The 72089-nt window shown below is 41.8% G+C and overlaps 2 protein-coding genes and 1 long non-coding RNA gene across 4 annotated transcripts; 2 read left to right on the plus strand and 1 right to left on the minus strand.

Moving 5' to 3' along the window:
- Positions 1–9416: 9416 nt before the first annotated feature.
- LOC135563534 (uncharacterized) lies at positions 9417–17161 on the plus strand. Its single transcript, XR_010460353.1, has 2 exons — positions 9417–10351; positions 13315–17161. It is a non-coding gene; the product is annotated as an uncharacterized LOC135563534 (long non-coding RNA).
- A 1551-nt stretch (positions 17162–18712) lies between these two features.
- LOC115103935 (GTP-binding protein 2-like) lies at positions 18713–32141 on the plus strand. Of its 2 annotated transcripts, none has more exons than XM_029625001.2 (12): positions 18713–19314; positions 19799–19825; positions 19998–20182; positions 20368–20479; positions 20781–20978; positions 22838–23012; positions 23406–23625; positions 24619–24754; positions 25107–25165; positions 25627–25798; positions 27855–28019; positions 29069–32141. In XM_029625001.2, exons 1-12 carry the CDS (start codon positions 19099–19101, stop codon positions 29261–29263), a joined length of 1860 nt encoding a protein of 619 aa, XP_029480861.1. In that variant the 5' UTR covers positions 18713–19098; the 3' UTR covers positions 29264–32141. The 2 variants fall into 2 exon arrangements, with proteins under 2 accessions (XP_029480861.1, XP_029480862.1); XM_029625002.2 differs by lacking the exon at positions 18713–19314 and adding an exon at positions 19325–19493.
- A 124-nt stretch (positions 32142–32265) lies between these two features.
- On the minus strand, positions 32266–51973 carry LOC115103936 (apoptosis-stimulating of p53 protein 2-like). Its single transcript, XM_029625003.2, is given in 7 exon segments — positions 32266–34986; positions 36748–36808; positions 36810–36945; positions 37183–37349; positions 37695–37794; positions 38309–38411; positions 51341–51973. Coding segments are annotated over 4 exon segments (309 nt in total). The 5' UTR covers positions 37253–37349; positions 37695–37794; positions 38309–38411; positions 51341–51973; the 3' UTR covers positions 32266–34944.
- Positions 51974–72089: the final 20116 nt, after the last annotated feature.

Here is a 72089-nt window from a genome sequence, read left to right on the forward strand (position 1 = left end):
CCCCTCCTTGTATGTTTATTGGTAGCACCTGTTTAGGTATGATTAGTTTGTCTTTATTAGACAGCCGGCCCGCCTGGTTGTTGTGCGGGATTATTTCAGTGTAACCTTCGGCTCTGTTGTAGAGGTACGTGTTAGTGCCTGGTCGTGACTTTTCCGTTGTACATTTTCGTTCCCTGTGTTTGGGGTCGTTACTATTGTGAGTACCCTGTGGTGCGTTGGTGCAATTAAAGACGCACAGCATTGCACTCTCTGTCTCCTGCGTCTGACTCCACACCCACGACACCCGCAGCATTACAGGTATACTTTATTTCACTTCAGTTTTAAAAAAGTGCCTTTGATGGAGGCCTATAAATGTTTACATTTAGAATGGCAGAGAAACTATTAACTATCTTTGGTAATGTTCTCTCTGTGTTCTTTCTGTCACAGACGTGTTCAATTCTCATGCAGTCGTTCCCCAAGTTGTGTATGTATAAAAAAAAGGGCACTGAGCCCAAGTCTACATAATTTCAGTAGAGGTGTTTTAGAATGAGGGGTGCTGTAGCTCTGTTGGTGTTGCTGTTCTGTCTGTCTGGGGCATGGGCTCAAGGAGAGAGTGGATTTTTGCTCAGGCTTTTGGAAGTGAAAAGGGTATTGCAATAGTAAAGTTTGGAAAATGCTAATTTGATGTAGCCCTACTTCGCCCATTCATCTGGAGAGAAGGTAAAAAATAAAATATGTTTTATTGTCACACACCTGATAGGTGCAGTGTTGAAAAAAGTACCCAATTGTCATTCTTGAGTAAAAGTAAAGATACCTTAATAGAAAATGACTCAAGTAAAAGTGAAAGTCACCAAGTAAAATGCTACTTGAGTAAAAGTCTAAAAGTATTTGGTTTTAAATATACTTAAGTATCAAGAGTAAAAGTATAAATAATTTCAAATTGCTTATATTTAGCAAACCAGACTGCACAATCTTCATGTTTTTTTGTATTGCGGATAGCCAGGGGCACACTTCAACACTCAGACATAATTTACAAACGAAGCATTTGTGTTTAGTGAGTCCGCCAGAACAGAGGCAGTAGAGATGACCAGGAAGGTTCTCTTGATAAGTGGGTGAATTGGACCATTTTCCTGTCCTGCAAATCATTCATAATGTAACAAGTACTTTTGGGTGTCAGGGAAAATGTATGGGAGTAAAAAGTACAATATTTTCTTTAGGAATGTAGTGAAGTAAAATTAAAAGTTGTCAAAAATATAAATAGTAAAGTACAGATACCCCCAGAACTACTTAAGTAATACTTAATAACTACTTAAGTATTTTGACTTAAGTACTTTACACTACTGGATAGGTGCAGTGAAATGTGCTGTTTTAAAGTGTCAGCCATAGCTTTGAGGTTGCTGATTGATGACCTCTGTCAGGGACTCTCGCTCTTTCTTAGGAACGAATCTATCCCACATTTCAGCGAATGCGCTGTCCGTGGCCAGATTTTCCAATATATCATGGCCATGATGCCTGTGGAAAAATATTCTGTATTATAACTTGCACACAACCAACTATTTCTGTTTTGTGGTTAAAAATGTTACACAATTGATTTAACTGTAATATATAAATATATATATATTGTATTTTATTTACAATGACGGCTACACCGGCCAAATCCGGACGACGCTGGGCCAATTGTGCGCCACCCTATGGGACTCCCAATCACGGCTGGTTGTGATACAGCCTGGATTCAAACCTTGGTCGGTAGTGACGCCTCTAGCACTGAGATGCAGTGCCTTAGACTGCTGCGCCAATCTCAACTATTTAAGAGCTGGGTATTAACTCTTGCTTAATACCAAAAGGAATTAATGAATTTGTGCAGCGCCTGGCTCAGGCGACCATTGCTATCAAGGAGGGTTGTGTTCATTTGGCACCAAATGCAAGAAAAGGGACTGATCCCATAAGAAACACCAATTTTCGTTTTCCGTTGCAAAGTTCTATAAATGCTTTCCATTGTGTGCCATCATATGCGTGACCCAGGTCAATTTGCAGGAGGCTCTTCCCACCTGACTTCCTGTGCTGGGTCCACACACTGAGGTATAAATAACTGGAGACTGCATCCAAGACGACCGACTGTAGTTGGTGATCTACTCACGTTAGTATAAGCAGATTCATGGACTGTCTATATCCAAGTTACATCCGGTTTACACAGACAAACACCCAGGGCCGATCCTTGCCATTCTGCTACCATAGGCGAGACCCCCGGATGTTGAAATTAGGCAAATTGTTGGTTCTGAATGAAAGTTGAAAATAAGTCATTTATAGATGTATATTTTTTGAATGCCTATCTATGTTGTAAGCCTACCGTTTGTAAAACACACAAAAAAATACATCCAAAAGAAGTCGGCTCATGCTTACTGGAGTGTAGCCTCCATGGCCCACCCTTTATAAAACAGGCCATTGCATTGGCTTTATTAGTCCTGATTCCTGTGAATAATCAGTGTGGCTATTTAACCTCTGAATATCAGCTACCCAAATCCATCAGGAGTTATCATGAGCCTATTTACAATGTGTTTACACCACGGGAAATGCATAATATTTTTTTTTTCTTCGCTATGATTAGCTTTTACTTTGACCTGTCCTGTTTTTAGTTGTTTGTTAATATGACAGCTCCTTATTTATTGGATTGAGTGCCATTTAAGTTAGGCTATTTGATCGTAGAAACCCGCATGATGTAAAGGTGACCGTCTCATTACATTGTCATACATGTTACCTTCAGCCTATAGGCTACAAAAAAGGTCATATACTCTTTGTATGTGCTACATCCTATATCTGCTACATGTTTATGTTAGCAATATTTTTTTGCCGGACGTTGGTGGAGCGCTGCAGAAATGCGTCTCTCCAACAGCACCGGGAATGGACTAGCCTTTGACAAAGTGGACACTGCTTATCAAAGGGCGGCATTAACACTCACCTAAAAAGTCCATATGCCACTGGTTGAGAGAATTTGTCATTAAAGTGAGGTTTTGTGTGTTGTTGTTGGAGGAGCATCTTTGTCAGTTTAGCTCAGAAAATGGCGCCTTCGTCAATCTACCGCCATAGCTGGCTGCCTAATGAGCGGGCCGGCAGTGCCAACATCACCTGCACGCACTAGCACCCAGTGCGCATATGGAGCAACGCAACATGTCAGACATTGTGAAACGGCTAGCTAGTTAGCGGTGGTGCGCGCTAAATAGCGTTTCAATCGGTGACATCACTTGCTCTGAGACCTTGAAGTAGTGGTTCCCCTTGCTCTGCAAGGGCCGCGGCTTTTGTGGAGCGATGGGTAAACGATGCTTCGAGGGTGACTGTTGTTGATGTGTGCAGAGGGTCCCTGGTTCGCGCCCGGGTATGGGCGAGGGGACGGTCTAAAGTTATACTGTTACATTGGTGCCGTGACCCGGATCACTGGTTGCTGTGGAAAAGGAGGAGGTCAAAAGGGGGGTGAGTGTAACGGATGTGAAACGGCTAGCTAGTTAGCGGTGGTGCGCGCTATATAGCGTTTCAATCGGTGACGTCACTTGCCGCGGCTTTTGTGGAGCGATGGGTAACGATGCTTCGAAGGTGACTGTTGTTGATGTGTGCAGAGGGTCCCTGGTTCGCGTCCAGGTACGGGTTGGATGCACACTGTGTTAAGAAGCAGTGCGGCTTGGTTGGGTTGTGTATCGGAGGACACATGACTTTCAACCTTCGTCTCTCCCGAGCCCGTACGGGAGTTGTAGCGATGAGACAAGATAGTAGCTACTACAACAATTGGATACCATGAAAAGAAGGGGTAAAAAAAAAAATGTTATACTTTCAATATAATTTTTGTTGTTTTGTTACGAGCGTTAATTTATAAGCGTAATTTTTCTCCAAACAGATATTATATATGGAATAATCGGGATATAGTATATAAAAATACTTATTTGTTTATAGAATATTGGTTCCGAAATAATATCCTATTGGTGAGCCAACTAGTAAATGCAGAGGGTCTTTTACTTAGTTATAAGGAATTATTTTCACTTTACAAGGTCCCTGTGACACCTACAGATTTTGCAATTGTTTTAGATGCCATTCCCTCAGGTGTTGCTTTATTATTCAGGAACGTGTCAAGACCTGACCCTCAGAGTCTATCTTCCATTGACCCTGTTGACTCATCAGTAGGAACGATTTGTTTCTCTTTTGGGTCCATTTAACAACAGAGCGCTACGAGCCGTGTTTCAGCAGGATATTGAATCTATCTATAACTTATGTCATGCCTTATTGGAATGGATTTATTGATCATATCTGTTGGAAAAAAGTTGGGATGTTGCCACACACATACCTACTTGTTAACAAAATTATTCATAAATATTATCCTGCCAACCACTATATGAAGAAGTTTAAGGAAAACATCAACTCCAATTGTTCCTTTTGTAATGACCACCCAGAAACAGTGTTGCATCTTTTTTGCATTGTTTTCATGTAAGGAAACTGTGGCAAGACATCAGTAGATTTATAATTGAACACATTTATGAAGATTTTACACTATTGTGGACAGATGTACTGCTTGGAATCTTTACCTACGATAGAAATAAGCTGAAACATTTTTATGTAATTATTTTCATTATTCTTTTGGCCAAATTCCATATTCACAAATGTAAATTTACAAACAAAACACCACCTTTTCTTACCTTACAAAAAGTAATTGAAATGTATTTTAAGACAATTAAATACTCTACTAACAAAAAAGCTGTTAGATTAATAAGTGTATTTATGTCCCCTAAGGTCCATGTGTAATGTGATATTGTACCCCCTAGCAATACCCCCTAACCCAATTGTCCTTTGAATATTATGTGTATATATACTTGTGTTCCCACATGTACTTCATGTATTGATTTGTTGTTAATAAAAAAATGTAAAAGGTTAATTCGATTTCAATGGAGTTTCCTATCTCTTCAAAAGTATATCTGACCTGCCCCCATGGTCAGGAAGCGATTGGTGAGGTCCTTTCTCCCGGTATTCACTAGTTACCACAGCCACAAAGTCATAAACTCCGCCTATTTCTGCAATTTATCTTCTTAAAATTGTATTTTAAACCTAACCTTAACCACACTGCTAACCATATGCATAACCTTAAATTAATACCAAAAAACACTACAGCTAATTTCGACTTTGTGGCTCTGGTATCAACAAATATCAACAAACAAAAGAGGAATAGTCACATGCAAACAAGCATACATACAAAATATTTACATTGCCAGAAATCATAAACAAACAAATCATATTCATTAATAATACAACAAGTCGTAATTGCCTTTTTGTTTTTCATTTTAGTTAAAGTAGTGCCATATTGTTTAAATTCATTTATAAAGTGAAAAAAATTAGGTTTTGAAGTAGACCATTTACATTTGTGAATATGAAATTTACCTAATATTATTAGCAGTTGAATTGAAAATACTACATCTTTATCAATGTCAGAATTTCTGAAATAAATCCTTATTTTAAAACCATTAAATAGTACAACCGGTCCTATTTTTTTGTAACAAAATTCTGTTTGTCAATCCCAAAAAATTCCTATAAATACAGGCAAAAAACAAATGCAAAATGGTCTCCTCCATTCCACAGAAATCCCATTTATAGTCAATAAATTATATGTAACATTTTAAGTTAAACTTCCTTTACCTTGTTACTGATACAATATTTGTTAGCAATTTTCTGTGCTGTCCCCCATTGATATTTGACCAAAATAATCTTGCTAGAGGGAATTGCAGTGTCATAAACAATATTCTTAATCTATTTATTACTACATTTATCTTTGATGTTAATATTGCCAATGAATATATTTTCATGTAAATCTATGTTACTTACATCAACCACATCAACCACAGATGAATTTAAAAGAGATTATAACCCCCCTTGGAATCGCATCAAAGACAATTGCATATTCGTTCGGGGTTATTGGAATTTTAAACTTATCCAGAAATTCCCCATGTGAGAGTAGATATCCATCCTCATTCAGTAACTGACCCACCAAAATAATTTTATTCTCAAACCAGTTATAAAATCGTATATCTTTGTTATTCCATAGAAAGTATCTGTGAGGGGAAAAATTGTGTTTACAAAGCTAACATCCAAGCTAAAATTGCCTGCTTATGGAATTTGGACAATTTTACTGGGATTTTATCAACATCAAAAGTACATCGAATCAAAAAATTCTAAACCACCAACAGAGTCAAATAAATACTTAGGGAAGACATTCCAAATACTCTTCTGGTTCTACTTCAGAATCCAATTTATTTTACAATTATTATTTAGAGTATTGAAATCTAAAACCTCAAGACCTCCTTGTTCCTGGGTATTAGTGAAAATATCTTTCCATAGATAGTGAGGCTTGTTCCTACAAATAAAATTATGAAGAACCTTAATTATCTAAGTCCTTTACAATTTTAAGGGATAATTCAAGTGATAACGAGACATAAACCGATCTGGATAACCCTTCAGCTTTGGACAATAACACCCGACCGTATAACAAAATATCTCTCAGCAACCAGAGGTTCAATTTCTTCTTTGCTTTCTCAATAATGGGGTTAAAGTTTAATTCACTCCTTTGTTTTTCATCCTTGCATATAACAATTCCAAGATAAGTCATCTTATCTTTAATTGGGATACCCTAAACTTCCTGTAAAATACAATACTTGAGTGGAAATAAGACTGACTTATTGATATTAATTTTCAAACCCGAAACGAAGAAAAAGTCTTCAATACAGGAAACTGCTTTAGAAACCTCATTCCTGTGTCTCAAAAATATGGTGGTATCATCAGCCAGTTGACATAGTTTAAATTCATTGCCAAGTGCTGAAACACCTTGAAAATTCCCTTTCTTGATATGAAAAGCCATCATTTGAGTAACCAATAAAAATAAAAGTGGACTAATAGGGCAGCCCTGCCTAATGCCACAGCCAATATCAAATCTTTGGGAAGTTCCGTGAGCTAATTTTACAGCCACTATACAAAGTTTGGACTGCTTTCCAAAAGAAATTCACCAAACCCCAAAAAACGTATTGCTTTGAACATAAACTCATGTTCTACTGTGTCAAAAGCTTTATAAAAATCAACAAACATAAGAAAGCTATCATCAAGGATGAGGTCATTATAGTCAATCATATCTAAGATCAACCTGATGTTATTACTAATGTGTCGACCATGCATAAAACCAGATTGTTCTTCATCAATTATATGCTGCAAGCCTTGTTTCAATACAAGGGCAAATCATTTCACATCATTATTCAACAGGCTAATGGGTCTCCAGTTGTCTATATAAAGACTATCCTTATTAGGTTTGGGAATCAAAGTAATTGCACTTTGCTTTAAGGAAGCTGGTAACTCCCCCTTTTCTATTGATTCTTGGAACATAGCAAGAATGAAAGGAATCAATTTATCATTGAATGCTTTATAAAACATGCCTATTAAACCATAATTTCCAGTGGACCTATTGTCCTTAAGGCTTTTAATACAGTTTTTTAAATCTCAATTTCAGATAACTCATCATCACAAAAATCCTTGAAATCATTATCTATCTTCTTAGCAATGTTTGCTACATTTGTCTAAGAAAAGATCCATATTGGAAGTTGACTGGGCTGATGTATACAGATTCTGATGAAACTGGGCAACATGCTGAGATTTCTTTTGGATTTTCATTGGAAGTATTATTAATCATTAATTTACATATGGAAGTCTTTTCGTCTGCCCTTTTTTCTAAATACATTTTTTTTTGTGTGTATTTTTCTCTCCCTCTTCCATCCATTTTCATCTCGAGCTTACAAACGCTCCCCGGGCCTTTTCCTCGTAGATACAGTCTAACTGCATTTGCAATGATGATAGCTCCAGTAACTCCTGATTTGTTAGTTCAGTTTTTTTAGTATAATCCATTATTCCCTTTATGATGTCATATTCTTTCTCTCTCTTGGCATTAGCAATTTCTTTCCCCATTGAAATAGCCAAAAGCCTTATATCAAATTTCATTAGCTCCCAGTAACTTCCAAACGTATTCATAACACAGGCACAATTCCAGTATTTATCAATAATTCCTGCTACTTCCTTCTTAAATACTTTATTCTCTAGTAAAGTCTTATTCGTTTTTCAGTAACCTTTACTAACTTTTTTGTTGACAAACCAAGCATATTTATCTTTATTGAGATCCCTTTGTGGTCTGTTCAAATTGATGGTTCAATCGAGACTGTATCAACCTTGTCAGCCATATCTTCAGATATCAGCCAGAAATCAATACGGGATTGTATAGATAAATCTTTGGTACTCCCATGTAAACATAATCTTATCTGGGTTTTTATGTCTCCAAATATCTAGAAAACCTAACCGTAGACATATATTCCTTATCTCATAAACAGAATTTCTATCCTTAGGAGGCCATATGTCTAGATTATCTTGTAATACTGTATTAAAATCTCCACCCCATATTACTTTGGCCAATGGAAATTTAGACATAATTTTACTTATTTTCCTCTCAATGTATCTAAATAAAATCAGTTTACTTGACGTATTATTGGAAGCATACATATTTACAACAATGAATTGAATGTGGTTGAATTCTACCAATAGTACAATCCATCTCCCTGTATTACCTGCTTCATGACTCAATATATATATATATATATATATATATGACCCTCCAAGTAGCCTTTTAAAATAGCGACACCTGCTGACCGATTAGTACCAAACGAAAACCAAATATCATTCCCCCAAAAACGCAGTATCTGTGGAACAGGCATGAGTTTCTTGAATGAAATAAAAGTCGGCACTCTTACCCTTACAATACAAAAATAAATATTTCCTTTTCAAAATATTACGGATTCCCCTGGCATTAATAGAAAAAACAGAAATGGACATTTACTATCACAGTGACTATATGAAGAATATTAAACTTGTATACGTTCACATGAAGCCGGTTCTCACAAAAAGGAAAGTTATTACTAGTTGCAAATAAAAACAGTCCTTTGCAAGTAGTTGACCTAAATTATATATATAACATGCAAATAACATTGTGCCATAGATTGGTAAAACGAATAGCCATCAATCTAACATTGAGTGTCAGTGGGAATTTCCCTGCCATAAAATATATATATATATATAAAAAGCTTGGCTCACACAAACAATGCTCTTTCCTCAAGAAATATAAAGTTTTCTCAGATGCAAATATAACTCCTGCACAACTCACTTGATAAATCCAGCAGTCAACAAACTAGGCGTCAGCGTGAATTTCCCTTCCATTAACAAAAGCCTTGGCTCCCGCAAAGTATGCACTTTTCCCTTCCTTCCTTGCTCTCTCAATCATCGGCCACAGACAATTCCGAGCTTCTTTGTCAAATGCTGTCAGATCCTCCTTGAACCTCAGGTGGTTGTTTTTCTTTAAATAGTCATTTTTCTTTGCACTTGTAGAGGACTGCTAATTCCTATGTAGGTGACATTACATTACTGCTAATTCCTATGTAGGTGACATTACACTACTATAGCTGAGACACATAGTAAAACAGGTTGGGCCCCATACAGGATATCTCTCACACACACACACTCACTGTAATCATCCAGAACACTGTCACAACAGGATACTCCTAGCCACAGGTGCTAGCCGGCAGTTCGGCCACAACTCCCCTGAAGATAGGGACGCATACGCTCTTACACACTGACCCCAGAAGACAGGGACGACGCACATACAGTACACACATAGCTGCCGAGGACACCCAGATAAGACACCCACAGATTGGCAGAAAGCCTAGACTTAGAGACAAACTAACACACACACATAATCTCCCTCCCAGCCGAACATTGTGTGACTGAAGATAGCGCACACACCAGATCTCCTTTTCAGCTGAACGGGGTGTGACGACCAAGAACAGGCATGGCAGGATTCTACGATGACGGACAGACAACAGAGCCAATGCCGGATGACTACACCCCAGCCTGATCCAATCCGAAGATCCGATTTCCTAGATATCAACCTACTTTCTGTTCTGTATATGAAGCTTGTACCCATTGTTAGCTAGTGTCTTTTTTGCTAGTCTCTGATGAGCTAACAGAGGGGCCCGTATATACGCTGTACCAGATATCTCCACTTTGAAATAAACCTGTCGCTTGTCGTACAATCTACCACCTTGTCTGCATCGATCCTTGACCGACTCACCCTTTATCCTATCCCATTATCAACAGAAATGGTAGCAGGAGGATGGTTTAATAACGATCCATCAAAGTGAGTTGATTTGGGTGTGAGAGGGCGAGGGGGTGAAAGGACGATTCACAGAGGTGAAGGAATTCGGGGGAGGACAACAATTCTGCTCAACTCGGTAAACTGATCACAAGGCGCACCACAAACAAGGTAAGCAAAACCTGTTAAATCAAACTTTGCATATTTTCGTATAGTCTTGTCTAAATTTTGATCAGTATTACCGAGTGAGTATGAATTCTTGTGTAAATTTATAATTTGCTGACAAGTTGAAAGTACAGTAAAGTGAATATATGTGGTGACAAACCGGTGACGACCGGGTGATCTAAATCATTGATGAGATATCAGTAGGGGGTCAGCACAGTCTGATAGCTTTCAATGATGAGAGATCACTTTAAGGCCTAGGATAGTCTCGATAGGGATCAGGAATAGAGATCAGTAGGGGATAGTTAACTACTATTCATTAAACCTGGCGCCGAGGGGGACAAATTGTAATTTTGTCCTGTGGCCCGGTCTAGGCCAGTCTGATAAGAGATTCTCTGATAAGGATCGGACATGTGTAATAAACTCTGATAGGGGTCAGCTCGATATGGATCAGGAATAGAGATCAGTAGGGGATAGTTAACTACTATTCATTAAACCTGGCGCCGAGGGGGACAAATTGTAATTTTGTCCTGCGGCCCGGTCTAGGCCAGTCTGATAAGAGATTCGCTGATAAGGATCGGCTTTCAGGGGTCAGAGATATAACGTGTTGTTTTGTCTTGTTTTGTCTATTTGTAACTGTTTATATTAAAATGCAATGTGCTTGTAATTGTTTCCATTAAGATTGTTGGTGGTTAGATAGAGAGAGAGAGAGAATTCAATAAGGGTTATTTGATAAATCCGAAACTTCTATGTTGTATGTACCTATGACTTCTGTGTTAAATGTATAATCAGGAACAAAATGACTGATGTATAATTGAAATAAGATCTGAGCACAATATTCAATATCAAGACTAAATAGTCGAATTGAACTCTATACAAACCCATGCGTTTTTTCTCAAACTGAATATACGAGGGAGCAGCTCTGAGATAAGGCAGAGTACGTGGCTCCAGGAATTCATCACGGGTATTTACCAGTGACGGGCTAAGTATACTCAGAGAGTCTGAATATATATTTCAATTGGTCAAAATATACATATATATTTACTAAAATATACAATAAATGACAAATGGTGACCCCGACGTGGTCTGGTAAAAGGACATCGCTGGACATTGGTGTGCCAGCCGATTGGCCAGTACTGTCGTCGGACGGTGTGTCTCACAAATCTTGACCGGTCAAATAAAAAGGGTAAGCAGACACCTGTTGTGAAAAACTAAAGTTCTGCACATTGGAGTTATCCAAATTTAGTTTTGTGAGACACCTGTTTGATGTAAGTTACTAAATTTAAACTATTATGATGTGTGAGATTGGAAAATAGTTGAGAAAGTAATATCTCCATTGGCAACTGCAATTTTATTATTGATCAACCATACTTAATGGTGCATTGTGTATGGGATGTACTAGTATGCCTGGCTGGTAGGTGGTAACAGAGAACACTTACTACATGTATGAATGATGGGTAACGGGTGGTCACCAAAGCTTGAATGGATAGTCTGGGACTACATGTATGAGTGGTGGGTAACGAGTGATCACCAACATATTGGGGGCCGATTTAGCCGTAGGGAAAGGGTATCACTTGGGTTTCAGTAAAGGCATGGGTTGTTGGCAGTATTGTAGTGTACATGGAATGTCGTTGGAAATGGAAAAGGTGTTGAGAGCGCTGAAGTCCACTCTAGGATTAAATAAAGGCAGAGAGGGCAAGGAGTGGAGGAGACGGGGTGAGAAGCTGTACAGAGAATGGACAGAAGGTGGGGCTATTGCATCTCCTACTGGTCTGCTTGCTGGGGAGAATGAAGATTTGTATAAGTAAGATTTGTGGAGCTGGTACCGGTGAGAATGTTGAGAAAGTCGCAGGCTTGCTGATGAGAGTTATATCATAGAATATTGGGGGGTGTGCATGACTGTTGGAAAAGGTGTTCAACTCTATTAACGTAAAATTCTGTGTGTAGAGTTATATTATGAGGTTTGAACTATACTAATATTGTAGAATTACATAATCAACATCTGAACATACTTACGATAAACATTAATTGAGCCACTGAGTAATAGATAAGATATACACTAGGTAAGGGGCGACGGGCGTGGTCGATGTAAGACGGGAGTGGTGTTCTAACCAAGTGCTGAGAAATAAGGTAGATTTATTTTGTTCTTTTAATTAGTTTACACAAGTTCTTCCCGGTTATTGATTTTGGTTTGATTGTTCAGATAAAACCACTGAAATTAAACAGGAGGTTAAGGTAGACTAACATTAGAATCTGTTTTCATTATGGGGAACAATGAAAGGCCCGCAGAGGGGATTGCAGGCTGAGGTTTTTATGTTAAAGGGACAGTGCACGTTTATCACAGTTGTTTGTGTGTCTAATGGCTGGGTATCTAAGAAGTATTTTTGGGGAGACAATTTGGAGAAACACGAATAAAACATGAAACATCGAGACAAATTATTTGAGTTTGAGGGGATTATCATAATTATTAGGTTTTGTTTTTGTAGTAAACGTTTGGGTTAAGGGGATTTTCACGTTCCCAGAGACATGGTATTTTACAGATAGGGGAAAAGGCAGACGGAGGGGCCCTCCGCCCGCACTGCAGAGACCTTGAAAGTTGGAGAGAGCAGAGGAGAGGTTTTGGAAAGGGGGGCAGGACAGGCAAAGATAACAGTTGCTGAGTGGAGACAGGGGAGAGAGTTGGACATGTGGAAAATGATGGGGGCGCTCCTTCATGATGATGTCAGACATAAGGATAATATACTAATCTTACCTAAGTCATGATTTAGAGTAGGTAAGGTTGTTACCTGGGCAGAGCCAGGTATCAAAAGGGGGATGGGTAAATGTGGTCTAGGATAGGATGGGGCCGATTGGATAAGAAACTAATAATTTAAAAAAATATATATGTAAGCTAACAATTGGGCATAGAAGTTAAAGATATAATCAGATAAAACATATGAGAAATTGTTTGTTAACCAAGCCTGTATGTCCAGGATTTTATGCATTACAGGTGAACTACAGGTGAAGTCACTCAATCCAGTCCCAGAGGCTTGGGGACCATAGATGACCCCTGGTGACAGCTAGCTGAAAGAGCTACCCAGATTCATATCGCACGGCGGAAGGGTAAGACACATTTTTTCACTGTCGGACATTAAAACAGTGTTCGAGAGAAGAACTGGAATTAACAGAATTCCGGGGGCCAACTCTCGAATGAAGTAACCCTACCTGTCCTATCACCCCTGTTTTTGTTCATAGAAGTGAGGATGTGTCTGGCTCTGGCTAAGTGATGTGTATTTTGTTCCAAAATGAGCATAAGAGATCCCTAGATCGGGGTAGACAAGAAGTTAGAGTAGAGATTACATGATAACCGACTTCGGACAGTTCTAGGATTGGAGAAGAGGGTATCCTTATAGCAAGGGGGATCCCACAAGGGTGGATAGGTTTTCCATGATATGGGGAAACCTGGGAGCAATGTTGAACTTTGTAAAGGTGATGAAATCCTACTAACCATCAAAACTATTAAGCTCTCTGATGCAGGCACTCACACCCTCGGACTACAAAGGACGAGGACAGACATGATGGGTGTGTTTTCTATTAAGGTACTGCCAAGACCAGAGGTAACCGGACACACTCCTCTACCACCACTGTGTTAAAAATACCATTCAGGTAATTAATGTTAGAGACTATTCGGCTATTGATCAATTAGGAACTGAGACTGGTTTTGATAGTAGGGACAATTTGTGGCTGTCTTATATGAGGTACACAGCTAAAACCCTGAGAGGAAAGGACTGCATTATTTGTAGTCATGCTAGACCTGTTCTGGCTACACACCCATTTGCTGTAGGAGAAGGAGAGGGGTGGTTGTGTATTCTGAGAAGTTTTTACCAGGTTAAGCCCAATTCAACCCTCTGTTCCTCTTTGAGCCTTGTGTTTCCTGCAGTACCTCCTCATCGGGCCTCTTGGGGTGTTGAGGCATATGGGGCAATTAAGAGTGCATCACGGGTACAGGTAATGGCATTGATTATGGGGGATTGCCTGAAGCTGATTGCAGTAGTAACATAACCATTAATTCCACTTGGCCAGTTACAGGCTGATGTGAGGTGGATGAGTGGAGCCAAGAGTGCTGAGACCCATTCTTAGAGGAGAATGGCAAGGTACGTGTGCTCTGACCAGTTTGATAATTCCACTGACCATTGTTGATGTTACTGCTGAACAGCTGTTGGGTTCTGTATCCAAGGGACCTGAAAACATTCCATCCCATGGGAGACATAGACGTAGCGCTCAGAGAATGTAGTTGACATAAACACTAACCTGTTGGGTGTGCCAGTGGGGGTTCCTCATGAGTTTCAGGCCTTGGGTAGGAATGATGGACTCTGGCACTTACTACCTACTATGGGTCCAGCCATGGTGGATGCTAGACAGACTGCATGGATTAATTATATCTACTATAATCAACAGCGGTTTGTGAATTACTCCCGTGATGCACTCACTGGTATGTCTGAACAGCTTGAGGCCACATTTGGGGTTTCCAGACAGAATAGACTTGCCTTGGATATGCTTCTTGCCAGTCAGGGGGACGTTTGCAAGATGTTCGGTAAACAATGTTGCACGTATATTCCTAATAATACCAGTCCAGATGATATCTAGGGCGGGCTTGATGCACTATCTGATAAGATGAGGTCCACGGGGGTGGAGGAGTCTGTTCTCTTGGCCTGGTTTGGTAAGTACACTGATATGATGGTTACTGGATTTCTGACCCTAATTCTTGTATTATTTGTTATTGATGTGATGTGCTGCTTGCATCATACCGTGTTCTAAGAAATATGTTACAGATATGGTGAAGGCTTCAGGCATGTTGCCTTTGCTTGATGCTCCAGTTGGAGATGCCGATACGGAAGCATGCTTTCAGGAGAGGATGGGACTGACTGAGGATGACCCATGGTATGCTGTGGGTGAGGTAGTAGAATAATTTTACACCACCACAGTTCCTTGTTATAAATTTTTATGATAGGTTTTCTTTCCAGTATGTTTGTTCTCCCTGTTGTAAAGGTTTAGAGTCCCTGGGTGGCAAGGAGCCCACCTGATACAGGATAGAAGTAGCTGAGAGGACCAGATGGTTTCTAATAATTCTTTCCTCTGTTTTCCATGACCAAAGTTTTATCCTACATCTTACATGTCAATAACAATAAAGTTTTATCCTGTTTTTGATAAGTGACACCCTTGTGGGTGTCAAAAGGGGGAAACGCATATAACAATAGACATATATCACTTGTTATTAATAATAAACTTTTTATTATTTTCATGAAATGCTATGACTGCTGAAATAAAGGATAATGAGTGTCAAAAGGGGGACTTAAATTTCACACCCTTGGGGTTATTTTACATTATAGCCATTACCATATATATGATTGAATATTATCTGCTGTTGCCTTGGGTGGATGTGTGTATGTGTTATGTTCTCTAGCTGATTTGAAACATTGTTGAAAGTATCAGGGCCATGGAACTTTCTCATGCTGGGAAAATACAGAAGGGAGGGCACATTCAGAGCGTGGGGTTGCGAGAACAAGCAGTCTTTTGTTAGATAACAGGAGCCAGGTGCGAGATAACGGTATGGAGCATGAGACCCATCTTTTAGTTTTTGCAGCCATTTTAGTGTTGTGCGGCTGCGGTTGCATTCCATGTATCCGGTCCCTTACTGCTAGAGTTATCTCCAAAGCTATTGACCCTTCTTCCCCTTCCCAGATGTATCCTCTGCTTGCTAATGACCTGCCAGAGTTTGAGGATGAGGTGGAGAATACCCTTTAGAGAGTGTCACATCTCTTTGGAGATGTGAAGAGAGGGTATCACAACTTTTTCCTGCTGGAAAAGGTTGGCTTATGTGGACAAACATTTTACTTATAGCTTAGAGCTGTTGTTCTCCGCAATTGTTAAATGAGGGTTGTAAGTTCCTAGGTGGCTGGTAGCCAACTTAGTACATAGTGGGATTGAGTGGAGAACTTGGTGGTAATACATATACATCCATTTCTTTTTAATGTTGTGCCTTTTTATAGCCCCTTTGGGAAAAGTTTTCTTTTGTATCAGAATCTAGTTAGGTTGTGTCACGTCTCTGGGGAGACGTGAAGAGAGGGATTTGTAGAGGACTGCTAATTCCTATGTAGGTGACATTACTGCTAATTCCTATGTAGGTGACATTACACTACTATAGCTGAGACACATAGTAAAACAGGTTGGGCCCCATACAGGATATCTCTCACACACACACACTCACTGTAATCATCCAGAACACTGTCACAACAGGATACTCCTAGCCACAGGTGCTAGCCGGCAGTTCGGCCACAACTCCCCTGAAGATAGGGACGCATACGCTCTTACACACTGACCCCAGAAGACAGGGACGACGCACATACAGTACACACATAGCTGCCGAGGACACCCAGATAAGACACCCACAGATTGGCAGAAAGCCTAGACTTAGAGACAAACTAACACACACACATAATCTCCCTCCCAGCCGAACATTGTGTGACTGAAGATAGCGCACACACCAGATCTCCTTTTCAGCTGAACGGGGTGTGACGACCAAGAACAGGCATGGCAGGATTCTACGATGACGGACAGACAACAGAGCCAATGCCGGATGACTACACCCCAGCCTGATCCAATCCGAAGATCCGATTTCCTAGATATCAACCTACTTTCTGTTCTGTATATGAAGCTTGTACCCATTGTTAGCTAGTGTCTTTTTTGCTAATCTCTGATGAGCTAACAGAGGGGCCCGTATATACGCTGTACCAGATATCTCCACTTTGAAATAAACCTGTCGCTTGTCGTACAATCTACCACCTTGTCTGCATCGATCCTTGACCGACTCACCCTTTATCCTATCCCATTATCAACACACTTTTCCATGTTATATCCCTCGCTGTCCTGGAGATGAATCTCGTGATCACTGGTCGTGGTGTCTGGTTGTTTTCCCCATCTCTCAGCCTACCCAGACGGTGCACTACATCCAGAGAACCTGCAACAACATTTCGCTCCTCCTCCGGGACTATTGCCCTGCAAATGTCCTTCACTCTTGCTTTGATGTTCTCGTCAGACTTTTCTGCTATTCCATAAATTCGAAGATTCCATCTCCGACCATACCGGTCATTCTCGTTTACTTTTGGCTCCATTTCAGTGAGTTTCTTCTCCTGTTTTGCAACCTGAATGTTCAATGTTGCGTTCTGCTGCTTCAGAGTTTTTACTTCCTCGGCATTGAAATCAATCGATTTCTTCAGGTTAACGATGCTGGTAGTGTTCTTTTACATCATGATGTCATCTGCGCTCCCTTTGATGTTAGCCGTGAGGATGCGGACGATGCTGTCCTGTAGCTGGCTCAGTGATGGTTCACTTCTCAGCTTCTTTGAAAGTTGCTCCTTGGTTGGGGTATTCGTGTATGAATCACATTCACCCCCTTTTTTACAAGTTTCAACAATGCCTCTTTTCTCCTTGGAAGTTTCAACATCCATTATCTCAGCAACAGTTTGGTCATATCCTGATTACATGCTACTAGCTATGAAGACGTTAGCAGACTAACTTAACTAACCACGCTGAAACTTTTCGATAGCTCGCTTGTTCGTTGGAAATCGTCAAACATATATATTCAATGGTATGATTAATTACAACATTATTCAAAATAGCTACATTGTATGGTTAGATATAAAATATATTTTAAAAAACGAATTGCACCTGCAGCCTAAAACTATAAACTGTGAGAAAACCCTAAAATTGTTCCTCCGCTAGAAATTTCACCCCTTCTCATGCCGCCATCCTGAGCCCCCCTCACACGGATGGTGGTGGAGCCTCGCCCCAGAGAGGAGCGTCATCCTCTTTTTACAGATCCGCAGGGATCGTCAGCGAGATTCAGCCGCGGGACGTTTTTTTGTTGATGTTTAGTGGCCAAAACATAATTAAAAATAATTTGTAGACTGCAAATTGACCGCAAGAAGCCCCAACAGATATAATATTTGACAAAAAAAATATAATCATTTCAAACCTTGCTTGTGATCAAGGCTCTCTATCATGTGTGGTAATTTGGGAACAGAATTCCACTTCTTTCTTTTTTTTTACCAGGTGAATTGACTGAGAACACGTTCTCATTTACAACAACGACCTGGGGAATAGTTACAGGGGAGAGGAATGAGCCAATTGTAAACTGGGGATGATTAGGTGACCGTGATGGTATGAGGGACAGCTCGGGAATTTAGCCAGGAAACCGGGGTTATAACACCCCTACTCTTACGATAAGTGCCAATGCATCTTTAATGACCTCAGAGTCAGGACACCAGTTTAACGTTCCATCTGAAAGACGGCACCCTACACAGGGAAGTGTCCCCAATCACTGACCAGGACCAACCCTGCTTAGCTTCAGAAGCAAGCCAGCAGTGGGATGCAGGGTGGTATACTGCTGGCAAATTAAATCAACTGGAGCTGATTTACTGGTGTTTTTAGTAATTGTATGTCCAACAATGAAAAACATTTAAATTCGTTAATATTAAAAATGGTAATATAAATAATATAATATAAATCGGGACGCGGGCCGCCAGTTGGAGAGCCCTGAGTATGGGCTAGCTAGCAGAAGGCAAGTGATGGAGAGAAGGCCAGCCTCAGTTGGACCGATTGCGTTAGCTACCCATACTGAGCCCATATGTATGTGTATTTATTCATTTTCAGGCGTACAACTTTAAGTCCGTTATATTCTTACAGCGTGGGTTAGCGTTAGCTAGTTCATTCTCGTGATGGATGCGCAAATATCAGGCGGGACCGGTGTTGGTACAACCGCTAACGTTAAATCAAATTTGCCTAACGTTAGATCAAATTTGCAAGGACCCAGTTCAGGTAACGGGAGAAGGATGACGTCCAAAAAAACGCGTTCAAAAAAGGGGAAAAGAAGAAAGAGACGGAGGAGTAAAAAGACGAAGACCAACAAAACACCACCATATTTACCACCGGAGGTAACTTCACTAACGTTAGCTACTGTATGTAGCTAGCTGCAGCTTGCTATCAAGTTCATGTTAGTCGGCTAGCTAGCGATATTATCCAATGCTAGGCTAGCCAGAGCCTAGCTTTTTACAAATTCGGACATTATTTTAGCTAGCTACTGGCAGATGCTGTCGTCTGAGCTTTTTCCATGGTAAGAAAACTTTTTGGCCATACATGACGTTGTTATAAGCAGGGGATGGGCATTTGTTTGTTTGTTGACAACAACAACAGCTGGCGTTCTCACATTACAATCTTGTGTCGACTAGCTGCAAGAGAGCAGCTTGACAGCTCCATGTTGTTGTAGATGTAAAATACTCTAGTGATAGCTTGCTGTGGTGTGGGTAGTTTTTATTCAGAAGTACATTAGTCAACAGGGGTGTGTGCTTGTCTGTCAAAATACAAAATACAGTATAGACACACCTTTTCAAAACATGTCCTTCCCTCTGTTTCTCTCAGGCTGAAGAAGGAAACATTGAATATAAGGTACTAGTATACATTTCTTTATTTTTGCATGCCATCTTCCCTTTCACCTGTAGCTAGTAATCAACAGTCAAAACACATCCATGTATATGCATGCACTCTCTCAAACACGCGGTTCACTTGTTGGACACTTCTTGGTGGTGAAGTGCTGTCCCGTGCTCTAACTTCACTGCAGCTGAAGTTGGTGAACCCCACACAATACCGATTTGAACACCTGGCCACCCAGCTAAAATGGCGTCTTCAAGAGGGACGGGGCGAGGCAGTGTATCAGATTGGGGTGGAAGACAATGGTCTGCTTGTCGGACTGTCAGAGGGAGACATGAGAGCCTCACTGAAGACCCTACGGAGGATGGCAGAGAAGTATGTCACTACCTCATATGCAAATGTCACCAAAGGCACAATCTGGGGTATTTTCTTCTGCTTAATGGTCATTTCAATTATACCCATTGGTTCTTGAAGAAACTAGTTTATAAATGTCTAATTTGACAGTTTGCCATTGTTACTGTATTTAACAGGTGATAAATGTGATATCTCTGCCTCATCAGGGTTGGTGCTGACATCACACTTCTACGGGAAAGAGAGGTGGATTACGACTCAGACAGAAACTGCCGGAAAATCTCAGAGGTTCTTGTCCGAAAAGTTCCAGACGACCAACAGGTGGGATAAACAGCACCGTGTCTTATTTAAGGGACAGTTCTAACACTCCTGGCTCCTTGCACATATGCAACGCTCCCCAGAGTCTGTGGTTCAAATCACTTCTCACTGTCTCCTTCTCACCTATCTCCCATTCTTTATTTTCTGTCTATCAATTAAGCATTAAAATGCGAAAGAAGAGTGACTTGTTTTGCACTCAATTATATAAATGGTCAATGGTAAGCTGTACATACAATGAAGGATTTCTGCCACGCCGATCTGCTGTAATTTCACTGCTGTGTCTCTTGTGTGTGTATGAGAGCAGTTCTTGGACCTGCGTGTGGCGGTACTGGGAAACGTGGACTCAGGGAAGTCCACACTGTTGGGCGTGCTGACTCAAGGCGAGCTGGACAACGGGCGAGGCCGGGCACGCCTCAACCTCTTCAGACACCTTCATGAGATCCAAACGGGCAGGACATCAAGCATCAGCTTTGAGATTCTGGGCTTCAATAGCAAAGGGGAGGTGGGTAACTGCGTCTTATAGGTGACAAGATACAGAAGGAAGGATAAACATGCATGAGTTTCCCCTCCTTTGAGCAAGGACATAAAAAAATGTATTCCTCAAAAACTACAAAATGTATTCCTCAAAAACACAGACAAAAAAGTAATAACACAATAAACTGTGTAACAGCACACAAATGTTTTGAACATCTTCCATTTGTTACTAAGGCCAGACAAAATTGATTCACTGTTTAACGGATTTTCCCCCCAGAAAAGTGAGGTGAGCGAGATACATTTTTTAATTAAAAAAAAATATATATCATTAGGTGGATAAGGAATAACAGTACTTTACCACATTGTCCTAGGCTATACGGACATGGACAATAGGCAAATATTCAATTTCAGACTAATTGTCACGGCTGACTAGGTGTGTAGGTAGGAATCAGGTGCAGAGAGTTCCAGGGGAAAAATGCACTTTATTCCGGCACCGAAAATGGTAATGCCCAAAACACAGGGCGCAAACGCTGACCAACCCAAACACAGGGTAAACACGGTCCGGAGCACAACAACACTTATGACACAAACGTAAACACAAAAATAATCCCGCACAACAAAGGGCGGGTTTCACAATCTTAAAAAGGGAAACAAATCAAGAAACACAAATTGGAAACAAGTGCAACTCATAAGACAAAACTAACAGAAAAGGGAAAAGGGATCAGTGGCGGCTAGTAGGCCGGTGACGACGACCGCCGAGCGCCGCCCGAACAGGCGGGGGAGCCAATTTCAGCGGGAGTCGTGACACTGATTTTCAGATTATTATTATTAATACACATATTAACATTAATGAACATTATTCACATAGGATGTATAATGGAATGCAATATTCTATCATATTCAAAAATTATATTTAAAAAATTAAATAAGGTATGAATGTTTTTATCTACTTAATTGTATAGCCTAACAAATTCAAGAATGATTGACAATAAATCATTGTAATCAAATTAAAATGTTGATGCATAATAATGAGTTCATTACCTGAATGCATCTCTAGCCTTGACATTAACAGAATATTCATACAAATATGATTAGGCCTCTCATAGAGGAGGCCTTGTAGAAAGAGGGTCAATCAAGTTAGGTCTGCCAAATTAATGTAGCATTGGGAAAAAAATACATAAATCCAGCCATCCAGCTTTAGTCATCAAAAAATAAAAAATTGGTTTATATCATGCACAATTAGAAGCATCAATCTATATAGAGCAAGTGTGACTAAATTCGAGCCCAGTAACTTTTCTCACCGCATCCTCCTTCGATTGTCTCATCTGGCTGCCACAAAAAGCCCCCACCTGCTGATCTGCACGAAATGTGTGTGTGTTCAAATGCATTCCGTTGTGGTGTTATTGGTTGGCCTACTGCTACTGGTAATACCAGTAGTTATGAATTTCAAATCACCATACAGCTGACAAACTTTGATTTCATCAATCATTTTGACTTAAATTTGGTTGTCCAAAATACTCCAAAATACTATTGGCTTGCACTGCGTCTTTGCTGATGAATGCCCTGATCTCTGGCCAGAAATGAAACATCTGCACATCGCCTGCAGGTGCGAGCGTGTGTGTTTCACTGTCCAATCCGAGGCTCGAACATGACCCGAGCGCGTGATTTGAGGCTGTTTGGTGTGTTGGGCATCAACTTAGGAAAGCCTCAAGGGAGAGCGGACAGTGCATTATAAACAAATAGCCGCATATATTGGACAAAGAATAACACATCTGAATTTATTTATTTTTTTGGTGTGGAGAAAAGTGAGGCAGAGTAATTCAACTTTGCCTGGCCTAACCCATAAAAACAGTGTAACAACACACAAATTAATTGTGGCTTTTGAAGGTGGTGAACTACAGTGACTCCCGTACAGCCGAGGAGATTTGCGAGAGCTCTTCTAAGATGATCACCTTCATTGACCTGGCCGGCCACCACAAGTACCTGAAAACCACCATTTTTGGCCTCACCAGCTACTGCCCAGACTTCGCCATGCTGGTGGTCAGCGCCAACACAGGCATAGGTAAGCCCGATCATATAGCTATAATAACTGTGTAGTTTGTGCGGGCCTTGTTAACTTCTACAAGATTTGTTTGGTCCAGCAAGCTATGAAAAGTGATGTGCGTTTAACTACTTATGTGACCACTGACTAGGGTTACAAAGTGGCCGTTAATTGCAAATGAGGTCATTGTTGATTAGATGTTTTTCCATTAATCTCCTCCTGAACCACATGGTCTATTTACAATAAATTCATGGACACCATTTTTACTCAAGTATAAATTACCAAAGTTTCCTTACATTTTCCAAAATAATCAGTAAATTACCAACATTTCTGAAGTCTGGTTCCTTTGGTAAATTACTGGGAGTTTTATGACCCTACCACTGACCCAACCAGATAATATTTTCTCCCTCTTAGCTGGCACCACCCGCGAGCACCTGGGCCTGGCCATGGCACTAAAGGTGCCCATCTTTATCGTGGTCAGCAAGGTGGACCTGTGTGCCAAAGGAACAGTGGAGCGCACAGTACGCCAGCTGGAGCATGTCCTCAAGCTGCCCGGCTGTAACAAAGTGCCAATGGTGGTGGCCAGCCCAGACGACGCCGTCACAGCCGCCCAGCAGTTCGCTCAGTCCTCCAGGTATCTGCTGAAAAGGAGAAAAGACCTAGAAGGAAACTGGAATTGAGATTCACAACCCAATATACACCACATAGGCCTTTAGTCCAGGGTGACTAGAAAGGAATTGACTTAGCAAGCGGCAACGTTGTTTGTATTGGTGGGGGTAAAAATCAATACAGTTACATATTTTTGACGATATATTGTATCGTTTTGACAATATCGCAATATTATTTTTGCGATAGCTGCACCAAAACTCCAGTATGTTTCCTTCATAGCTTGTTCTCCATCTTTTTAAATAGGGAGCCAATTTGTTTTCTACACTTTTATTTCCATGACTGATCAAAACTTGTTTTCTCATGGCTCTCGCTTGTCCCTCTGCAGCAGATATATGGTGAGCAATATGTTTGGAACATCGAATCACAATAAAATTGCTGTATCGAATCGCAATACATATAGAATTGTGAGAATTGCAAAACATATCGTATCAGCGCCAAAGTATCATGATAGTATTGTATCGTGAGGTCCCTGTCAATTCCCAGCCCTAGTTATTTGACCTAAGTCTCATTTAAATATCAAGGGACAAACTAACTTAGTGGGCAGAATTTGGCATGGGACATCATAATAACGCAATTTCCCAGGTGTAACTCATTTTATGGAAGTCAGATAACCAGGTGAGAAGTTTTTTTAGACTTTTGAGCAACCATATAAAAATAGGTCTATCTGGTTGTTATTTGGTTATCTGACCAAATAACATCCAAAATATGACATCTTTATGATTTGATGTATCGGATGTCTCCTCAACCAGAAAACAGTTGACATCCAGAGAATGACGTTACGATCACCCAAGCCAATTTCTTTACACAAAATTACACAATTACGACAACTTTTTTGACGTTATGCATAGGTTATATTCTGGTCGTAAAAGTCACCTCATGCCCACTTTCGCTACGTGTATAGTCTGTGCTTGACTGTTCAACCCTGGTGTGTCCCTCACGTTGTCTCTTTGTGCCGTAGCATCACACCCATCTTCACCCTGTCCAGCGTGTCTGGAGAGAGTCTGGCCCTGCTTAAGGTCTTCTTCAACATCCTGCCTCCTCTCAGCAACAGCAAGGAGCAGGAGGAGCTCATGCAGCAACTCACTGAGTTCCAGGTACTACACCTGCGTATGCACACACACACACCCAGACACAATTATTGTGTGAATTATGTGTGTGCATGGACACTGTGTGTGTGTCCATCCACACTCACAACTAACACAATAATATACATACACACGTTTGTGCAGAAACAACAAATATATTACACACTTACACACACTCTTTACAAACACACCACACCCATCCAAACGCATAAATGCACACGCATAACAAAACATACACCCACACATGCATTGCACACATACAAGATGTGAACATGCACTTTCACACGTTCAGATTCATGCCCAATATTCTGTATCAATGCTAGCAAAATATACCTCCTCATTCCTCTGCTTGTGAATATAGGTAGATGAGATCTATACCGTGCCAGATGTGGGGACAGTGGTGGGAGGAACTCTCTACAGGTCAGTTGGCCATATGTCATGTTGATACTCATGAATGGAATGATAATGGTTTTATTTAGCACTGATTGTTCACCCAAATTACAAAATGACATATTGGTCTCCTTACCCTGTAAGCTGTCTATGGACAAGGTCTGACAGCAATCCTGCTTTAGTTTAGTTTCCCTGGCACTGTTTTCAAGTGCTAATGTTTTAGCATTTGTGGCACAAATCCCATTTAAGTCATGTTACCGATGTTATAATTTTTCGGGCATCATGTTCACATCTATAGGTGACTTTGTTGAGCTTTTTTTTAAGATCATACCAGAGGATTTGCTCAGTTAAGCTTTTAGCAAATCAAAAAACAATAGAAGTCAATGTACTGCAAACTGTGTAACCCTGAATTGCTGCTAAAAATAATTTGCCCTGGAGAGTTCCCACTTTGACATATCATAATGTTTTTCCTCCCGTTGACCCGCGGACAGTGGGGTGTGTCGCGAGGGGGAGAGGCTGGTGGTTGGCCCTACTGACGAGGGCCGTTTCCTGAGGCTGAAGGTGGGCAGCATCCATAGGAACCGCTCGACATGCAGGGTGCTGAGAGCCGGCCAAGCCGCCACACTGGCCCTCGGCAACTTTGACCGCTCGCTGCTCCGCAAGGTTAGAGGGTTCAGCCACAACACAACCGCACTGCATGTGAATTTTCATGATATTTATCTTTAAGATACTGTACTTTCCTCCCCATTTTCTATGTTCTGCCAATCACATCCCTTAATATGACTGAACATTGCAGGGTCACAATTGGAAACAGGATGACTGCACAAACTGCTCATGGTTATGATACTCTCATCTGTCTTATGTTTTGTGTGTTACATGTGAAACCTCAAGTATAGGTAGGAGGTCTGTGTAGCCAACTATGTTTTTGTTTGTTTCTTTTTGAAGCACTCCAGACAAGAAGTTCCCTCATGGGAAATATAAATCTCTTCTAGAAATAAAGTAATTCTAAAATTGATAGCTATCAGTGAAAAATCTATTTTTGTCCTTGAACAATCTGACACAATGTCCATGCACACTCATAACACAATATAAAACATTTATACTCCGTTTTTCACAATTTAATCCTAGTAAAAATTCCCTGTCTTAGGTCAGTTAGGATCACCACTTCATTTTAAGAATGTGAAATGTCAGAATTATAGTAGAGAGAATTATTTATTTCAGCTTTTGTTTCTTTCATCACATTCCCAGTGGGTCAGAAGTTTACATACACTCAATTAGTTTTTGGTAGCATTGCCTTTAAATGGTTTAACTTGGGTCAAACATTTCAGGTAGCCTTCCACAAGCTTCCCACAATAGGGTTGGGTGAATTTTGGCCCATTCCTCCTGACAGAGCTGGTGTAACTGAGTCAGGTTTGTAGGCCTCTTTGCTCGCACATGCTTTTTCAGTTCTGCCCACAAATTTTGTATGGTATTGAGGTCAGGGCTTTGTGATGGCCACTCTAATACCTTGATTTTGTTGTCCTTAAGCTATTTTGTCACAACTTTGGAAGTATGCTTGGGGTCATTGTCCATTTGGAAGACTCATTTGCGACCAAGCTTTAACTTCCTGACTGATGCCTTGAGATGTTGCTTCAATATATTCACATAATTTTCCTGACTCACGATGCAAGTGAACCAGTCCCTCCTGCGGCAAAGCACCCCCAAACATGATGCTGCCACCCCTGTGCTTCACTGTTGGGATGGTGTTCTCCGGCTTGCAAACCTCACCCATTTTCCTCCCAATATAACGATGGTAATTTTGCAAACCGTAGTGTGGCTTTTTTATGACGGTTTTGGAGCAGTAACTCATTCCTTGCTGAGCAGCCTTTCAGGTTATGTTGATATAGGACTCGTTTTACTGTGGATATTGATACTTTTGTATCTGTTTCCTCCATTATCTTCACAAGCTCCTTTGCTGTTGTTCTGGGATTGATTTGCACTTTTCGCACCAAAGTACGTTCATCTCTATGAGACAGAACGCATCTCCATCCTGAGCGGTATGACAGCTGCGTGGTCCCATGGTGTTTATACTTGCATACTGTTGTTTGTACAGATGAACGTGGTACCTTCGGGCATTTGGAAATTGCTCCCAAGGATGAACTAGACTTGTGGAGGTCTCCAATTTGAGGTTTTGGATGATTTCTTTAGATTTTCCCATGATGTCAAGCAAAGAGGCACTGAGTTTGTAGGTAGGCCTTGAAATACATCCACAGGTACACCTCCAATTGACTCAAATGATGTCAATTAGCCTATCAGAAGCTTCTAAAGCCATGACATCATTTTCTGGAATTTTCCAAACTGTTTTAAGGCACAGTCAATTTGTAAACTTGTATGTAAACTTCTGACCCACTGGAATTGTGATGCAGTGAATTAGAAGTGAAATAATCTGTCTGTAAACAATTGTTGAAAAAATTACTTGTGTCATGCACAAAGTAGATGTCCTAACCGACTTGCCAAAACTATAGTTTGTAAACAAGAAATTTGTGGAGTGGTTGAAAAACAAGTTTTAATGACTCCAAACTAAGTGTATGTAAACTTCAGACTTCAACTGTACATGCACAAACAACTCACAAATCATATGCAGTCAAAATGTATTCTACTGTTGTTATAAAACCAGTCCCACAATGGTTGTTCCTTTCCCATCTCCCAAAGTACTTATTGGTGCGTGTGTGTTGAATAGGGTATGGTGATGGTCAGCCCGAAGATGAACCCCACCATCTGCTGGCAGTTTGAGGCGGCCATCGTCCTTCTCTTCCACGCCAAAACATTCCGTCGGGGCTTCCAAGTGACTGTGCACGTGGGGAACGTAAGACAGACGGCTACCGTGGAGTGCCTGCATGGAAAAGTTAGTAATGATAATTATAAACTGGGTAGTTAGAGTCCTGAATGCTGATTGACTGAAAGCCCTGGTATATCAGACCAACTACTTGTTTACTGTTCTAATTACCTCGGTAACCTATTTATAATAACAGTAAGGCACCTCAGGGGTTTGCGGTATATGGCCAATATACCAAAGCTAAGGGCTGTATCAAATCAAATGTATTTATATAGCCATTCGTACATCAGCTGATACAGAAACACAGCCTAAAATAGCAAGCAATGCAGGTGTAGAAGCACAGTGGATAGGAAAAACTCCCTAGAAAGGCCAAAACCTAGAGAGGAACCAGGCTATGTGGGGTGGCCAGTCCTCTTCTGGGTGTGCCGGGTGGAGATTATAACAGAACATGGCCAAGATGTTCAAATGTTCATAAATGACCAGCATGGTCAAATAATAATAATCACAGGCAGAACAGTTGAAACTGGAGCAGCAGCACGGCCAGGTGGACTGGGGACAGCAAGGAGTCGTCATGGCAGGTAGTCCTGAGGCATGGTCCTAGGGCTCAGGTCCTCCTCCGAGAGAGAGAGAAAGAAAGAGAGAAATAGAGAATTAGAGAGAGCATACTTAAATTCACACAGGACACCGGATAGGACAGGGGAAGTACTCCAGATATAACAAACTGACCCCAGCCCCCCGACACAAACTACTGCAGCATAAATACTGGAGGCTGAGACAGGAGGGGTCAGGAGACACTGTGTTGCGTTGTGCCCAAGAACAGCCCTTAGCCATGATTTACTGGCCATATACCACACCCCCAAGGGCCTTATTGCTTAAGTATACACTGCCTCAATATGGGCCGCGTTCAGTAGGACACAACTTTGTGCAATGTTCAGATAGAAATGTTATTATATAGAACAAACATGCCTCTGTCATGTAGAGAAAGAGGAATCAGGTCAGCTCTATCCATGACATTGCTATCTGCAACGTTCCACAACATCTGCCTACTGATTGTGGCCCTGCTGATTTATGCGTCAACACGAACCGTTTTGTGTCCCCTTCCCTGTTTTCACCACCAGGAGGAGCTGCGCACAGGAGAGAGGGCTGTGGTCTGCTTTCGCTTCATTAAACACCCCGAGTACCTCCGCATGGGCGCCAAACTGCTCTTCAGGGAGGGCGTGACCAAGGGCATCGGCCATGTCACCAGCCTCCTGCCTGACTCACATGACCAGAACCAGATCCATGACCAGAACCAGAGGGAGATAGAGAAATAGAGAGGAGGAGAAAGGAGGGAAGGAGAAGAAATGATAAGCTCTCCTGAACATGTATCCCCCTCTCAGAGTAAGTTTGTGTGAACTGCCGGCGCCGGACGTCATCCCAGTAGATTGTTATTGAACCACACACTAGTATTTTAATCCCCATTTGTGTGTATCTAAGTGTGTCTGTACTGTACTTTCCACATCTGCCCTTCGTGCCATGTAGAGATGTGAAGCCCTATTGAAACACTTGATATTTCTCAGTGGTGGATTCTGGAACGAATGCTTTGATGAGTGTGGGTAGAGGCAAAGGTCGGTGTCTTAAATCAAAGTCTGGTGACCTCGTCGAAGGCAGGCTAAGCTTTCATCTAATCTGCTGTGGATTGCTTGAAGGAACCATTCCCGTCCCTCTTTGGTCATTTCATAACAGATACAATAGATCAAATGCCTGCTCTCCCTGTTTTACTATACTGGACAATGTGGAACGTACTCAGCATACCCATCCGTTGGAGGTTTAAAGGGATAGTTGGCTTTTTAAAAGTATTAGGTCATTGTCGACTTACCTAAGGCAGGATTTCCCAAACTCGGTCCTGGGCCCCACTCCCCTTGGTGCAAGTTTTGGTTTTTGCCCTAGCAATACAATTAACCAACTCACCTTCAAGCTTTGATCATTTGAATCAGCTGTGTAGTGTTAGGGCAAAAAACAAAGCGTGTACCCAGGGGTGGCCCCAGGACCGAGTTTGGGAAACCCTGACCTAAGGCGTTGTCGTTTTTAAGTTTGTTAGCTTGTTATTTACCAACATCCAGAATGGCTAGCATGTAGCAATGCTAGTGTAAACAGGTTGTATCAGTTAGCATTGCTTTCAAAAGCATGAGCAAAGCAGGGGAGTTGACCAGTGGTGGTCCTGTCTGCAAATGAAAGAGCTCTTTTACCATGCATTTGAATGAAAGTTTCCTTATTATGTGGTTAACTCTGCACTTCATTCGTCTTGGTTAGTATTAATGAAAAGTAGACTACGTGCCGCCCATTTTGGTGGCACAAGTGGCACTAGCACCAACCGTAAATGCTGCCATGCTAATTTTCCAAATGTCATATTCAACTAAGTCTGTAAGGCAGCAGTAATGTGTGAGGGTTGACAATGAGCAGAGTCAAGACTCTTGGCGTAGTCAAGAGACTGTTGGATTGCAAACCCGTTCTGAAAGAAATGCAGGGGCAAGTATTTTAAGTGATGTGATGTAGCGACACAGAATTTTTTTCATGGTAACGACACAGCTTTTTTTCTCATGGTAGCAACACGGCTTTTTTTTCTCATGGTAGCGACACGGCTTTTTTTTCATGGTAGCAACACAGCTTTTTTTCATGATAGCGACACGGCTTTTTTTTCTCATGGTAGCGACACTGCTTTTTTTTCTCATGGCAGCGACACTGCTTTTTTTTCTCATGGCAGCGACACTGCTTTTTTTTCTCATGGCAGCGACACTGCTTTTTTTTCACATGGTAGCGACACTGCTTTTTTTTCACATGGTAGCGACACGGCTTTTTTTTCACATGGTAGCGACACGGCTTTTTTTTCTCATGGTAGCGACACTGCTTTTTTTTCACATGGTAGCGACACGGCTTTTTTTTCTCATGGTAGCGACACGGCTTTTTTTTCACATGGTAGCGACACTGCTTTTTTTTCTCATGGTAGCGACACTGCTTTTTTTCTCATGGTAGCGACACGGCTTTTTTTCTCATGATAGCGACACGGCTTTTTTTCATGATAGCGACACGGCTTTTTTTTCATGATAGCGACACTGCTTTTTTTTCATGGTAGCGACACGGCTTTTTTTTCTCATGGTAGCGACACGGCTTTTTTTTCTCATGGTAGCGACACTGCTTTTTTTCTCATGGCAGCGACACTGCTTTTTTTTCTCATGGCAGCGACACTGCTTTTTTTCACATGGTAACGACACGGCTTTTTTTTCACATGGTAGCGACACGGCTTTTTTTTCTCATGGTAGCGACACTGCTTTTTTTTCACATGGTAGCGACACTGCTTTTTTTTCACATGGTAGCGACACAGCTTTTTTTTCTCATGGTAGCGACACTGCTTTTTTTTCACATGGTAGCGACACGGCTTTTTTTTTTCACATGGTAGCGACACGGCTTTTTTTTTCTCATGGTAGCGACACGGCTTTTTTTTCTCATGGTAGCGACACTGCTTTTTTTTCATGGTAGCGACACGGCTTTTTTAAACTATTTATACTGTGTCATAGCTTCAGGCTCATCTGTGTACAAGGGAACTTCGTGCAGCTAGATACCCATGTGGAGTCTGCATGCTTAATAGGGACTTGTGAAAATCTTGTCAGACAAAATGGACTCCTAAATTACAAATATTTATTGAACTCTTGACTTTATCCCTTATCCTTCACGGGGTTGTGTGCAATTATAACTAAAGCATTGAATGTACTGTACCTGAACTTCTAAATACCATATTGAAGCACTAAAATTGTAGTGGGAGTTGTCGATTTTGCACTTTGTATTTTTTTTAAATAGCTTCTGCATGTTTGTGTGTATGCAAGATGTTACCAAATCTAGTCCGGGAGAGCTTTAAGGTGTGCAGTAGTGAAACACGGGATTCAATTTATCATGGTGTTGATGCATATTGAGGTCTTGGTGACCACAGATGTATGCTGTTTATTCAAGTATCTGCTGATCTTTACAGTATCTTAAATGTTTACTGTCATAGGAAATATACAAATTTAGTACAGAAAGCATGCAGAGCACTTTTCTTTTAGATGATATATTACAAGTATTATTAGCTTCTATTCGGTTGAGACAAGTGGCAAGTTTGCAGTATGTGTATGTATTGCATCAAGGTTGTGTAAATATTAAACATGTTTTATCATGACATCCATAGAAACATCAAAAGACAATCTTTTTGCATATTTGTATTGACCTTTTTAAAAGCTGAACTTATTTGGCTTGATGGTCAACACCGATTGTTCACAGAACACATTTAATGTGAATTTTGCAGTTTAGCTGATAGCAACGTTTTTGAAATGTCACTGGTTTAAATGACTCAATGCCATTAATAAAATGTGTTTACACTTATAATGGCTTTCATGAATAGGCTAAACATGTATAAAAAGTTAAGGGTCTATATACTATTCATATGACTATTTCATCATTTACATTGAAATTAGGTATTTCAAATAATTTATAAAGGTTTAAAACGTATTTATAATGGCTTAATCATGAAAGTTATGTATAACCCCAAAAAATGCTGGTCAAATTCTGTCTGGTCCATGTGCAGGGCTGCCCAACCTTGTTCCTGGAGAGCTACCCTCTTGTAGGTTTTTCGCTCCAACCGCAGTTGTAAATCAAATCAAATCACATTTTGTTTGTCACATACACATGGTTAGCAGATGTTAAGCTGAATTGGGTCATCTTACACTCGCATTATCAACCACCTAATTGTTATAAATAGGATGGGCTAGATTATGGTTGGCGCAAAAACCTACAGGATGATACCTTTCCACGAACAACGTTGAGCATCTCTTTAAGATATGAAGGTTTGGAATGAGGAGGTGATGTTGAGCAATGCCGTTGAAGCTTGTGCATTCAACATTATTAGCACTTCATAGCACAGCATGCCAGGCTACATACAGTACTTAAACACACACACACAAAATGTTCTACAAAAGCATTGGAAAATAAAACATTGATAGGAAAACTGAAAGTAACAACATTACATAGCTTCAAATCTAGGTGGAACTAGTGTCTTTAGAAAGTGTTCACACCCCTCAACCTTTTTCCACATTGCTGTGTTACAGCTTGAATTTAAAATGGATTAAAGCAGATTTTGTGTCACGGGTCTACACACAAATGAATTAAAAATGAAAAGCTGAAATGTCTTGAGTCAGTAGGTATTCAACCCCTTTTTTTTAGATGCATGGACTCACTATGTGCAATAGTGTTTAACATGATTTTTGAATGACTCATCTCTGTACCCCAAAAATACAATAATCTGCAAAGTACCTCAGTCGAGCAGTGAATTTAAACACAGATTCAACCACAAAGACCAGGGAGTATTTCCAATGCCTCACAAAGAATGCCCATGATACTTGGTAACATACATTGAATGTCCCTTTGCGCATGGTTAAGTTATTGCACTTTGGATGGTGTATCAATACACCCAGTCACTACGAAAGGTTCAGGCGTCCTTCCTAACTCAGTTGACGGAGAGGAAGGAAACTGCTCAGGGACTTCACCATGAGGACAACGGTGACTTTAAAACAGAGTTTAATGGCTGTGATAGGAGAAACTGAGGATGGTTCAACAACATTAGTTACTTCACAATACTAACCTAAATGACAGAGTGAAAAAAAGAAAGCCTGTACAGAAAGAAATATTCCAAAACATGCATCCTGTTTGCAATAAGGCACTAAACTAAAACTGCAAAAAATTGTGGCAAACAAATGAACTTTATGTCCTGAATATTGTTAGGTTTGAGGGAAATCCAACACAACATATCACTGAGTACCACTCTTCATATTTTCAAGCATGGTGGTGGCTGCATCATGTTATGGGCATGCTTGTCACCGGCAAAGACTAGGGAGTTTTTTTGGGATAAAATAAAACAGAATAGAGGTAAGTACAGATAAAATCCTAGAGGAAACCCTGGTTGAGTCTACTTTCCAACAGATGCTGGGAGACAAATTAACCTTTCAACATGACAATAACCTAAAATACAAGGCCAAATATACACTGGAGTTGCTTACCAAGATGATATTGAATGTCCCCGAGTGGCCTAGTAACAGTTGACTTAAATCGGATTCAAAATCTATGGCAAGAATTGATAATGGCTGTCTAACAATGATTAACCAACTTGACAGTGCTTGAAGATTTTTTTTTAAATTATAATGTGCAAATATTGTACAACCCAGGTGTGTAAAGCTCTTAGAGAGAGATTAATCCAGAAAGACATGTAATGTAACATGTAATGACTCAGGGGTGTGAATATTTGTTAATTAGATATCTGTATTTCATTTTCAATCCATTTGCAAACATTTCTAAACCATGTTTTCAATTTGTCATTATGGGCTAGTGTGTGTAGATTGGTGAGAAAAGAAACAAATTTAATCAATTTTGAATTCAGGCTGTAACACAAAATGTGGAATAAGTCAAGTGGTATGAATACTTTCTGAAGGCACTGTATACCCACAGCAAGATTGTTTGTGATAACGGAAGATAAAGGAAAATAGTCAAATACACAACCAAAGTTTTCATATACTGTATCTTGTGTGGATATAAGCTTGCCATGACGTAGAAAAAGCTTTACATTGCCAACTGCCACAGTTACAAACCCTTACAAAATGGATTCTGCTCAGAAAATCACACGTCTACAAAACAAAAACACTGTTCAGAAGTCTCCATTACAAATGTTGCGCGGTGTATACATTCCTGCAGTGAAAAGGAAACAGCGTGACCATGTGAATATTATCCATACATAGGTTGAAAACCCTTTAGCATGATATGAGTCTTTCACAGACAGGTCCAAAAGCTTGAAGTGGAATGCTTGACTTTGACATCCAAAAGACCAGAAGTGTGAAATGTAAGCACTGGACTTTTAGGTTCTTAATTCGCCTTTCAAAAAGTAACTTCAAGTCAGAGTAGTTTTCAGCGAGTAGGGTGGAACGTGAGCCGATATAATTTAAGCCGAGCTCCTCTGCCGTGGCTTGATCCTCAGATACAGCTAAAAAATAAGAAAATACCATTTTAAAGATCATATAACTATGGTAAGCAGGGGGCTGAGATTCTCATTTAGATGTCTCAATTTAGATTCAGCATTATTACATAATATTCTTAAGTGACAGGATTTCCCCCACTAGTTAAAGAAATCTATTAATCATTGCCAGATCTGGGATGATCTCCATATGTGAAATGGCAGACAAGTTTTTGTCAAGGAGGTTACGCATAGAGCTGGTAGGTCTTTACAAGGCACGCGTGACTAAGAAATGTTAGTGTTGCATAGCACAATGTTTGACTAATACAACTAATATAAGGACAGAACATTAGACAGGAGTAGAAACTAACATGGGCATTGTTTAATGTGTTTCACAGGACAAAACATTCCCAGCATTCCAACATAGGTAAGCAGGGGGGGGGGTGTTACAGGTGCCCTAAAGGGACAAACTAGAATGATAAATACACAACAGTTAGGTTTTCCCCAGTCTTCTAATCAGAGAAGTAGACCCCCAAGGGCAATTTCTTCCCAAATAGATTGCAAGTTGCCCTTTTCACCAGGGGCACAGTTTTGGTTTTAGAAGTGGGGGTGACATAATTATTCTTTTTTAATTATTCTTTTTTCTTCATTTGGATAAACACTCCAAGCAGCCTACCCGACCGCTCGGAGGCGTCCGCATGGTCATAAAGTACACCGTTGCCTCGTTTTGTACCCCCCCCAGTGAAAGTTGCGCCCTTGCTTTTCACTGAACATGTTCTTCCAACCTCCAGCACCGGGGCCAGTATTCACAACATCTCAGAGTAGAACTTTTCACATTTCATTTGCCAAAATGTATCATTTTAAGCAACCGGTCGATTATTTGCTTTATATGCAGAGCTCACCCTGTTATAAGTCGGGTTTCTAGCTCTACAAGTTGATAAAAACAGCTACTGTCATTAATAAGTTCACCAACAGTTCCGTTTGCTAATTAAAAACACATTTAGAACGCACTACAAATGTTAGGCTACAAAGGCGACAAAGTTAATTATGGTAACGTTAGTTTGAGGTTGAAAGTTAGATATATCTCTCCGAATATCTGTCGAATATCCAACCTCTATGTAGGCCGTCATTGTAAATAAGAATTTGTTCTTAACTGACTTGCCTTAGGTTAAATAAATAAGAACACGGTTGTCAGTTTTTTTTGCTGGCTACACAGACAGAATTATTGCATTTTGGCAGATAGGGATCAATCATCCAGCGCGAGGTAGAGAGAGGATTGAAAACCAATTTTGAACTCTTTGGTAGAGATGCTGTGAAATTCCACTGGAGCAGTGCGAGAATGCGTGCATGCATAACCTACGGTAATTACCCTGTTTCGACCCTACACTTAATACAGACTGCCATTTATTTTGCGATGCCTGGCCATTAGAAGTGACCGGAGTTTGTTGGAGGCTTGCCTTTTAATGGAAATTTTACGGTATATGGACAGATCCTAGATCAGCATTCCTCCTTTTAGACACTTTGTGGAAATGGCCCTTGGTCAAAACCACTGGATATGTGTATGTCCACTTTTCCTATACTAAACCACTGCTCTGAATACAATATGGAGCTGCAGCCCAAAGACAATTTGCTGGATTCCAAATTGACTGCTCTTCACTCTGCCTATGATTTTTGCCACATTTCTTACACCTATCCAATCATTTCAGATCTACAGGAGTGCCTAGGGCTTAGGAACTAGGGGTAGAGCATATGTGTGGCCAGGCTAGTGTCCCTACTCTCTCTCCGGCTCACCCCTAGCAGGTTTCTTGGAATGTAGCCCTCTCGGTCTCTGCAGCGGGCCCACCACCACTCTCTCATCCTTGTCCTTGCGCCGCAGCACCGTCATGCAGTCGCCTTCCAGGAAGGCCAGCTCGTCATCGTCCTCAGCCTCGTAGTCCCACAGGGCGTACACCACCCCACGGTTCATGATGCCCATCTTCTCCTGTACACCTGCATCAACACAAAGTCACACCCAACTCGTCAGGAACAAGACGTTAAGATTCAATTTCCGCTAAAACGTGTTATGGAGGGCAGAATGTTAGAGTAGATGAGGGTAGCTACATTTTGTAAACCAGTGGAGGGGTCGAGTGCAAAACGGGAAAAAAAAAAAAAGAGTAGACACACTGATTGTTTTGAGCAAATAATGTTTGTGCTTGGTCTCCAGTCAGATTACACTAGAGGTCTCACCGTAGAGGAACTGGGAGCACTGTGCGTAGCCCTCCTCCATCTCCTCGCACTTGTCTGCCGCTGTCTGCATGTCACTGTAGGTGGTGGCGAACACAGCAGCCCCGGACTCCACCAGGAACTTACACACCTGCACATTGTTACAGGAGGCCGCACAGTGCAGTGGAGTCCTGGGAGAGAGAGAGACACGGAGAGGTAGAGTGAGGTAGGAATGAAAGAAAGGGAAGGAGGTAGAGAGGAGGGCAGAGGGAGAAGGAAATAAGAGAGGGAACAAGGTGGGAGAGTTGGAGGAGATAAGAGCAAGAGGGGTGAGGGGGAGAAGGAGGGAAAGATTAAAAAAAACTAACTAATAATAGTGGGCGACTGGATAACATCATCCACATGAAAACATTGGATGTGACGTGCTACTGGTTGATGGGGGTGACAACAGCTTTTATAAAGCTACTGTAAAGTGACAACAACCACTATAAAGTTACTGTAAAGGGACAACGGCAACTAAAGTGACAATGGCTCACCAAACTGCACCAGGAACTTGACGATCTCGGTGTGGCCGGCGCAGACGGCGTTGTGCAAGGCTGTAATGCCCTCGTCATTGGGCAGGCTGGGGTCATCCACCTATAAGGCGGAAAGTTAATAGGCTTCAAGACATTTCCTAGAAAAGGTCAGTTATCGGTCTTTACCCCTTATGGTGGATGTTAGGATTTGGGGAGGGATTAGCTGATCTTAGATCTGTCCCCTAAGGGCAACATGGTTGAGGTTAGGATTTGGGTAGGTTTTTAGCAGGTCCTATAACTGTGCCTAAGGGCAACTTGTAAGCTAAGCATTTTGACCAGCATTTCTTGTTGCTTAAGAGTACTACCTAAGCATTACTTGCAGCGGCACTGCAAAGCCTTTGCTTATGGGATGTCTGCGTGGAAGAGTCGCCTGAGGTTATCCAGTCTGTGGTATTAACATTGAAACAGATGAAATTAGCAGGGCTAATGATGTAAAACTCACATCACTGAGAATCTGACCAACAGCCCTTTGACTCCTCACCCCCATTTTCTTCCCAACGCTATACTATCTCTTCAATTAAGAGGAGTGGGACTACTCACGTCATAGATGACCCTCTGCACCAGATCATACTCACCCTCCAGAGATGAGTCCAGCAGCAGGGCCAGGGGGTTAAACTTGACCCACATGCCGTGGTCGATGCGCTCCGAGCCGACCTTCCGCAGGTTGGTCCTCTTGCCCTGCAGGAGTGGAGTGAGGGGTGTAGATGCTTCACAATTACAATATAAAAATGCAGTGACATCTGCTAGCTATGGTCATCGAAATTGTTAAAAGGTTTTAAAATGAATTATAATAAATGCAACAGTTGTACAATGGACAAAGATCCTCCAAACTTTCAGAAATTGTATTATCCATCAGATATTGACTACATTATAGCACATAAAACATTTTACTGGCTCAGACAAATAATGACTGCAGTTCAGGGACTTTGGTGGAAATGCAGGTATTCAATTTGTCCAATATAAACATTTTAATATTGTGTCAGGTATTTTTTTTGGTGTGTGTTAAAAATATAATGATATGTGCATCATATGCAGAAATTCACTGGATGTACTTGCATATATGACACATTAACATAAAGGGGTGGAACAGGACTGCTTCATTAATTACTGTTGTCACATTCTCGTGCATAATTCAACAAGTGTGTCAATAGCAGGATACCCTCGGATAAAAAAAACAACACGCTTCGCTTTAGAATACACCTATATAAACATACTTTAACTTGTTTGCGAAATCGGACATAATATCACTATAATCCGAGTGTTCGTTTTCGGGAAGTTGCTTTATTTCAGGGAAATCTAATTCGTTAACATTTTGTTATCTTTTTTCCTCAACTGGATTAAATGATTACTTTTCAATTCCACAAAAAATTAACACCCATCAAAATAAAGTTATATTTATTCGCTTTCTTGTGATGTAAGTGACGAGACTGTTAAATCCCAGACGAAGCTTTAGCGTTCTTATAGTCAACAGAAAGCCAATGTATTCCATTAAGCCCATTTCAGCCATTACCGGGGTGTGTTTGACAGGTCAATACAAACATTTCCGCAGTCGTAATGTTAACGGGGAAAAATTACAGGCACAAGCAAGAGTATGAAAGAGTCGCAGGAGTAAAATGAAAACCATCAATCCAACTAGATTTAAGTGAGGAGTAGGGCTGTGGCGGTCATGAAATGTTGTGAGCCAGTTGTCATTCAAAAGACTACCGGTTTCACGGTAACTGACAGTTAATTAACAAACATGTTTAGTTTAGCATCTCCAGGCCTCCAAGCATACAGCCGCATACAACCCGCTGATGTGCGCCTTTGGAACATCTACATTTTTTTTTTGTTAAGTCTAAGAAATATATTTAATATATACACTATCACAATAAATCCATTATTTATTTTAGGCAGGTCTAAAACATTATGATTATGAAGAAAATGTATTTCAGAAGAACAGAATGATTTGACCTAGGTACATTATTTGGCTATGCGCCATAGGCTGTAGGCTAGTTCATTTAACAAACAAGATATGTTTATAATTCCTGTGCTATTATTTTATACAGTATTACATGGTTTTATAGTAATAAGAATAGAATTTAACTTAGTGCGCCTTTGGAAAGTATTCAGACTCCTTGACTATTTCCACATTTTTTTATGTTACAGCCTTATTCTAAAATTGATTAAATATTATTTCTCCCCTCAGCAATCTACACGCAAGAATGACAAAACGAAAAGTGTTTTTAGAATTTGTTGCCAATTTATAAAATTTAAAAAATGAAATATCACATTTACATAAGTATTCAGACCAGGGAATAGGAGACTAGCCAGGATCGAGGGAAAGATGAATGGAGCAAAATACAGAGAGATCCTTGTTGAAAACCTGCTCCAGTGAACTCAGGACCTCAGACCGGGGCGAAGGTTCACCTTTCAACAGGTCAATGACCCTAAGCACACAGCCAAGACAATGCAGGAGTGGCTTCTGGACAAGTCTCTTAATGTCTTTGAGTGGCCCAGCCAGCCAGAGCCCGGACTTGAACCCAATCAAACATGTCTGGAGAGATCTGAAAAATAGCTGTGCAGCATCGCTCACCATCCAACCTAACAGAGCTTGAGAGGATCTGCAAAGATGAATAGGAGAAAATCCCCAAATACAGGTGTGCCATGCTTTCATACCCAAGAAGACTCGAGGCTGTAATCGTTGCCAAAGGTGCTTTAACAAAATACAGTGTAAAGTGTCTGAATACTTATGTAAATATTTTTTCAATGTCATTATGGGGTATTGCATGTAGATTGATGAGAAAAGGGAAACAAATGTAGTCCATCTTAGAATAAGGCTGTAAAGTAACAAAATGTGGAAAAAGTCAAGGGGTCAGAATAGTTCCGATTGCACTGTTTCTGAATAACAAAGGATATTTTTCCTATTCCGGAGCGAGTGCACATATGAAGTGGCTTTGTTGAGTGTAAAAGTGACAATTTGAAACAGGTCCTATACACTAGATTTAGAGTTATTTGATAACTTTAGTTGTGATGATGGGGTGCATGATGCGACTGTAGGCCATTGATGATTAAAGTCGCAAATAAAAGCTGTTCCTTGCCTCAGACTGCACATGCTGTCCTCTCATCAAGCGATCATATTTTCACCCATCAATTTAGTCTTGACTAATACAGTACCAGTCAAAGGTTTGGACACACCTACTCATTCCAGGGTTCCTTTATTTGTACTATATTCTACATTGTAGAATAATAGTGATGTCATCAAAACTATCAAATAACACATATGGAATCATGTAGTAACCAAAAAAGTGTTAAAGTAAAATATATTTTGATTTGTTTATGTAAAATTAGTATCGATTTAGAATGAATTGCCCCTTATCAAATGGCCAGGAACAGGGGCAAAAAACATCTGCTCTCGAATAGTGAATGGAGGACGCTTTCCTGCCATGGCGGACTGGTAGGCTACTCCAGATTTATAGTGGAGCATGTGCTTAATATGAGCAGCTGAAAATAAATATAGTAGCAGTATCCTCTTCAGTGGCAACCATCAAAACCCTGCTTTCACACTGGATTACATATAGAAAAGTCTGGGTTTATAAGAACACGCATTTCATATACAGGCCCACATAAGCTCTAATTTGCATATTGGGGTTTTGAAAAAATCATCACCTCAGAAAGCGCTGTCCATTTTGTTGCGTTAGGCTTTGAAACAACATCCACAATGACCATGTTTTCCAGTGAGTTTCAAGCTGTTGTTGAACTTCTTTCTTCAAATTGATCAATCACAGTGCGGTGAGTTTGAAAAACACTGTTCTGATAAATGTTTGATGTGATTTTCAATTGCATTTATGTCCGAGTGGTTAGACTAGAGGGACAATAGAGCGCTGAATACCAGGCGAGTTGGGTACAACCAACGCACGTCCAGAGTGCATAAAAGGAGATTACCTTGACTCAACGGTTACATGGAATTTTACTGCGGTCATGACGCATGACTGCCGGTGTGGAGGTAACATGGTCACCGCAACAGCCATACTGGCAAGTGGATTTTACACCCTTCAAACACAGAGGACTGAAAAAGACAGATCCTCTGGTGGGCGTATATGTTGTATACAGTTGAAGTCGGAAGTTTACATACACTTAGGTTGGAGTCATTAAAACTCGTTTCTCAACCACTCCACAAATTTCTTGTTAACATTTACATTTAAGTCATTTAGCAGACGCTCTTATCCAGAGCGACTTACAAATAGGTGCGTTCACCTTAAGACATCCAGTGGAACAGCCACTTTACAATAGTGCATCTAAATCTTTTAAGGGGGGGGGGTGAGAAGGATTACTTTATCCTATCCTAGGTATTCCTGAAAGAGGTGGGGTTTCAGGTGTCTCCGGAAGGTGGTGATTGACTCCGCTGTCCTGGCGTCGTGAGGGAGTTTGTTCCACCATTGGGGGCCAGAGCAGCGAACAGTTTTGACTGGGCTGCGCGGGAACTGTACTTCCTCAGTGGTAGGGAGGCGAGCAGGCCAGAGGTGGATGAACGCAGTGCCCTTGTTTGGGTGTAGGGCCTGATCAAAGCCTGGAGGTACTGAGGTGCCGTTCCCCTCACAGCTCCGTAGGCAAGCACCATGGTCTTGTAGCGGATGCGAGCTTCAACTGGAAGCCAGTGGAGAGAGCGGAGGAGCGGGGTGACGTGAGAGAACTTGGGAAGGTTGAACACCAGACGGGCTGCGGCGTTCTGGATGAGTTGTAGGGGTTTAATGGCACAGGCAGGGAGCCCAGCCAACAGCGAGTTGCAGTAATCCAGACGGGAGATGACAAGTGCCTGGATTAGGACCTGCGCTGCTTCCTGTGTGAGGCAGGGTCGTACTCTGCGGATGTTGGCGCCGACTGAGATGGCCGCCTCGCTTCGCGTTCCTAGGAAACTATGCAGTTTTTTGTTTTTTTACGTGTTATTTCTTACATTAGTACCCCAGGTCATCTTAGGTTTCATTACATACAGTCGAGAAGAACTACTGAATATAAGATCAGCGCCAACTCACCATCAATTCGACCAAGAATATGTTTTCCGCGACGCGGATCCGGTGTTCTGCCTTACAAACAGGACAACGGAATGGATCGCATGCAGCGACCCAAGGAAACGACTCCGAAAAAGAGGGAAACGAGGCGGTGTTCTGGTCAGACTCCGAAAAAGGGCACATCGCGCACCACTCCCCAGCATTCTTCTTGCCAATGTCCAGTCTCTTGACAACAAGGTTGACGAAATCCGAGCAAGGGTAGCATTCCAGAGGGACATCAGAGACTGCAACGTTCTCTGCTTCACAGAAACATGGCTAACTGGGAAGACGCTATCCGATGCGGTGCAGCCAACGGGTTTCTCCACGCATCGCGCCGACAGAAACAAACATCTTTCTGGTAAGAAGAGTGGCGGGGGCGTATGCCTCATGACTAACGAGACATGGTGTGATGAAGGAAACGTACAGGAACTCAAATCCTTCTGTTCACCTGATTTAGAATTCCTCACAATCAAATGTAGACCGCATTATCTTCCAAGAGAATTCTCCTCGATTATAATCACAGCCGTATATATCCCCCAAGCAGACACATCGATGGCTCTGAACGAACTTTATTTAACTCTTTGCAAACTGGAAACCATTTATCCGGAGGCTGCATTCATTGTAGCTGGGGATTTTAACAAAGCTAATCTGAAAACAAGACTCCCTAAATTTTAGCAGCATATCGATTGCGCAACCAGGGGTGGTAAAACCTTGGATCATTGTTACTCTAACTTCCGCGACGCATATAAGGCCCTGCCCCGCCCCCTTCGGAAAAGCTGACCACGACTCCATTTTGCTGATCCCTGCCTACAGGCAGAAACTAAAACAAGAGGCTCCCACGCTGAGGTCTGTCCAACGCTGGTCAGACCAAGCTGACTCCACACTCCAAGACTGCTTCCATCACTTGGACTGGGACATGTTTCGTATTGCGTCAGATGGAAATATTGACGAATACGCTGATTCGGTGTGCGAGTTCATTAGAACGTGCGTCGAAGATGTCGTTCCCATAGCAACGATAAAAACATTCCCAAACCAGAAACCGTGGATTGATGGCAGCATTCGCGTGAAACTGAAAGCGCGAACCACTGCTTTTAATCAGGGCAAGGTGTCTGGTAATATGTCCGAATATAAACAATGCAGCTATTCCCTCCGCAAGGCTATTAAACAAGCTAAGCGTCAGTACAGAGACAAAGTGGAATCTCAATTCAATGGCTCAGACACAAGAGGCATGTGGCATGGTCTACAGTCAATCACGGACTACAAGAAGAAACCCAGCCCAGTCACGGACCAGGATGTCTTGCTCCCAGGCAGACTAAATAACTTTTTTGCCCGCTTTGAGGACAATACAGTGCCACTGACACGGCCTGCAACGAAAACATGCGGTCTCTCCTTCACTGCAGCCGAGGTGAGTAAGACATTTAAACGTGTTAACCCTCGCAAGGCTGCAGGCCCAGACGGCATCCCCAGCCGCGCCCTCAGAGCATGCGCAGACCAGCTGGCCGGTGTGTTTACGGACATATTCAATCAATCCCTATACCAGTCTGCTGTTCCCACATGCTTCAAGAGGGCCACCATTGTTCCTGTTCCCAAGAAAGCTAAGGTAACTGAGCTAAACGACTACCGCCCCGTAGCATTCACTTCCGTCATCATGAAGTGCTTTGAGAGACTAGTCAAGGACCATATCACCTCCACCCTACCTGACACCCTAGACCCACTCCAATTTGCTTACCGCCCAAATAGGTCCACAGACGATGCAATCTCAACCACACTGCCCTAACCCACCTGGACAAGAGGAATACCTATGTGAGAATGCTGTTCATCGACTACAGCTCGGCATTCAACACCATAGTACCCTCCAAGCTCGTCATCAAGCTCGAGACCCTGGGTCTCGACCCCGCCCTGTGCAACTGGGTACTGGACTTCCTGATGGGCCGCCCCCAGGTGGTGAGGGTAGGCAACAACATCTCCTCCCCGCTGATCCTCAACACGGGGGCCCCACAATGGTGCGTTCTGAGCCCTCTCCTGTACTCCCTGTTCACCCACGACTGCGTGGCCACGCACGCCTCCAACTCAATCATCAAGTTTGCGGACGACACAACAGTGGTAGGCTTGATTACCAACAACGACGAGACGGCCTACAGGGAGGAGGTGAGGGCCCTCGGAGTGTGGTGTCAGGAAAATAACCTCACACTCAACGTCAACAAAACTAAGGAGATGATTGTGGACTTCAGGAAACAGCAGAGGGAACACCCCCCCTATCCACATCGATGGATCAGTAGTGGAGAGGGTAGCAAGTTTTAAGTTCCTCGGCATACACATCACAGACAAACTGAATTGGTCCACTCACACTGACAGCGTCGTGAAGAAGGCGCAGCAGCGCCTCTTCAACCTCAGGAGGCTGAAGAAATTCGGCTTGTCACCAAAAGCACTCACAAACTCCTACAGATGCACAATCGAGAGCATCCTGGCGGGCTGTATCACCGCCTGGTACGGCAACTGCTCCGCCCTCAACCGTAAGGCTCTCCAGAGGGTAGTGAGGTCTGCACAACGCATCACCGGGGGCAAACTACCTGCCCTCCAGGACACCTACACCACCCGATGTTACAGTAAGGCCATAAAGATCATCAAGGACATCAACCACCCGAACCACTGCCTGTTCACCCCGCTATCATCCAGAAGGCGAGGTCAGTACAGGTGCATCAAAGCTGGGACCGAGAGACTGAAAAACAACTTCTATCTCAAGGCCATCAGACTGTTAAACAGCCACCACTAACATTGAGTGGCTGCTGCCAACACACTGTCATTGACACTGACCCAACTCCAGCCACTTTAATAATGGGAATTGATGGGAAATGATGTAAATATATCACTAGCCACTTTAACTATGCCACTTTGTTTACTTTGTCTACATACTCATCTCATATGTATATACTGTACTCGATACCATCTACTGTATGCTGCTCTGTACCATCACTCATTCATATATCCTTATGTACATATTCCTTATCCCCTTACACTGTGTATAAGACAGTAGTTTTGGAATTGTTAGTTAGATTACTTGTTGGTTATCACTGCATTGTCGGAACTAGAAGCACAAGCATTTCGCTACACTCGCATTAACATCTGCTAACCATGTGTATGTGACAAATAAAATTTGATTTGATTTGATTTGTAGAGCATGAACCTACAAGAACGGGCCACCGCCTTGATGTTAACACTTCCGTGTTAAGCGAGCTGTGTGTCAAGAAGCACTGTGCCTCGGCCGCACCAATTTGTTGGAGGAAACATCGTCCAATTGGCGACCGTCGTCAGCTTGCAGGCGCCCGTCGTCAACTTGCAGGCGCCTGGCCTGCCACAAGGAGTCGCTAGAGCGCGATGGGACAAGGAAATCCTGGCCGGTCAAACCCTCCCCTAACTCGGACAATGCTGGGCCAACTGTGCGCCGCCTCATGGGTCTCCCGGTCACAGCCGGCTGTAACACAGCCTGAGATCGAACCCGGGGCTGTAATAACGCCTCAAGCACTGCGATGTTGTGCCTTAAACCGCTGCACCACTCGGAAGGCTGATGTTTTTTTATGAGATCACAATCAATCAATTTGACACTCATTGGATTTACACACAAAAAGGCAATTGTCAAAAACATTATCACCATGTCATCAAACAATGTTGTGTATGGATAGAATAGCGTACACTTGGATTGTGTTAGACAACCACAAACCTTTAAATTGGGATTTTACTTGTGTGTGGTCCATTGAAGCTTTTCTTGCAAAATATGGTGTAGTAGCCTAATTGGCAGTTAACCTCATATGCATGCAGCATGATTTTAAACCATTCTTTAATTTCTGAAATGTCATTACCGTAATTGCTGGACTATTAAGCGCACCTGAATATAAACCGCACCCACTGAATTATTTAAAAAATATGTATTTTGTACATAAATAAGCCGCACATGTCTATAAGCCGTAGGTGCCTACCGGTACATTGAAACAAATTAACTTTACACAGCCTTTAAACGAAACACGGCTTGTAAACAAAAATAAATAGGCTTTAACGAAACACGGCTTGTAACAAAAATTAAAACAGTAGCTTACCAAGAAAGTCATTGGTCACCATCTTCCTCCTCCTGTGCACTGAAACCACTGAAGTCATCTCCTTCGGTGTCGGAGTTGAATAGCCTCAGAATTGCTTCATCCGATGTTGGATCGTTTTCATTGTCGCTCTCGTCACTTTCATCCGGAGGCAAATACCCTGCTGAGTTCATGCTGCCCCTTCAACACGCAGCAGTCCAGCCTTTCGAAACCCGTTGATGATAGTGGATTTTTTGACAATGCTCCACGCTGTCAGGACCCACTGGCAGACTTGACCATAAGATGCTCTTCGCCTGCGGCCCGTTTTAGTGAAGGATTTCTCCCCACTTGTCATCCAAGCCTCCCACTGAACAAGGAGCGCCACCTTAAATGCACGATTTACACTGATGTCGAGTGGCTGCAAATACTTTGGGCCATCTGCTTTTCTTCCCTCTGAAAGCTTTTGTTGTCTTTCTGCACTGAGTCAGTTCCTCACGCTGCGGTTTCCAACGTCTTATCATCGACTAATTAAGGCCAAGCTCCCATGCAGCAGCTCTATTTCCTTTTCCAACAGCCAGATGTATCGCCTTCAACTTGAAAGCTGCGTCATATGCATTTCTCCGTGTCTTTGCCATGATGAGGGTGACAAAATTACTACCGTAATCAGAATGATGGGATGTTTGAGCGCGCTCGATTTACGTCACATTATGTGACGGTGCTCAGTTCTTTGGCGGTATGAATCTTGTGAAAGCGGGAAAAATCCATAAATTAGCCGCGTCATTGTATAAACCACGAGGTTCAAAGTGTGGGAATAAAGTAGCGGCTTATAGTCCGGAAATTACGGTAGTCATGAGATATGATTTAAGGAAAGCAAAACCTGCTAGCTAGACATTCAGAGAAGCATGGACTTTCTGAAGCACATTAGCATGAGCAACAATAGCGGAATCGGCAGGTCACCTTAAAAAAAAAAAAAGTCTGCCATTGAAACTAATGCAAACAGATGAAACTAGTGAAAATAAAGTCCCACAATAAGAACTACGGCACTAATATTTGTGCAAACTCTTTAGAATTGTAATCTGTGGGTGTCACGGAGTAGGCTGAATCCCCATTTTATGGACCCATGATCCATAGGTAAGGCTGTACATGCTCAATACACATACAGTAGGTTGACTGGTGAGTTTAAAAGGAAAAATCCACCCAAAACCACTCATTTCTTGAATTTACAGTGTTAAAAAAACAAATATGTGAGAATAATATTTTTTTGTGAACAAATGTTTCCTTTTGGCATTATAACAAAGGTTGGTAGCAATAATGAAAATCGTTGTGGAGATCTGTTGCATCTCAAGTCAATTACACAATCCACAATGCAATACTACAGTCAGTCTGAAGGAATGGGAGAGCTTTCATATAATGTATGTATGTAGGTATACTGTATCTGAAGGGTTTGGGTTACTACAGTCAGTCTGAAGGAATGGGAGAGCTTTCATATAATGTATGTAGGTATACTGTATCTGAAGGGTTAGGGTTACTACAGTCAGTCTGAAGGAATGGGAGAGCTTTCATATAATGTATGTAGGTATACTGTATCTGAAGGTTTAGGGTAATGGTTACTATAGTCAGTCTGAAGGAATGGGAGAGCTTTCATATAATGTGTGTAGGTATAGTGTATCTGAAGGGTTAGGGTTACTACAGTCAGTCTGAAGGAATGGGAGAGCTTTCAATTAATGTATGTAGGTATACTGTATCTGAAGGTTTAGGGTTACTACAGTCAGTCTGAAGGAATGGGAGAGCTTTCATATAATGTATGTAGGTATACTGTATCTGAAGGTTTAGGTTACTATAGTCAGTCGGAAGGAATGGGAGAGCTTTCATATAATGTATGTAGGTATACTGTATCTGAAGGGTTAGGGTAATGGTTACTATAGTCAGTCGGAAGGAATGGAGAGCTTTCATATAATGTATGTAGGTATACTGTATCTGAAGGGTTTGGGTTACTACAGTCAGTCTGAAGGAATGGGAGAGCTTTCATATAATGTATGTAGGTATACTGTATCTGAAGGTTTAGGGTAATGGTTACTATAGTCAGTCTGAAGGAATGGGAGAGCTTTCATATAATGTGTGTAGGTATAGTGTATCTGAAGGGTTAGGGTTACTACAGTCAGTCTGAAGGAATGGGAGAGCTTTCAATAATGTATGTAGGTATACTGTATCTGAAGGTTTAGGGTAATGGTTACTATAGTCAGTCTGAAGGAATGGGAGAGCTTTCATATAATGTGTGTAGGTATACTGTATCTGAAGGGTTAGGGTTACTACAGTCAGTCTGAAGGAATGGGAGAGTTGTAATGTGTGTAGGTATACTGTATCTGAAGGGTTAGGGTAACTACAGTCATCTGAAGGAATGGGAGAGTTGTAATGTGTGTAGGTATACTGTATCTGAAGGGTTAGGGTTACTACAGTCAGTCTGAAGGAATGGGAGAGTTGTAATGTGTGTAGTTGTAATGTGTGTGATGTTCCCCCAATGGTGGAACAAACTCCCTCACGACGCCAGGACAGCGGAGTCAATCACCACCTTCCGGAGACACCTGAAACCCCACCTCTTTCAGGAATACCTAGGATAGGATAAAGTAATCCTTCTCACCCCCCTGATTTAGATGCACTATTGTAAAGTGGCTGTTCCACTGGATGTCTTAAGGTGAACGCACCAATTTGTAAGTCGCTCTGGATAAGAGCGTCTGCTAAATGACTTAAATGTAAATGTAAATACTCTCCATGGGCTGGCTGGCTGGCTAACTAACTAGCAAACATAGCTACACTCAATAATACCAAAGAAATATCAGCATGTAACCTAGATAGTAAGTGCATTTTGTTTAGGCAATTTTACAGCTATCTCAACCTGCAGATCGATGCGCCTCACAGAGCGGAATCTGACATTCGCAACGGCAGATATACTTTGTGATGGGAAACGTTGCCCATGCTACGTCAATGGGCCGTGGGGTGAATTCTGTGTGATTCTGGGACAAGGAGTGCTCTCAGTCAAGGAGTGAATGAGTCTATTGGCCGGTAGCTCAAAAACCCAACATTAGCACGAACTTCGTCAACAAGAAGTACAACATTACAAATCCTTTACGAGATGTTAGATAATCTGTATATCTATCTGTAGTATCGTATAGTTTTGGATTCGTAACTTTACGTACTATCTGGATTGCGTGACGATTAGCTTAGCAACCGCGTGAAGCATCATGACAACGTGAACGCGATTGGTCGACAGTCTGCTGCGCGGGGCGTTATACGTTCCTTCAGTCATTGGAATCCATATTTTGGTCAACTGCACCATGCAATACACCCTGGACTTTAGAGGCAGACAACAGGAAAAATGAGCTAGACCCTCCATTAAATTACACATTTCTCGAGGTACGAATATCACAAAAAGATGATCAATGACACAGTCGAGAGGAGACATACTCTCGAGTTATGACATAGGCCAGTATTGAATTCTAACATGTATGATTGACATTTTGATCTAAAACTCTTATTCCTATTAAACTTCCAGTGTAGTGAGAGCGATTATCACTGTGCTAAATGATACCAGAAAAAAAATCTGCCTGCTTGATTGCCAATAACTCAGATGCACATGAAAACATGAAATAACCCAGGGAATGAACAGAACATCACCCAGAGATGCACAAAAACAATATAACATTCAAAAAGGGGGTAACCTTTCCTTTAATATGTTGCTAATTTCACAGTGGTTTCAGAGTCCCGCAATAAACTACGACAGCTAATATTTGTGTAAACTCTTTACAGTTCTGTGGGTGTCACTGACTACTAGGCTGATACCCCAATTTTAATGAACCCAAGATCCATAGGTAAGGCTGTACATTGCAATATATGTATGGCTCCATTGCAATTCTGAAGTCTATACATCCACAGTGCAATTTCAACTGATTTTTACTTTGTGTCAGATTAATTAGTTATTGTCTTTTGTTGAATGAAAACAACACCCCAACCTTGTTTAGCAGTATCTAGTACAATGGTGTCATGATTCCACAATGTTTATCTGTTTGCATCAGTTTCAATTGGGGACTTTTATTTTGAATGCAAACCGCCGATTCCACTATTGTTAATCACGCTAATGTTGTATACAACACTCGGGCCAGTAACCGAAACGTCGCTAGTTTAAATCCCGATTTGACTAGGTCAAAAAATTTGTCAAGGTTACCAGTACTTAACCGTAATTGCTCCTATAAATCTGCTAAATGACAAAAATAGTATTTACAGAACCTGCTATTCGTTACGTTGACTGTCAGTGTGCTAAAAACATGTTCAGATTTTGTGTGGTAATCCTTCCTTTGTCTCAATATAACATAAATATGGATGGTTGGTATGGCTGAGGGACGAGATTCAACATAGCCCAAGGAGTAAGATCACATGCTAAACAATTCTGTCTTGTCTAATCGAAATCTCAATCATAACACGAACATAAAAAAGGAACATGTAGTCTGTTACAATAACTCACCGGCATCATATTGGCAACGTATCACATGCAACGTTGGCTACTGCTATCTTCGATTCGAGGATATTAAATCCCTCACGTATTCGATAATCCAACAGAGCAGTGACATCAGATCTAGTTTATTCCTTTTTCTGTCGCCCGTCTATTATACGCACGAGCGCCTCTCTAATTTTACATTCTCCCGTTCCACAATTATTGATGTTGTCTTTACTGGAGACCTGTTGCAATGGAACTGTAACAAGGCCCTTCTCAATGACAACGATATATCCCTTGAAATGATTTCTCAGGATTAGTCCGGTGACCACCTGATCGACATGGTTATTTGGCCCAACAATGTGCAAATGTGCAACTATGAATAATAGAACGGCAGAAATAGCCAACTGTACGTCCATTGTTAAATCCAATTTTCAATCAATCTTTATCTCTATCTACTTAATTTTTAGACAATGTGTACTTGCCCACTAGGAAAGGTATCGGTTGAATTAACAAACGTCGGCAACCCAACCCTAAAGCGAGTGAGGCGTTCTGCGAATATAATAATGCTGCGTTCCTAACCAAGTGGGAAGGTGGAAATCATCAGTTATGAAGCGGTAAATGGGAGTTGTGTACATTCACATGCGTTCAATTCGTTGAGAAACGCTGATTGGCTAATGGCGAACAAGCTGCGTCAACCATCAATTAAAAGTAGAGCTATCATGCTCGTAAACAAATTAGATTTCAAAAACCATATTAATAATGTTTTACTGTTGCATTTAACTGCTGAAAATGCTGTTATAGCAGCCGACTTTTATAGACTAGACATAACATAGTAAAGTACACTCAAATGACTATGATATGTTACGTTTGGTATGGTTATGTAAGACTTTTGGGCCACCAAACCAAATTCAAATCAAATCTAATTTGTTGTTATTTTATTGTTATTGTATCGTTGCTTTTATTTTTTACTTTAGTTTATTTAGTAAATCTTTTTCTTAACTCACTTTATTTTCTTAAAACTGAATTGTTGGTTAAGGGCTTGTAGTAATTAAGTGTTTCACCTTTAGGTGTTGATGTGACAAATCAAATCAAATTGTATTTGTATGCGCCGAATACAACAGGTGTAGACCTTCCCGTGAAATGCTTACTTACAAGCCCTTAACCAACACTGCAGTTTTAAGAAAAATAAGAGTTAAGAAAATATTTACTAAATAAACTAAAGTTTTTAAAAAACTAACACAATAAAATAACAATATATATATACAGCGGGTACTGGACTGAGTCAATGTACGGGGGTACAGGTTAGTCGAGGTAATTAAGGTAATATGTACATGTAGGTAGGTGTAAAGTGACTATGCATAGATAATAAACTGAGGTGTCAATGCAAATAGTCCGGGTAGCCATTTGATTAGCTGTTCAGCATTCATATGGCTTGGGAGTAGAAGCTTCTAAAGAGGCTTTTGGACCTAGACTTGGTGCTCCTGTATCGCTTTCCATGCGGTAGCAGAGAGTCAAGTCATATTACATTTATTTATAAAGCCCTTCTCACATCAGCTGATATCTCAAAGTGCTGTACAGAAACCCAGCCTAAAATCCTAAAAAAGTAAGCAATGCAGGTGTAGAAGCACGGTGGCTAGGAAAAACTCCCTAGAAAGGCCAAAACCTAGGAAGAAACCTAGAGAGGAACCAGGCTATGAGGGGTGGCCAGTCCTCTTCTGGCTGTGCCAGGTGGAGATTATAACAGAACATGGCCAAGATGTTCAAATGTTCATAAATGACCAGCATGGTCAAATAATAATAATCACAGTGGTTGTCGAGGGTGCAACAGGTCAGCACCTCAGGAGAAAATGTCAGTTGGCTTTTCATAGCCAATCATTCAGAGTATCTTTACCGCTCCTGCTGTCTCTAGAGAGTTGAATACAGCAGGTCTGGGACAGGTAGCATGTCCAGTGAACAGGTCAAGGTTCCATAGCCGCAGGCAGAACAGTTGAAACTGGAGCAGCAGCACGGCCAGGTGGACTGGGGACAGCAAGGGAGTCCTGAGGCATGGTCTTAGGGCTCAGGTCCTCCGAGAGAGAGAAAGAAAGAAAAAGATAATTAGAGAGAGCATACTTAAATTCACACAGGACACTGGATAAGACAGGAGAAATACTCCAGATATAACAGACTAACCCTAGCCCCCCGACACATAAACTACTGCAGCATAAATATTGGAGGCTGAGACAGGAGGGGTCAGGAGACACTGTGGCCCCATCCGATGAAACCCCCGGACGGGGCCAAACAGGCAGGATATAACACACCCACTTTGCCAAAGCACAGCCACTAGAGGGATATCTTCAACCACCAACTTACCATCCTGAGACAAGGCCGAGTATAGCCCACAAAGATCTCCGCCACGGCACAACCCAAGGGGGCGCCAACCCAGACAGGAAGACCACGTCAGTGACTCAACCCACTCAAGTGACGCACCCCTCCTAGAGACGGCATGGAAGAGCACCAGTAGGCCAGTGACTCAGCCCCTGTAAGGGGAAGGGAACCGGCCAGGCAGAGACAGCAAGGGCGGATCGTTGCTCCAGTGCCTTTCTGTTAACCTTCACACTCCTGGACCAGACTACACTCAATCATATGACCTACTGAAGAGATGAGTCTTCAGTAAAGACTTAAAGGTTGAGACCGAGTCTGTGTCTCTCACATGGGTAGGCAGACCATTCCATACAAATGGAGCTCTATAGGAGAAAGCCCTGCCTCCAGCTGTTTGCTTAGAAATTCTAGGGACAATTAGGAGGGTTGCGTCTTGTGACCGTAGCGTGCATGTAGGTATGTACGGCAGGACCAAATCGGAAAGATAGGTATGAGCAAGCCCATGTAATGCTTTGTAGGTTAGCAGTAAAACCTTGAAATCATCCCTTGCCTTAACAGGAAGCCAGTGTAGGGAGGCTAGCACTGGAGTAATATGATCAATTTTTTTGGTTCTAGTCAGGATTCTAGCAGCCGTATTTAGCACTAACTGAAGTTTATTTAGTGCTTTATCCAGGTAGCCTTAAAGTAGAGCATTGCAGTAGTCTAACCTAGAAGTGACAAAAGCATGGATTAATTTTTCTGCATAATTTTTGGACAGAAAATGTCTGATTTTTGCAATGTTACGTAGATGGAAAAAAGCTGTCTTTGAAACAGTCTTGATATGTTCGTCAAAAGAGAGATCAGGATCCAGAGTAACGCTGAGGTCCTTCACAGTTTTATTTGAGACAACTGTACAACCATCAACATTAATTGTTAGATTCAACAGAAGATCTCTTTGTTTGTTGGGACCTAGAACAAGCATCTCTGTTTTGTCCAAGTTTAAAAGTAGAAAGTTTGCAGCCATCCACTTCCTTATGTTTGAAACACAGGCTTCCAGGGAGGGCAATTTTGGGGCTTCACCATGTTTCATTGAAATGTACAGCTGTGTGTCATCGCCATAGCAGTGAAAGTTGACATTATGTTTTCGAATGACATCCCCAAGAGGTAAAATATATAGTGAAAACAATAGTGGTCCTAAAACGGAACCTTGAGGAACACTGAAATTTACAGTTGATTTGTCAGAGGACAAACCATTCACAGAGACAAACTGATATCTTTCCGACAGATAAGATCTAAACCAGGCCAGAACTTGTCCGTGTAGACCAATTTGGGTGTCCAATCTTTCCAAAAGAATGTGGTGATCGATGGTATCAAAAGCAGCACTAAGGTCTAAGAGCACGAGGACAGATGCAGACCCTCGGTCTGACGCCATTAAACGGTCATTTACCACCTTCATAAGTGCAGTCTCAGTGCTATGATGGGGTCTAAAACCAGACTGAAGCATTTCATATACATTGTTTGTCTTCAGGAAGAAGTCTAGAGAAGTCTATGACTAGGGTGGCTGGAGTCTTTGGCTATTTTTAGGGCCTTCCTCTGACACCGCCTGGTATACTAGTCCTGGACGGCAGGAAGCTTGGCCCCAGTGATGTACTGATGTACACACTACCCTCTGTAGTGCCTTGCGGTTGGATGCCGAGCAGTTGTCATACCAGGCGGTGATGCAACCCGTAAGGATGTTCTGGATGGTGCAACTGTATAACTTTTTGAGGATCTGAGGACCCATGCCAGATCTTTTCAGTCTCCTGAGGGGGAATTAGCGTTGTCGTGCCCTCTTCACAACTGTCTTGGTGTGTTTGGACCATGATAGTTTGTTGGTGATGTGGACACCAAGTAACTTGAAGCTCTCAACCTTGCTCCACTACAGCACCGTCGATGAGAATGGGCGCATGCTCGGCCCTCCTTTTCCTGTAGTCCATTATCATCTCCTTTGTCTTGATCACGTTGAAGGAGATATTGTTGTCCTTGCACCACACTGCAAGTTCTCTGACCTCCTCCCGATAGGCTGTCTCATCGTTGTCAGTGATCAGGCCCACTGTTGTGTCATCAGTAAACTTAATGATGGTGTTGGAGTCGTGCTTTGGTACGCAGTCGTGGGTGAACAGGGAGTACAGGAGGGGATTAAGCACGCACCCCTGAGGGGCCCCGTGTTGAGGATCATCGTGGCAGATGTGTTGTTGCCTACCCTTACCACCTGGGGGCGGCCCGTCAGGAAGTCCAGGATTCAGTTGCAAAGGGAGGTGTTTAGTCTCAGGGTCCTTAGCTTAGTGATGAGCTTTGAGGGCACTATGGTGTTGAACACTGAGCTGTAGTTAATTAACAGCATTCTCACGTAGGTGTTCCTTTTGTCCAAGTGGGAAAGGGCAGTGTGGAGTGGAATAGAGATTGCGTCGTTTGTGGATCTGTTGGAGTGGTATGCAAATTGGAGTGGGTCTAGGGCTCTGTGATGATGGTGTTGATGTGAGCCATGACCATCCTTTCAAAGCACTTCATGGCTACAGACGTGTGCTACGGGTCGGTAGTCATTTGGCCAGGTTACCTTGGTGTTCTTGGGCACAGAGACTATGGTGAACTATGGTGGTTTGCTTGAAACATGTAGGTATTACAGACTGGTTCAGGGACAGGTTGAAAATGCCAGTGAAGACACTTGCCAGTTGGTCAGCACATGCTCTGAGTACATGTCCTGCTAATGTGAGTTACAGATTTTTCATTCTCATTGAAAGCAAGTCTAAGAAGGTAGATCTGTTCTATGTATGCTATTTTGATGCTTCCTGTTCTTCAGTTTAGTCTTTGCTCTTTTACTTTCAGTTTTGTACACCAGCTTCAAAAAGCTGAAAATAAATATTTTGGGTTATTGAAAATATATTTCACAGTGGTTTAGATGTTAAAATGATTCTCTACATTGCTTGTTTTGTCTGGGCGTATACCCTGAAAGTTTCGCAACCCAATGGTTGCTTGTTCAAATCTCATCACGGATAACTTTAGCATTTGAACTAATTAGCAACTTTGCAACTACTTACAACTTTATAAGCTACTTAGCATGTTAGCTAACCCTGCCGCTAACTCTTCAACCTAACTCATAACCTTAACCTCTAGCCTAGCTAATGTTAGCCACCTAGCTGATGTTAGCATTAGCCCCCCAGCCACCTAGCTAATGTTAGCAACAACAAATTGGAATTCGTAACATATCATACGTTTTGCACATTTGTAACATTTACGAATTGTAATTTGTAAGAGATCATACGAACTGAATGATGGACATCCACAAATGAATACTTAACATACTAAATGTAACACATACTAATTGGGAGTGTCCCGGATTTATATTTACTATGTTACGTCTACCCCTGAGTCCAGGTTGGTTATATAGGTCTTTTTCCTTTGTCAATGACATCAGAGTTGAGTTGAGAGAAGTGGGTGCTTATGTCGCGTTCAGATGCTAGTCGGAACTAGGAAACAATGTCATTTCCGACATGCTGATTCATTGAAAGCAGCAGGTGTATAACTACAACCAGCTAGGAAGTCGGGAATTTCAGAGTTTCCTAGTTCCGACTAGCATGTGAAAGCGTCATAAGCATCCACCCACCCATTAGAGATGATAGACGAGTTTCCCAGTAATTACCAGTTGGAGGGCCGGTTCAAATGGATTTTTCCAATCATATGTTAAATACCACCTTGCCACTTGGTTGTGAACGCAGCTTAATCCCCCCTGGCATCAATAAACTCCTCCTTGTTTCACCGTTTTGGGATGTGTCTTCTACCGCCCCCCTGACAATGTGTTGAAAAGAGGGATGTCCACAGTAGCATCGAAATCCAGGTACAATGTAATGTAGTTCAAATTCAATCTGTAAATCTGGTCTGAATGGTTGCTTTAATACAGTAAGCATAATATAATTCACGTCGTTTTCTATTCTATATGCATAGTGGGAATGTATATGTTAGAGGTTACAAACATTATCATCAGCATAGAGCCCCACAGTGGAGGTGTCATAACACCCATAAAAGCTAGCAGTCAAACGGAAATGGTTCCAATCGTTTTTCCACCATCCATTTTTCCCATAGGGGATTTTAGTAACACTTAAAATAAGTGCTGTGTTTCGTGTAGGCTTACCCTGGCATGACGTTTTGATAACCATGGAAATCTCTCTCAGACATTTTACATTACATTTAAGTCATTTAGCAGACGCTCTTATCCAGAGCGACTTACAAATTGGTGCCTTCACCTTATGACATCCAGTGGAACAGCCACTTTACAATAGTGCATCCAAGTCCTTTAAGGGGGGGGGGGTGAGAAGGATCACTCCATCCTATCCTAGGTATTCCTTAAAGAGGTGGGGTTTCAGGTGTCTCCGGAAGGTGGTGATTGACTCCGCTGTCCTGGCGTCGTGAGGGAGTTTGTTCCACCATTGGGGGGCCAGAGCAGCGAACAGTTTTGACTGGGCTGAGCGGGAACTGTACTTCCTCAGTGGTAGGGAGGCGAGCAGGCCAGAGGTGGATGAACACAGTGCCCTTGTTTGGGTGTAGGGCCTGATCAGAGCCTGGAGGTACTGAGGTGCCGTTCCCCTCACAACTCCGTAGGCAAGCACCATGGTCTTGTAGCGGACAAGGTGACTTTTATGGATATTATGACTCACACTGTGCTACTTTATAGGGTCATATCTCTCCTCCCGCTTAATGTCATGCGGCTTTCAAGTGCTAGTCGGAACAAGGAAATTCTGAAATGTTTGACTTGCTAACTGGATGAACACAGCACTTATATAGCTACAAATTTAGCAAGTTGAACATTTCTGAGTTTCCTAGATTCTGACTACACTAAACCATTTCTGTATGGACCTCACTTTGTGCACAGGGACATTGTCATGCGGAAACAGGAAATGTCCTTCAAACTATTGCCGAAGAACCGGGACATTTTCAGCTTCCAGGAATTGTGTACAGATCCTTGCAACATGAGGCCGTGCATGATCATGCTAAAACACGAGGTAATGGCAGCGGATGGTAAAACCTTGGATCATTGTTACTCTAACTTCCGCGACGCATATAAGGCCCTGCCCCGCCCCCCTTTCGGAAAAGCTGACCACGACTCCATTTTGCTGATCCCTGCCTACAGGCAGAAACTAAAACAAGAGGCTCCCACGCTGAGGTCTGTCCAACGCTGGTCAGACCAAGCTGACTCCACACTCCAAGACTGCTTCCATCACGTGGACTGGGACATGTTTCGTATTGCGTCAGATGGAAATATTGACGAATACGCTGATTCGGTGTGCGAGTTCATTAGAACGTGCGTCGAAGATGTCGTTCCCATAGCAACGATAAAAACATTCCCAAACCAGAAACCGTGGATTGATGGCAGCATTCGCGTGAAACTGAAAGCGCGAACCACTGCTTTTAATCAGGGCAAGGTGTCTGGTAACATGTCCGAATATAAACAATGCAGCTATTCCCTCCGCAAGGCTATTAAACAAGCTAAGCGTCAGTACAGAGACAAAGTGGAATCTCAATTCAATGGCTCAGACACAAGAGGCATGTGGCAGGGTCTACAGTCAATCACGGACTACAAGAAGAAACCCAGCCCAGTCACGGACCAGGATGTCTTGCTCCCAGGCAGACTAAATAACTTTTTTGCCCGCTTTGAGGACAATACAGTGCCACTGACACGGCCTGCAACGAAAACATGCGGTCTCTCCTTCACTGCAGCCGAGGTGAGTAAGACATTTAAACGTGTTAACCCTCGCAAGGCTGCAGGCCCAGACGGCATCCCCAGCCGCGCCCTCAGAGCATGCGCAGACCAGCTGGCCGGTGTGTTTACGGACATATTCAATCAATCCCTATACCAGTCTGCTGTTCCCACATGCTTCAAGAGGGCCACCATTGTTCCTGTTCCCAAGAAAGCTAAGGTAACTGAGCTAAACGACTACCGCCCCGTAGCACTCACTTCCGTCATGAAGTGCTTTGAGAGACTAGTCAAGGACCATATCACCTCCACCCTACCTGACACCCTAGACCCACTCCAATTTGCTTACCGCCCAAATAGGTCCACAGACGATGCAATCTCAACCACACTGCACACTGCCCTAACCCACCTGGACAAGAGGAATACCTATGTGAGAATGCTGTTCATCGACTACAGCTCGGCATTCAATACCATAGTACCCTCCAAGCTCGTCATCAAGCTCGAGACCCTGGGTCTCGACCCCGCCCTGTGCAACTGGGTACTGGACTTCCTGACGGGCCGCCCCAGGTGGTGAGGGTAGGCAACAACATCTCCTCCCCGCTGATTCTCAACACGGGGCCCCACAAGGGTGCGTTCTGAGCCCTCTCCTGTACTCCCTGTTCACCCACGACTGCGTGGCCACGCACGCCTCCAACTCAATCATCAAGTTTGCGGACGACACAACAGTGGTAGGCTTGATTACCAACAACGACGAGACGGCCTACAGGGAGGAGGTGAGGGCCCTCGGAGTGTGGTGTCAGGAAAATAACCTCACACTCAACGTCAACAAAACTAAGGAGATGATTGTGGACTTCAGGAAACAGCAGAGGGAACACCCCCCTATCCACATCGATGGATCAGTAGTGGAGAGGGTAGCAAGTTTTAAGTTCCTCGGCATACACATCACAGACAAACTGAATTGGTCCACTCACACTGACAGCGTCGTGAAGAAGGCGCAGCAGCGCCTCTTCAACCTCAGGAGGCTGAAGAAATTCGGCTTGTCACCAAAAGCACTCACAAACTTCTACAGATGCACAATCGAGAGCATCCTGGCGGGCTGTATCACCGCCTGGTACGGCAACTGCTCCGCCCTCAACCGTAAGGCTCTCCAGAGGGTAGTGAGGTCTGCACAACGCATCACCGGGGCAAACTACCTGCCCTCCAGGACACCTACACCACCCGATGTTACAGGAAGGCCATAAAGATCATCAAGGACATCAACCACCCGAACCACTGCCTGTTCACCCCGCTATCATCCAGAAGGCGAGGTCAGTACAGGTGCATCAAAGCTGGGACCGAGAGACTGAAAAACAGCTTCTATCTCAAGGCCATCAGACTGTTAAACAGCCACCACTAACATTGAGTGGCTGCTGCCAACACACTGTCATTGACACTGACCCAACTCCAGCCACTTTAATAATGGGAATTGATGGGAAATGATGTAAATATATCACTAGCCACTTTAAACAATGCTACCTTATATAATGTTACTTAACCTACATTATTCATCTCATATGCATATGTATATACTGTACTCTAGATCATCGACTGCATTCTTATGTCACTAGCCACTTTAACTATGCCACTTTGTTTACTTTGTCTACATACTCATCTCATATGTATATACTGTACTCGATACCATCTACTGTATGCTGCTCTGTACCATCACTCATTCATATATCCTTATGTACATATTCCTTATCCCCTTACACTGTGTACAAGACAGTAGTTTTGGAATTGTTAGTTAGATTACTTGTTGGTTATCACTGCATTGTCGAAACTAGAAGCACAAGCATTTCGCTACACTCGCATTAACATCTGCTAACCATGTGTATGTGACAAATAAAATTTGATTTGATTTGATTTGATTTGGATGAATGGCACGACAATGGGCCTCAGGATCTCCTCACAGTATCTCTGTGCATTCAAATTGCCATCAATAAAATGCAATTGTGTCTGTTGTCCGTAGCTTATGCCTACCCATACCATAACCCTACCGCCAGCATGAGGCACTCTGTTCACAACATTGACATCAGCAAAACGCTCGCCCACACAACGCCAAACTATCTGCCATCTGCCCGGTACAGTTGAAACTGAGATTCATCCCTGAAGAGCACACTTCTCCAGTGTGTCAGTGGCCATCGAAGGTGAGAATTTACCCTCTGAAGTCAGTTACGACGCTGTACTGCAGTCAGTTCAAGACAATGGTGAGGACGACGAGCACACAGATGAGCTTCCCTGAGACAGTTTCTGACAGTTTGTGCAGAAATTCTTCTGTTGTGCAAACCCACAGTTTCATCAGCTGTCTGGGTGGCTGTTCTCAGACGATCCCGCAGGGGAAATGATTTATTATTTATTTATTTATCCTGTATATTACGAGGCAAGTCAGTTAAGAACAAATTCTTATTTACAATGACGGCCTAGGAACAGTGAGTTAACTGCCTTATTCAGGGGCAGAACGGCAGATTTTTACCTTTCAGTTACTGGTCCAACACTCTAACCACTAGGCTACCTGCCGCCCCCAAAAAAGAAGAAGAAGAAGCCGGATGTGGAGGTCATGGGCTGGCGTGGTTACATGTGGTCTGTGGTTGTGAGGCCGGTTGGACGTACTGCCAAATTCTCTAAAACAACGTTGGAGGTGACTTATGGTAGTGAAATCAACATTGAATTCTCTAGCAACAGCTCCAGTCGACATTTGTCGTGGAAGTTCTAAAGAATCAGGAGATTCTTGTTAACAAGGGAGCAGGTCCATGCAACACACACATATATATGGTGAATTGATTGAGTGCTCAAATAACACAGAAATGCAAGGGGTTTATATAGAAACCCCAACATTTCTTGGTCATGGTTGGTTCCACCCCTCCCCGGCAGATCAGGGTATCATAAACGACCTTGTTTTCTTCTTGTGGCCAGCTGTATCGGGTGTGTGAGGTCATAGCGGACAAACAAGTGATAACGGCAGTTCCGTTTACTCCTTTCTCTACCAAGCTAGACTTCTATCTCTTCTATCTCCCCACAGCTGTGCCCTTGGAAGATGGTAAAATAACAGGATGGACTGAAGAACTGTGGTCACTCTCAGAGGCTCTTTGTCTTATGTCGTGTGACCAGGTTTCTCAGAAGCAAAGATGATTGAAAACAGTACAGGTCTATCTGTTCCTCAAGTTTATTTCTATCCCATGTACTTGACTACACACCTAGACCAGCTGCAGGGAGTGAATGTGGAAGAGATGAACCATCCTTTCTCAGAAGCACAGCATTGGCATTAAATAAATGTCTTTACCGTTGTTAAGCATATTAATAGTTAAATATTAATATTAAACAAAAAAGGTAAATACTTATTTTTTCTCTCACACATTCCTGCAGTCATACCAATTGCATGCTCCCACAAAACCTGAGACATCTGTGGCAATGTGTTGTGTCACAAAACTGCACAGCTTAGAGCGGCCTTTTATTGTCCCCAGCACAAGGTGCACCTGTGTAATGATTATGCTGTTTAATCAGCTTCTTCATATTCCACACCTGTCAGGTGGATGGATTTTCTTGGCAAAGGAGAAATTCTCACAAATAGGGATGTAAACACATTTGTGTACAAAATTGGAGAGATAAGCTTTTTGTGCGTTTGGTAAATTCCAGAAATACAATTTCAGCTCATGAAACATGGGACCAACGCTTTACATGATGTGTTTATATATTTTTTCAATATACATTATAATGCCTTTGCCTATCGTGGAAATTGTGTAGATTACCTCACAATGCCATACACGCTGCTAATTTCGATCAGCCTCATTTAACTATCCACAGTGTATTTTAGAATGTATGGTTTCCCAGCTGATAACTGTAGGCTATTTGCGCAAAATGAATGCAAGTGGTGGACCTCGGATACTGGGACAGATCCTCGTTGTCCGCCATATTTCAATTTGCCGGGAATAGCTCACAACTCCCAGGTCCATCAAGCACAAGGCTACAGGCTACTTGCCCAACTGACATTTGACATTTAAGTATTACTGTAGCACAGTGGGATAGGCTGAAATCGGTTGATTTTAGGGCAAGGAAAAATGTAGGTCGGCCATAATTTGGGCACTTTACAGTGGTTTCGGAAAGTATTTAGACCCCTTCACTTTTTCCAGATTTTTTTTAACGTTGCAGCCTTATTCTAAAATGTAGCAAATTATTTTTTTCCCTCAATCAACACACAATAACCCATAATGGCTCCTGAGTGGCACAGTGGTCTAGGGCACTGCATCTCAGTGCTAGAGGCGTCACTACAGACCTTCGTTCAATCCTGGGCTGTACGACAACCGGCTGTGATTGGGAGTCCCATAGGACGGCACACAATTGGCCCAGCATCGTCCGGGTTAGGGGAGGGTTTGGCCGGGGTAGGCCAAAGTCTTAACTGACTTGCCTAGTTATACTTTATTTACAGATGTATTCAGATCCTTTGCTATGAGATTCGAAATTGAGCTCAAGTGCATACTGTTTCCATTGATCATCCTTGGAATGTTTCTACAACTTGATTGGAGTAAACCTGTGGTAAATTAAATTGATTGGACATGATTTGGAAAGGCACACACCTGTCTATATAAGATCCCACAGTTGACAGTGCATGTCAGAGCAAAAACCAAGCCATGTGGTCGAAGGAATTGTCCGTAGAGCTCCGAGACAGGATTGTGTCGAGGCACAGATCTGGGGAAGGGTACCAAAGAAATTCTGCATCATTCTTAAATGGAAGAACTTTGGAACCACCAAGAATCTTCCTAGAGCTGGCTGCCCAGCCAAACTGAGCAATCGGGGAGAAGGACCTTGGTCAGGGGGGTTACCAAGAACCTGATGGTCACTTTGAGATGTAGAGATGGGAGAACCTTGCAGAAGGACAACCATCTCTGCAGCACAACACCAAGCAGGTCTTTATGGTAGAGTGGCCAGACGGAAGCCACTCTTCAGTAAAAGGCACATGACAACCAAATGTCAGATGTAGGACTCAGACCATGAGAAACAAGATTCTCTGGTCTGATGAAACCAAGATTGAACTATTTGGCCTGAATGCCAAGCATCACATTTGGAGGAAACCTGGCACCATCCCTACGGTGAAGCATGTTGGTGGCAGCATTATGCTGTGGAGATGTTTTCCAGTGGCAGGGACTGGGAGACTAGTCAGAATCAAGGGAAAGATGAACTGAGCAAAGTACACAGTGAGATACTTGATGAACACCTGCTCCAGAGCGCTCAGACTGGGGGCGACGGTTCAACTTCCAACATGACAACGAGCCTAAGAACACAGCCAAGACAACGCATGAATGGCTTCAGGACAAGTCTCTGAATGTCGTTCAGCGGCCCAGCCAGAGCACGGACTTAAACCCGAACATCTCTGGAGAGACCTGAAAATATATGTGCAGCGATGCTCCCCATCCAACCTGACAGAGCTTGAGAGGATCTGCAAAGAAGAATGGGAGAAACTCCCCAAATACAGGTGTGCCAAGATTGTAGCATCATACCCAAGAAGACTCGAGGCTGTAATCGCTGCCAAATGTGTTTCAACAAAGTACTGAGTAAAGGATCTGAATACTTACTATGTAAATGTGATATTTCTGTTTTTTATTTGTAATAAAAGTGCAACATTTCTAAACATGTTTTTGCTTTGTCATTATGGGGTATTGTGTGTAGGTTGATTGTGTGTAGATTGTATACTTTCCAAATGCACTGTAAATGATAAAAGCCTACCCTACTGTAATCAATTGCACACAACCAACCAGCTAACATGTTATTTCACATTACAGATCAAATAGTCTTTTAGGTGTACGTAAATCCATGACTCTTGCATTTAAAGATGCACTATGCAGAAATCATTTCCTGGTTGCTAAAAGTATAATAGGTTGGGTCGCCCAAAAAGTAACATATTCTAGCTTTAACATACGGCTCACATAAACCTACACATAATAAACCATAGGCCTATAATTAATAGACTGAGACTAGAAGGGGGGTTAAGTACAAGATGTTGGGTTTCAGGTGATTTCGGAAGATGGCTTCAGGGGGAAGGTGGTTCCACCATTGGACAGGGGTGTAAAGTACTTGAAAGTACTACTTAAGTAATTATTTTGGGTATCTAAACTTTACTTAACTATTTATACTATTGACTACTTTTCCTTCACTACATTCCTAAAGAAAATACTATTTTTACTCCATTTTCCCTGACACCCAAAAGTACTTGTTAAATTTTGAATGCTTAGCAGGCCAGGAAAATGGTCCAATTCACACACTTATTAAGAGAACATCCCTGATCATCCCTACTGCCCCTGATCTGACAGACTCACTAAACACATGCTTCATTTGTAAAAGTGTTGGAGCGTGCCCCTGGCTATCCATTTTTTTTTAATGGTGCTGTCTGATTTGCTTAATATAAGGAATTTGAAATAATTTATACTTTTACTTTTGATACTTAAGTATATTTTTAGCAGTTACATGTACTCAAGTATAATTAAAACCAAATAATTTTAGACTTTTACTCAAGTAGTATTTTACTGGGTGACTTTCACTTTTACTTTAGTAATTTTCTATTAAGGTATCTTAACTTTTACTCAAGTATGACAATTGGGTACTCTTTTCACCATTGCCATTGGGGTGCCAGGACAGAGAAGAGCTTGGACTGGGCTGAGCAGGAGCTGCCCTCCTGTTGGAGTGGGAGGGCGAAGAGACCAGATGTGGTAGAACAGAGGGCTCGGGTTGGGGTGTAATGCTTGCTATGAAATCTGATGGTGTATGCATATTTAGGCCAGTGCTTGACTTGGACTGAAATAGGTGCCAGTACTCATTTTGGGTGCCGGTACCAGTTATATTTAGGTGCAGGAACTCCTAATTACTTTGGAGCTAATATTCTACAGGAGGAGCAAGAACTCAGTTATGGTGAGCTCCTGCCCAAGTCAAGTACTGTGCTTAGGTAAAAAGACAAATAATGTTCCGGTGGGAACAACAAGTCGAGCTCAATCTGATTGGGTGGGCCTGTGCCCACCCGTACCTACGCCCCTGCTGTGGCAGACTTTTGTTTCTCATTACTGCTTAGCATGTCCCTGACATTTTGATTCACTCAATCATGCTGCCACTTCTTGTAAATGCACGTTTACGTAGTCTCCGAGGCATTTCTCGGGGCACACTTAATAGGCTAATGGGTTTCTTGACATTAGGGATTCTTAATCACTATCATAAATATTTAGACTAACTTGGCCTGTTTGCACAACAACAAGCAATGGGAAGATATCAGAACAAGGACATTGGGGAATAATAACATATTGTTCGGGATACATTTGTACTGTAGTGAAGCTATCTCTATAGTAATGCAAGGTCTCTCATAATCATCAATTGCTATGGAAATGCTGGGATGTGTTGTTCTATATAAATGATGTTTAATGTAAAGATGCAACAATGATGGTGATATGATTTGGATTACAAGGCTATACTCATTCCATGTTACACACAGACATTCAACCATGCAAATTGGCTGGGTTATTATTTATTTAGACATCACACATTATAGTCTTACTCTTATCCAGACATCATATACATTCTCACTAAATCACATCCAATATCACACATCAACCTACTCAGATCTACTACACACATAATATCTTGACTTCATTTTCTAACATCTGTGGCATTGGCTCAAAGACAAGGGCATAAAATATATATATAGCTAGAACCTGTTTCTTCAATTCTAAACATCAGACATTTTAAATCTCATAATACCTCAAATGGCAGTAACTTTACAAGCACTAATGATGGAACATTTAGACTGAGAATAGTATCTAGTTGTGGTAAGGGGTGAAATAAGTATAGCCAGTTTGAATTGTAACTGCTTAGCAGATTATAAAGAAAGAAGACCAGTCTTTACGTGGCTAAAAGAAAACCAATATAACATATATTGTTTACAGGAAACTCACTCTACATCCTTAGATGAAGTTGCATGGGAAAAGGAACGGGGTGGCGAAATAATCTGTCAAGGACAAAGGAACTCAAAATGTGTGATGATATTAACTAACAAAAATGTCGATCTGAATTTGTAAATAGTCAGGAATGGAAGGTGGCTCCTTTTGAATATGAAAGTGGATGAAAAACAGATTTGGCTCATTAATCTATATGGTCCAAATCAGGATGATCCACACTTGAACTTACAGACAACAAACGATCAAATCATTATGATGGGAGACTATAACACAGTGTAAAGTACATTAATGGACCGTAAAGGAAATCACTCTACAAACTATCATCACAGTGCCCTTAAGGAAATCACTCTACAAACTATCATCACAGTGCCCTTAAGGAAATCACTCTACAAACTATCATCACAGTGCCCTTAAGGAAATCACTCTACAAACTATCATCACAGTGCCCTTAAGGAAATCACTCTACAAACTATCATCACAGTGCCCTTAAGGAAATCACTCTACAAACTATCATCACAGTGCCCTTAAGGAAATCACTCTACAAACTATCATCACAGTGCCCTTAAGGAAATCACTCTACAAACTATCATCACAGTGCCCTTAAGGAAATCACAAATATTATGGACACATCAGAAATAGTGGATACTTGGAGACTTAAATCAAGATAGTCGTCTTGACTACGTTCTTGTCTCTTTCTCTCTAATATCAAAGGTTAAAATAGTATTGATAGGAGACAGGTTTGATTTCACTATTATTAAAACAAGACCCAGATGGCAAATACAAAGACCCAGTCCATCTAAAAAAAACTGCAGGCCTCTCACACTTTAATGTTGTGATGCGAAATGCATAGCACTCAGAATTAAAAAGTTTTTTTACCAGGTATTGTTCATCCTGATCAGACAGGCTTTTACATGGATGATACATTGGAGATAATATACGACAACTACTAGAAATAATAGAACATGAAACATCGAAGAAGCCAGGCTTGGTATCTATAGTGGATTTTTGAAAAGGCCTTTGATAAAGTAAGACTGGATTGTATTTATAAATGCCTGGATTTTTTCAATTTAGGCGAGTCTCTTATAAAATGGGTAAACGTAGTGTATAGCAACCCTAGGTGTAAATTATTTAGAGGATTAGAAATCCAAGGCTTAAAAACGAAGGTGTCCATGTATGCAGATGACTCACGTTTTATATTAAGTCTGCAAGCTAGAAACCTGCAATGTCTCATTGAAGATCTAGATAACTTTTCTGGGCTAAAACCTAATTATGATAAGTGTACAATCCTATGTATCGGATGTTAAAAAAAGACAACTTTTACATTACCCTGCAGTTTACCTACAGTTGAAGTCAGAAGTGTACATACACCTTAGCCAAATACATATAAACTCAGTTTTTCACAATTCCTGACATTTAATCCTAGTAAAAATTCCCTGTTTTAGGTCAGTTAGGATCACTACTTTTTTGACCCAAATGATGTCAATTAGCCTATCAGAAGCTTAAAAGCCATGACATTTTCTGGAATTTTCCAAGCTGTTTAAAGGGACAGTTAACTTAGTGTGTGTAAAAATGACTTGTGTCATGCACAAAGTAGATGTCCTAACCGACTTTCCAAAACTATAGTTTAACAATAAATTTGTGGAGTGGTTGAATAACGAGTTTTAATGACTCCAACCTAAGTGTATGTAAACTTCCGACTTCAACTGTATAAAATGGGCAGACGGTGAAGTAGATTTACTTGGTATTCATATCACAAAATATATAAATGAGCTCTCCACAGTGAATTTCAATAGAAACCTTAGTAAAAATAGACAAGGTCCTGCAACCATGGACAAGTAAATAGCTGTCTATTTATGGAAAAATTACACTGATTAACTCATTAGTCATATCTCAATTTACTCACTTTTGGCACTGCAAGCTCCTGATGATTAGTTTTCAAATCATATGAGCAAAGAATTTTTCACTTTATCTGAGATGCTATACCAGACAGGATAAAGCGTGCCTATCTATGTAATGAATATGAACTGGGTGGGTTGAGATGATTAAATATAAAAGCACTAAACTGCTCTCGAAAAGCTTCACTTACACAAAAGTTTTACTTGAACCCTATATAGTTCTCAAGTAGATTACAATGAAAAGGTCAACCATTGTTTAAAAAATGCCTTTTTGCAGATTGCCATGTCTCATTTTCGATGAATTGATAATTAAACATTTTTCAGAGTATCTACAGTGAGGCAAAAAAGTATTTAGTCAGCCACCAATTGTGCAAGTTCTCCTACTTAAAAAGATGAGAGAGGCCTGTAATTTTCATCATAGGTACACTTCGATTATGACAGACAAAATTAGGGGAAAAAATCCAGAAAATCACATTGTAGGATTTTTAAATTAATTTATTTGCAAATTATGGTGGAAAATAAGTATTTGGTCAATAACAAAAGTTTATCTCAATACTTTGTTATATACCCTTTGTTGGCAATGACAGAGGTCAAATGTTTTCTGTAAGTCCTCACAAGGTTTTCACACACTGTTGCTGGTATTTTGGCCCATTACTCCATGCAGATCTCCTCTAGAGCAGTGATGTTTTGGGGCTGTTGCTGGGCAACACAGACTTTCAACTCCCTCCAAAGATTTTCTATGGGGTTGAAATCTGGAGACTGGCTAGGCCACTCCAGGACCTTGAAATGCTTCTTACGAAGCCACTCCTTCGTTGCCCGGGCGGTGTGTTTGGGATCATTGTCATGCTGAAAGACCCAGCCACGTTTCTTCAATGCCCTTGCTGACGGAAGGAGGTTTTCACTCAAAATCTCACGATACATGGCCCCATTCATTCTTTCCTTTACAAGGATCAGTCGTCCTGGTCCCTTTGCAGAAAAACAGCCCCAAAGCATGATGTTTCCACCCCCATGCTTCACAGTAGGTATGGTGTTCTTTGGATGCAACTCAGCGTTCTTTGTCCTCCAAACACGACGAGTTGAGTTTTTACCGAAAAGTTATATTTTGGTTTCATCTGACCATATGACATTCTCCCAATCTTCTTCTGGATTATCCAAATGCTCTCTAGCAAACTTCAGACGGGCCTGGACATGTACTGGCTTAAGCAGGGGGACACATCTGGCACTGCAGGATTTGAGTCCCTGGCGGCGTAGTGTGTTACTGATGGTAGGCTTTGTTACTTTGGTCCCAGCTCTCTGCAGGTCATTCACTAGGTCCCCCCGTGTGGTTCTGGGATTTTTGCTCACCGTTCTTGTGATCATTTTGACCCCACGGGGTGAGATCTTGCGTGGAGCCCCAGATCGAGGGAGATTATCAGTGGTCTTGTATGTCTTCCATTTCCTAATAATTGCTCCCACAGTTGATTTCTTCAAACCAAGCTGCTTACCTATTGCAGATTCAGTCTTCCCAGCCTGGTGCAGGTCTACAATTTTGTTTCTGGTGTCCTTTGACAGCTCTTTGGTCTTGGCCATAGTGGAGTTTGGAGTGTGACTGTTTGAGGTTGTGGACAGGTGTCTTTTATACTGATAACAAGTTCAAACAGGTGCCATTAATACAGGTAACAAGTGGGGGACAGAGGAGCCTCTTAAATAAGAAGTTACAGGTCTGTGAGAGCCAGAAATCTTGCTTGTTTGTAGGTGACCAAATACTTATTTTCCACCATAATTTGCAAATAAATTAATTAAAATCCTACAATGTGATTTTCTTTTCTGATTTTGTCTGTCATAGTTGAAGTGTACCTATGATGAAAATTACAGGCCTCTCTCATCTTTTTAAGTGGGTGAACTTGCACAATTGGTGGTTGACTAAATACTTTTTTGCCCCACTGTATATTTGTCAAACAAGCACTGCAGCTGGTTACAATTTCACCCCCCTGAAAAGACAGAACAAATATTATGGTTGAACTCAATTGTGCTGGTTGATAAAATACCTATATTTATGGAAAATATTTCTGAAAGTGGTATTTTGTTTTTAAATTATATTGTGAATTGGAATGGTTGAGTAATGTCTTTCATGGAGTTATCATAATTGTATGAGAAGGTCTGCTCAATCCAACCAATTGATTACACCCCAAAAATTAAGGAGGCAGTGAACTTATCTGACTGCCCAATTTAAATCATCAAACTGGCAGAGGAATAAAAATAGCATAAATAGGAAAGTATGCCAGTTTCATTTGAGTACCAGGACGTTGACAGCTGTGCCATACAGATAGCAAAATAGCTGGGAAAAGATTTTTGATGTACTGATTCCATGGTACAGGGTATATGAGTGGATACATAAAACAACGCAATATTCAAGACTTCGTGCTTTTCAGCTACGATGTTGGTACAGAATTCTTGCCACCAACAAAATGTTGAATATTTGGGGCAGCTCTGCAGATTTTGTTGTGAGGATACAGAATCAATAGACCACTTGTTTTGATATTGCCCTCAAGTAGCCAGTTTCTGGTCTCAGGTTCAGGAAGGGCTGAAAAAGCATAATATTAATCTAAAATTGACTATAGAAATTAGAGGTCGACCGATTAATCGGAATGGCCGATTAATTAGGGCCGATTTCAAGTTTTCATAACAATCAGAAATCTGTATATTTGGATGCCGATTTTTTTTCCCCCCACAACATTATTTAACGAGGCAAGTCAGTTAAGAACACATTCTTATTTTCAATGACGGCCTAGGAACGGTGGGTTAACTGCCTTGTTCAGGGGCAGAACGACAGATTTTTTACCTTGTCAGCTCAGGGATTCAAT

Source organism: Oncorhynchus nerka, linkage group LG21 (assembly GCF_034236695.1).
Source record: "Oncorhynchus nerka isolate Pitt River linkage group LG21, Oner_Uvic_2.0, whole genome shotgun sequence".
Lineage (NCBI taxonomy): Eukaryota > Metazoa > Chordata > Actinopteri > Salmoniformes > Salmonidae > Oncorhynchus > Oncorhynchus nerka.

Bases quoted from the DNA above. Each gene is read 5' to 3' on its own strand.
- LOC115103935 (XM_029625001.2), top strand. From the start codon at position 19,099: ATGGATGCGCAAATATCAGGCGGGACCGGTGTTGGTACAACCGCTAAC. The intron at 24,755-25,106 runs GTACTACACCTG...TTGTGAATATAG, and splicing joins AGCAACTCACTGAGTTCCAG to GTAGATGAGATCTATACCGT. The intron at 28,020-29,068 runs GTTAGTAATGAT...TTTCACCACCAG, and splicing joins TGGAGTGCCTGCATGGAAAA to GAGGAGCTGCGCACAGGAGA.